We start from the raw sequence: 72,089 nt of genomic DNA, 5'->3' as shown, positions 1-72,089 counted from the left end.
CGGTAATTATTGGCACTCATTGGCCAGTTACTAAACGTATAGCAAGTATTGAATATTACAAAACACTTTCCATCATTCAAGTAACACATGACATAGTGAAAATGTAACATATTGTAACTATTACTCAAGGTCTGTGGTTAGAAGACATTATTCAGTATTTAAGAGACTAATTATTCAAGTGACATAGAACATATTCAAAATGTAACATACTGTAACTATTATTCAAGGTCTGTGACTAGAAAACATTTTTCAGTATTACTCAGAACTCTCTTAAATGGGTAGCATTATTTGGAGCTGGTGATACATTTTTTTTTTTTTTTTTGTTAGCAATGCATTGCTTTGAGTAATTATAAGGGAAAGCAAGAAGAGAAAAAGAAAAAATTTTGCTTCTAGGTTGTTCCTGTAAATGAAAAATGTGTAACGTCATTCGTCATGAGTCAGCTGTAGCAAGGTTATGAAACAAATAGAGTATATGTAATCACATTCATGAATGACACACACAAATGGGAAAAAAAAATAAAAATGCAAGTACTAGAACAGGTATAATAAGTAACAGGTTCAGTAAGTATCATGGAAAGCTTCTGCTGGAAAAAATACAAAATGGATTATTGAGCTGAAAGAAGAAACGCATACTATGCTGAAAAGTAGTGAACTTCGAATTAACAGTTAGTGAAATGTGTATAAAATGTGTTCCACAGCTATCCCTTCCAAAACCTTCAGTCATCCTACTAAGCAACAAAATACCTACTGTCAAAACGAACTGCAACAAATACTTAAATAACTACATAGCATAAATACATAACTTCAACAGCATCCTCATCTGTAAAGAAAAATCTTCATTATCCATCACTTCATTATCCATAACTCCATCATTATCATCACCTGTAAAGAAAAACTTCATTATCCATATTATCATATTCTTCATCATTATTCATCATCACTCATTATCATCTGCAAAAAAATCACTTCATTACTCATTACACAACTATTCCTTATCTCTAGCATATTTCCTCACTAAAACTAGGATGTGTAGTTCTGTCTGACAGCCTGCATCAATCGCCTCGTATTCTGAAAGAAAAAATTAGTTAAGACTGCTATTCTGCGATGTGTATTGTATATTCTTGTTAATGCTTGTTAATTCTGATCCATTTAATCTTCTTCATAAGGTTTTTGTCTCCTCTTTCGTCTATTCCGTAGTTGAAATTCCCATTTCCGTTTAATTTATTTCATTTACGCATCATTTCTTTCTGAAATTGATGAACAAAGATTAATGCCTTGCATTTACATCATATACCCACTAAATAATGACTGATTTATAGTAACATAATTAAGCATACAGCATAGCATGACAGAAAACGTAACATGTGAAAAACATAGTGTTCAGAGGCAAAAATGTACACAGAATATCACAATGCAGCAGCAAAAAAAAAGAAAAATGTAAAACAGTCACGATGTTGAGATATCATAGGGCAAAAATGTCAAAGTCAACTGGTGTGTGTTATACCTTAACTATTTCACAGTGCATACAAACAAAACAGGAAAATAATCATACATACAAAAAAAAATGGAAAATGTGCGCAGTCTGATGTGTAACGACAAGAAAAGCGACCTGCTAACCTTACCTTGCCGGGCACTTGCCAAGAAAAATACGATAGTCATCAGTAGGTAATCACATAAATATAATTGCATAAGTGGTCATAAAATGTGTAAGTTCGTCTGGAAAAATATGCACGGTCTGATGTGTAACGACAAGAAGAGCGACCTGCTAACCTTATCTTGCCGAACACTTGCCAAGAAAAATACGACAGTCATCAATAATTAATCACGTGAATATAATTGTATAAGTGGTCACAAAATTAGTAAATGGCATCATAGCACGTTAAATCATAAAGTGGTTTCACCCAATAAAGGGTTTAATGTTCGACACATGGTGGTTGCCCTTACTTTTCCTGGTTGTCAAAGTTTCGACGTGTACAACATTGGGGTGAGGAATGCTGCGAATCCGATACGGACCAGCGTATAGAAGTTCAAATTTACTGCACTTACCTTTTATTTTGTTGGATAAATAGTGTGTACGTACTAATATCTTCTGTCCCACGTGAAAGTCTCGGCGTGTACAAACCTGTTTTTGCTGTCTTCTCCGGCGCTCTGCGGCACGTTTGATGTTGTTCAGCGCAATGTCAATTATTTCGTGGTGACGTAGTCGACGAGATGTAGGAAAGTTTACTAATTCTTTAATTTTGTTTGGTGGTTCAACATTTTTCAGTATAACAGACGGAGATAGCATAGTCGATTCATTTGGAATGGAATTAATTACATCTTGGAATGAGAATATATGTGTGTCCCAATCAATATGTCTTTTGTGGCAGTATATTCTACACAGTTTACCAATTTCTTTCATTAATCGTTCACAAGGGTTCGAAGAAGCATGGTACTTGGATATATAGATCGGAGAAATGTTTCTAGCTCGTAACATGCGTGTCCATATAGCAGATCGAAATTGTGATCCATTGTCAGAAATTACTCTCATCACATGCCCTACATGAAATAAGAAATGTTTTACAAATGCTTTCGAAACAGTTTTAGCAGTAGCTTTGCGTAACGGAGTGAAAGTAACAAATTTTGAAGTGAGTTCAACAGCGACGAAAATGTAGCAAAAACCTCTGTTAGTTCTTGGAATTGGACCAAAAATGTCTACTGCGGCCATGTGTCTTAACTTAACAGGAACAATGGGATATAATGGAGGAATATGTGAAGTGGTGTCTGACTTAGCTTTCTTGCAAATTTTACATGTCGCTAAAACTCGTCGAATACGTTTCTCCATGTTCGTAAAATAACAGTTCTGTCTCAGTATAAGAAAACATTTTCTGGCTCCGTAATGCGCATAACTTAAATGAGTGTACCAGATTAATTTGTTAACCAGTTCATCAGGAATACATAATAACCAATTGTTGCTGTCAGGATGAGAACGGCGAAACAGAATGTCATTGCGTACAGTGTAATGGTGTCTAATCGTAACATTATTCTTGTCTTGCCAAAGGTGTTTAATTTCTTTCCACACATTGTCTTTAGTTTGCTCTTGTGCTATGTCCTGTAATGACGACGAAATAAAATTTTCAAATGCAACTTGTTGGATGTACATGACGCTGAAATTTGTTTTGCAGAAGTTGGTTGCAACGTCTTGCTGATTGTTGCTGAGAGAACGAGATAATGCGTCTGCTACAACATTTTGTGTGCCGGGAATGTGAACTATTGTAAAATTAAATTCCTGTAAATACAGCTTCCATCTGCTTAATCTGTCGTGAGTGAATTTAGCCGAGAGTAAAAATTGTATCGCTCTGTGGTCTGTATAGACGGTGGTATGTCTTCCGTGAAGAAAGTGCCGAAATCTCGTGAAAGCCCAAACAACACATAATGTTTCAAGTTCAGTAACGGAATAATTACGTTCAGCAGGTGATAGAATGCGGCTTGCAAATGCGATGTTTTTAATTACTGTAGAACTATCTTCTTCAATTTCCTGAAAAATATGTACGCCTAAAGCTGTGTTGAAACTGTCGGTGGCAATGGAAAAATTTCTGGTAAGATCTGGGTGCGATAAAAGTGGAGCATTCAACAAGGCTTCTCTCAGGTTCACAAATTCAGAATGTGCTTGCTTATCCCAAGACCAAATAGTGTTTTACCTGATAATTGGCATAATCTAGGTGTGTCTAAAGCAGAGTGATGAATAAATTTACGAAAAAAGTTAATTAAACACAAAAAGCTGCGTAATTGTTTCTTTGTCGTAGGAACAGTAATGTCACGTAAAGCTTGAAGTTTTTCCGGATCAGGCGCAATGCCATCTGCTGAAATTACGTGTCCAAGAAATTTTATAGAAGTTTTGCCAAAATGCGATTTACTGAGGTTAACTGTGAGTCCTTGTGCACGAAAAGTTTGTAACAGATGTTCAAGAATCATATTGTGTTCAGACCAGTTAGCTTCTGCGATAAGAATGTCGTCTACGTACGTCGTGATTCTGTCTCTAAGTTCTGTCGGAAGTATTGTGTTCAAACCGCGAATAAAAGCAGCAGAAGAAATAGTTAAGCCGAATGGTAATTTGCAAAATTGATAACAGTCGCCAAAACAGAGAAAAGCTGTATACTTCCTGCAATTCGGATGAAGCTGAATTTGCCAAAATCCCGATTTCCAATGTAATGTAGAATAAATAGCCATACCATGAAATTTCTGTAGAAGTTCCTCTAGTGTCTGTGGTCGATCTGTTTCGTTAATAATAATGTCATTAATGTGACGCGAATCAAGCACGAGGCGAAGTGAGCCATCTTTTTTCTTAACAATATGTATGGGGTTTATGTACGGACTAACTGCCGGTTCAATAATTCCTTGGTCAAGCATATCCTGCAATTCTTTCTTAACTTGTTCTCTATGGATATATGGAATGGGATAATGCTTAGCTTTAAATGTATCGTGCTGTTTGTGACTTGAAATTCATACATAAAACCGGACATAGTACCAGGAATGTTGTCAAAAACTGTACCTTGCTGTAAAAGAATTTTGTGTTGTTGCGTGCGTTCGTCGTCTGTATTTGCGCAACTCTGTTTAACCTTATCAGAAATCATCTGCATTACATCATAGTCAGCTTCGTCTGGAGTATTACAGTTATGCACATACGTATCTGTGAACAATGTGGAATTATTGTCTATGTTTCGTGATACGGAAATGACCTCTGTGCGATTAATTGTCTGTTCTTCCGCAGATAAAGAGTGCTGAAATTCTAAAGCCAATTGTACATCTTCATCCTTTAGAATTAAATAGGAATTCTGAAAATCAACCACTGCGTCGTGTTGTACGACAAAATTAGTACCTAAAATAACGTCTGTTGTCAATAAAGGAACAATCCAAAAATTTGAGTGAAATGTGTGACCTGCAATACAAAATGATAAATGTGTCTGTAATTTAATGTCTACTCCTTTACTCGATACTGCTCCTTTCACTTTCATTTTGCCTAATGGTAATGTAGGTTACTTATTCTCTTTGTTACACTCGTTAAAAGTTTCTTCGTTTATTACTGACATAGGTGATCCGGAATCGATTACTGCTGAAAATTTCGATGAACCAATTTTAATTTCGATGACAGGGTGTGAAATAGTTTTTTGAACGACTGGTCTTTCCTGTAAAAGAGTGTCTCGGATATCGTCAAAAGTAATTACATTTTCGTGAACAACATTCTGCGTGTCAAAAGAAGTGCTTGTGTTACTGGAAGATGCGGCCTATACAGTATCTAGTCAGATTCTATCTGACGTGTTATTATTGTCAGGACGATTCTGTGGCACTTCTACTATTTGAACTGTTCTATTACTTCTTCCAGACGTATTACGCTCTGGATGAAATCTACTGTCGGGTTCATTCATGAGAATATGTTCTTGTGGATAATTTTCTGTTGGTATGACCGACTGTTGTTAGATGTACGCTGAAAATTGTCCTCGTTATTTTTACGTCTGTCGTAATAGTCATTCCTATACGGTGCATTGCGATAGGAATTGAAATACTGTGTTTTCTGTACATAGTTATTCCTTTGCTGCCGTGCGGTACTATTTGTTGTATCAGGGACTATACGTGCACGCGGCGAAACATTAAAGCCTGGTTGACCTTGTGCATTCCATTGTTGGTTAGGTATGCTAACCGGCTGATTGTTACTAAAATGTGGTTCCTGTTGCTGAAAATTTTGACGATATTGATAATTAGAATTTTGACTGTTATTAAAGTTCTGTTGGTTGTCATTCCTGAAGCGTCTATTACCTTTGCTATTGAAATTACGTGACTGATCGTAATTACTGTAAGTTTGTTGGCCATGATTATTATACGAAAAATTTTTGTTTACAAAAGAATAATCAGATTGTTGTACTTCCAAGAGCTGTAACAGATCTCTGAACGCTGATATATTTTCCTTCTGTTGACCCGTTAGAAGTGACACTTTTAATGACCGTGGTAATTTAGAAATGCATAATTGTATGAGTGCAGATTCGCTATACGGTTCACTTAACTACTGGTTTTGTTGGACCATATGCTCAAAAAATTGCGTGACACTGGGAAAATTTGTGTTCTCATAATTCGGTAAACTGATTAGTTGATCCTTAATTCCGCGCTGTGTCGTCTTCGACCAATACGCTGACAGAAAAGCATTCTGAAACTCTTCTACTGAATAGCATTGCCTCGCGATCGGTCTCATACGAGTGTTCACCTTCCAAAAAACTGCAAATAAATTCAAGTTTATGCGTAATGGGCCAAGTCGGTGGAAAAGCAACGCTAAATTGTTGAATCCAATCCCGTGGATGAATCTGTGTTCTGTCATTTTTAAACACTTTAAATTTTCTCACTGGCAGAAAATGTTTGTAATCAAAATTATCGTCTCTGTATGACGGGAGAGGTTCAGTATTGTAAGAGAATCTATTTGTCTGTGTTTGTTCGGAATCTAAGTCCCGTACTCTCTGTAGATTACCCAAATTATACGCGCTGCGTGAGTCCGACAAATGTTCGAAAAGTGGCGTCTGCTGTGATGTGTTATTGACTGAAATATTTTTTATCTCTGCTACCTCTTGCTGTAAACTTGACAATTTTCTACGCAATGTGCTATTAGATGAATCTATCTCATTAATTGTCTGCTGTAAATTTTGAAATTAAGGTGTTTGATTAAATGAAACTGGTGAAGTATCGTCTGATTTGCTGTCATTATTACTTTCAATAGCGTCAATACGACTGGCCAATTCATCACATTTTTCAGTCAGTATTTTTACCTGATCATCGCTTTTAATGTCAGAAGTATTAATCTGTTTTTGTAATTTACGTGTGGTTTCGTTTAATTTTTTAACGTCAGCTTTGATGACATCGCAATCCTGTATTATTTCTAATTGTTCAAATCTGTCTGTCACTGTCTGAATATCTACTGTGTGTGTATCTGTTTTTGATTTAAGATCAGAAATTTCATCACGTAATTCCGCGTTCAACTGTTCGATGGTATTAATTTTGTCGGACACTGTAGCAATATTGTTGTCTACATATGTTTTTGCCTTCGCAAACATTTTACGTTTATCTTCTTGTCTCTGTGCGGTGATTGTTTCCATGACTTGACGTTTTACTTTATTTTGATCCTGTATAAATTTACGGAAACGCGTATTACTGTTTTCTATGTGGTGATTAAAACGTTCGTCAATCTGAATGTTCTGTTGGTCGAATTTCGCGTCAATCTTTTCATCCATTGTGCGCGAAAGTTCTGCTGTCATACCTTTAAACTCGTCGCGTAATTGTGTTGCTTTTTCAGAGCATTGTTTAGCGACTCCGCTAATTTCGTCTCTAAGTGTTTCTGTTGCAGCTGTTTGCATTTCCCTTAATTCCTGAGCAACAGACCTAATTTCTTCGCTACTTTTTCTTGAACAAGCCTCAATTTCCTCGCGTAACTGTTCCTTAGTATCATGACACTGCGCGGCAACGGCTCTAATTTGTTCACTTAACTGTCTGGAATTGTTGTCTAATTTTTCATTTAACTGTCTGGAATTGTTGTCCAATTTTTCATTAAACTGTTCGTTCTGTTCACTAAGTTGTTGTTTGAGATCTTCTTTAAATTGCTTGTTATCTTCACTCTGTTGTCTCATCTGTTCACTAAGCCGTTTGAAATTTTCATCATTGTTGTCTAGTTTTTCATTACGTTGTTTGAAATTTTCACTAAATTGTTGTTGTAGCAATTTTGCCATAATTTGTTCCAAGCCAAGATTAGCATTTCTATTCTCTGTGCTGTTTAGTGGTGTACCTGCAATTGTCGCGCTTTGTGTGACCATTTGGTCATTCTGTAATTTACAAAAAGGATTATCAGTCGGATGTACACCGTCAGACAGTATTTCGCAATTAAATAGATCAGTCGTACTTTCTGTACACTGTCCATTTTCATTAGAAAAATTTCTCTGTACGTTACTTGAATTTTCCAAACCGGGTGTATTAAGCTGGGCAGCGCTCATTACAATAGTGCGCCCCGCGTCATCAATTGTCGTCAAATTAACAGAGGAGACAATTGAGTTCGTTTGTTCATCATTAGGATGATTGTCAGTAAACGGTGAATTGTCATCATTATATTGCGTATCGCAATTACTATCGGTCAAGCTGTTTAATTCGGTAGTTTCATTCATTATACCTCGCGATACACTATTAATAGTCTTTCGCGGCATTTTTACACTAATCACAATTATTCACAATGAAACAAAGACAATACAAAATGCAACAAACAAATACAACAAAGAGCAACGAATTGCCGATGATCTGAGGAAAGAAAGTCACACAATTAGTAAAAGCATTGCGCCAAATGCTAATTATATTTAAGCAAATAAGAGCAGATATCTGACTGTTTCTTAGAAGATTCTCAAAGAAATCCGATCCTGGACCGGATGTCGCCAAGTGTAACCTCCCCGGAGAATTTTGAAAGACAATATTTAAATGTTAACGAGAATAGAACCTAGTCTAACCTACCAGCAAAAAATGTACAGTCAATTCAATAAAAAAAGTGAAATCTCAGTGACAATGAAAACGCAAATAGACCGAAATGTCGATCTTAGGCCCTGTTCTTACCTCAGTAAAATAGCATTTGCTCTTTTTTTTTTTTTTTTTTTTTGCCATAGCTTGGAGGAAATGCATCGCAAAAATTCTTTGAACTTAAGTAAATTTTTTCTTTAAGGAAATGCATGGGAAATTATCTTTCAATAAAATGTTTGTTTTGTTAAAATGCTTGGTTTGAAAACAGAATTATTATTGGGGCATTTCTTGAACAAATTAATTACAATTACAATACATTATTAGCTGAGCGCAATGCTGCTTCATTACCTTATTTAACAATATACCTCGTCCTGAATCCCGACCAGAGCCATGTCGACGCCCGCCGACTCCTCACACACAACAGCTAACTCGCAACTGTACTACATGCTCTCGCGTCTCGCTACGTACCACTACTGCCTCGCTCTCTTTCGCAACAGAACCTACCGACTCGCTACATGGCAACTGCACTGAACTCTCGCGCGGTCATGCGCAGACTAGCAACGATAAATAACTCTCTGGTCAGAGATTCTCTCATGGCTCGCCATCGCTGTACTGTATACATACGCGTTTCAACTGCTAGAGATAAACATTAATTTATTTTAAAAAAATTCTAACTGACGTTGTGGGGTATATACAAATAAGTACAAATATGCACATATTTCTTTAGCGACGCCATGTGCTGACGATGCTGATGCGTCATACATACGCTGTACAGAAGCGCAACACACACAGAAATACGCAGCGAAAACATCCTCTGAAGGTTTCTGACAGGTAATCTTTGTAAGAGCGAGGAATCCATTTCCAGAAAATCTATATGCATACTCCCACCACTTGATGCTCATACACAGCATGAGTTACCATACATCAAGTTTCTGAAAGTAATTTCCTGAAAGTGAGTGCAATGTGCAGTATTCTCGTTGTTGCACATTTTCACTGTTCTGGTAGCTGCAGAAACATATAGTCTGACAGTCCAGTAACACCGCACGTGTTTAAACATTGATCATTTCAGTTATTTGTGCAGAATTCTGATACAATACATAGCATTTATAATGTGAATGCACTACTTTAATGTCATTAAATTGAGGAGTTTTCAAACACTACCATTACGTGGTACTGATGATTAGGGAACATGCCAATAATCACGCCTTTATTAACACTCACACGTAGATTGTATGTTATGGAGAGTAACATCACTTCAGCAGCCAAGTTATACCGTGGAAATGCCTCAACAACCGGTGCCAATTACGATGCTAGCGGGAACTCAACATCTGGAAAGAGTTCTTGTATGTCCTCCTATGCTGCTGCTGCTCTGGTACATCAGGTAGGCTGTCAGCATGCTGCTGCTGATGCGCTTGTGCTGCAGATGGCAGAAAGTCAAACTCAGGGAAATGCTGATCGAACAAATCCGGTAGCTGGTCGGTGCTTTGTTGTGGTAGTCGTGGTGGTGGTGGTGGTGGTGGTGGTGGTGGTGGTTTAGTAGTGGTGGTGTAGGCAATGGAAATTCAAAGTTTGGAAATATATGCTGTTCCACTGTATCCTCATGAGCTTATTTCACTGAGGTATAAATAATAAATGAAAGCACACATAATGAATTATAATGAGCAATGGATTAACAGTGCAGCCGGCCGAAGTGGCCGTGCGGTTAAAGGCACTGCAGTCTGGAACCGCAAGGCCGCTACGGTCGCAGGTTCGAATCCTGCCTCGGGCATGGATGTTTGTGATGTCCTTAGGTTAGTTAGGTTTAACTAGTTCTAAGTTCTAGGGGACTAATGACCTCAGCAGTTGAGTCCCATAGTGCTCAGAGCCATTTGAACCATTTTTGATTAACAGTACATTCTAATGTGACATACAGTTCTTATTCTTATTTTGTCTGAGGGCAGTGGTTAATCTCTACTGCTGCAGCTGCTGCTGCTGCTGCTGATGATGATGATGTTGTTTCATGGTAAATCGAAATGAGTGTATGGCATCACTGGGCGGGAGGTCCCTGTTTGGGGAAGTTCGGCCGCGAAGTGCAGGTCTTATTGTATTCGACTCCACATTGGGCAATACAGAGTACGACTGCCAATTTAATCTCATAATGCCTGCCATGAACGGATGAGTGGTAGGAATAAGCCTCAGCTAGTTTGCAGTGGTTGGAGGAACGTCTTCATTACATCACTTTTTATAATGCTTCATCCAATTAGACTAGAGGAGTGGGGGATAGGAGGAAGAAAGGCAATCGATTTTCGGGTAATAAATTTTGGTCATTAAGATAAGGCTAAAAGCCTCTGATCATAAATTAGACTAACTTAAAGAGCAGAAGTGAGCCATTTGCTCACATAAGGAGGCTAGGACATGTGGCTAGTTTTTTCACGTAAGAACAACAGATCCTTTGTCTTCATATATCAACAGCCCCACTACTTTGCTACAACGGCTCTAGCGTACATCACATACTAGTTTCCCTTACGAAAGCTCGGTCGCACAGAGAGGATTAAATAATTGGAAAGGGGTATATGAAAGACACATACAAACAAATCTCGAGGTGAGTACTGAGAACAAAACGACTCATTTCCTTCAGGAAGGCTTGTTACTTGTTCAAACAGGTACTGGGTGGTAATGCAAAAGAGAATGATTTACAAGAGAAGAACAAATATATGTGACGGATCTGACGGAGCTGTCTGATAGTTATGGTAATGAATGTTGATATTATGGTAATATTTTGATTGGAAGGCAGCGTGCAGGGTAAAAATCGTAGAGGGAGACCAAGAGATAAATACACTAAGCAGATTCAGAAGGATGTAGGCTGCAGTAGGTACTGGGAGATGAAGAAGCTCGCACAGGATAGAGTAACATGGAGAGCTGCATCAAACCAGTCTCAGGACTGAAGACCACAACAACAACATTATGCTACATTCCAGTTGCTAGCTCAGTTTTTACAAAGTGCATCATATTTATAACGTACAGAATTTATCCTACGAAATGAAACCTAATCTGCATGAGAAATCTAAAAAAAAATGGATTTTTAAAAAATAGCTCTACGAACTGCTGCAAACAACACTTAATATATTTTGCATCGTATCTGCATATTCTTACCTCCACCAAACTCTTGTTATGGGTTCATTTTTCTACTTTAAACCAACAATCCTAATACACGCGCATAGAAAAATAACAGAATAGGAACACTAATAAAAGCACTTCCTGCACCTGACGTAGATGCATCGCATTTGCTGCAATGGTAACACACAAAAGATACGTAGAAGTAGTACACAGCTAAATAAAATAATCCTATAATTCTAATACTTTGAATTCTGTATTTATTAACGCAGGTCGTATATATTCAGCAGCTCCGATATATTGATGAACTACAAAATTTTGTTTTCTGCTGTATGCCAAATAGCTTTCGGCTCCAATACATCAAATACCAAGAAAATCCATTGTTCTATCCCACAGTGGCCTTAATTAATTTCACGCGCCAACCAGGCAATAGACACCATGTTCACCGTGATTTTCAGAATCAAGGGAATGAAGCAGTTAAGGAAGGCACCACTATATGTCAAGTCGAAATGAACAGCATTAGAGAAATAAAAGAGGATTAGAATTAATGTCCCAATGACTAGACCATTAGAGACGAGACGCAAAATTCCATTGGGTGAAGAAAAAAATCGACCATTTTCCGTTAGAGCTACCGCACAGAATGTTAAGCGATTTACGAAAACCACGGAAAACCTTAATCTTGACGAACAGATGGAGGTATCTGTTCTGCTTCTTCCATATACGATCTCATTACCGACAGAGAAAATATTGGACAATAAATGGAGTAATAATCCATCGTAGACTCTTTGAAGAAACCTTACAAATGATTCCCCTGAAGTAATTTTGGTAAACCATAGTGCATACGATATTTTCAGGCTGGTGGGACGAGGTTTCGTAACTTGATGCTTCCAAACACGAGTCTTGTGCGTTCATTATTACGCATCCTTGCTCATGAGGTGTAATGGATCTTTGGTGAATCATATTTCTTGTAACTATTGACTTGGTGTCCCTAAGATAAATTGCATTGCTGGTCTGCGGTTCCATTTTCAAAATTTTCAACAAATTTTAATAATTTTACCTGTACATTCTGTCATAAAACTATCGGAAACATGTAGAAGCCCACCTTTAAGTTCTGTTACTTCATACACTGTGTGGGGCTGGAGGTCGGGACACAAATATATCAACGTGCATCCTCGTAGGAAGCAGCTTGATGATGAACACTGCCTCCGTCAGAAATTGCACTTTTTGTAGAACTGGAATATTCCAACAACCACAACGAATAGGCCCATATTAATGTGGGTATGTATAGTAATATATTCCTCAATCAGAAAATAAAAATCAAGTATCTTACTAAGTCATCCCATAATTGCAAACATCATTCAACAACATTTTCAATTTTTTGTTAGAAATAACAAACAAAAAGCACTTTAGCTCCAGATTGCTTTTGCACAGTTTATTACAGCCATTTAATAAATTTCGTTTATATAATTCTATGGGCACATTTTAGGTGTCGATGAATGTGCACATTATCATATCAGCAGACCGATGTGAACTCGTGCCTTTTCTATCTTTAGCAACCACAGTGCAATTGCAAACATTAGTTTATAAACTGAATATGTTCATTACCACATGAAACTTAAGCTGCCATGGTTATATCCAGAATGTATGTACAAATATCAATGGAATATTACGTAATATGAGAAGCCAACTTTTTTAAAGTAGTAGTGACTGCAGCAGCGTTGAAGCTCTCGTAATTTTTATTTTACAAGTATTATCTCGATGACGAGGATAAAGTTGCATTAGTTAACCTCACACCGCTTCTGCAAAGTGTATTGCTGTTATATTGTTGATTACTGTTATTTTTGAAGCTCAACAGCTTGAATAGCTACGTCAATTTTCAAGCCATATCTAATATCTCCTTGTAACAGATCTGTGCCTATAAACGTGGATTTTAGTACGAATCCCTTAGAGCATGCGGTATTATGAGGCGCTGGTAGTTGGCACTCCTGGCCACTAGTTCTGTAGCGATAGTCCCTCGTACTCCTCCAGACATGCTGAACTGTATCTGAAATCTAACTAGTGTTTAAAAGCACTTTGCAGCATCGTTATCTGAGGAGGTGGCTTCGAGTTTAATATTACTCAGAGACCTCCATTCCCGGGACCTGCCACTCTCTATTGTTCAGCTGCCGCTGCGTTGAGATGCGCAGTCCGCTATCTGCAGGGAAGCTCGTTGAAGTTTCGCGGCAGTTTTCATTAAACAACTAACTAGGGACAAGCAAAAGCTACGAGCAAGCGTTGCCACTTCTCTGTTCCCTATGAGAAACTTTAGCGTATTATCATCTGTGGCATTATCGGATCTTCGTAATGCCACGAACAACGTAGTGTATATGCTATCCTCGGGATTTCAGTTTTTTCCTTGAGATAACAGATAAATTCTTGCTGGAGATTACTGAGAAGACGAGTGTTCTGCCAGTTGCACTGTAACCAAAAACTGGAGACAAAACAGAAATTTTTCGGATGAAGATCCATCATAAACAATGTCTGAAAAATTTGTTCGCTATAGATCATATTTCAGAAGAATAAAACGAATGTATACGTTTAGTGTAGGATAAGTGACGTCAATATTGAAAGTATTTATGGCGCCGATAAAGCACAAAATACAAGAGACAGTAAAATGAAAACGAGACATACAGAAAAAAAGTAAGTAAGCTGTTTATTATTTCAAAAATAGCCGCCATAGCTGTTAATACATTTTTCTCACTGTGAGACAAGATGGCCAGTGCCTTCATGGAAAAAAATTTGGACTTGCGTTCGAAACCAGGATTGTACCCAGACGTGCACATCTTCGTCTGAAGCAACTCGACGGCCACGAGTGTCTTTCTCCAGAGCTCCGAAAATGTGGAAATGGATGGGAAGAAATTGGGACTGTATGGAGGTTTCTAAGCGGAACGTTTGCACTGTAGTCGAAACAACCTTTTCAGTATGTCAACTGGCATTATGCTGCAACAGAATGATACTGTCCGTCAACGTTCCTGTGTGTCTGGCTCGCTTCAGCTTTTTGTAAAGTGTGCACGTAGCGCTGCGCGTTAATTGTGGCGCCGTGTTCCAGAAAGTCAATGAGCAGCGGGCGCTTCCAATCAAAGAAAAGGTCAACACTACTATCGCGGGGCTGGTGTGCCTCTTGTTTCGACTGCGCTGCAGAAGTTTCGCTGGGAAGCACACTATTCCGATCTCTCCCCATGGGATTTCCATATTTTTTTAACCACGAAGAAAAACATTTGATGGTCGATATGCTTCGGATGAAGAGGAGCACGCATGTGTTCTGTAGGCAACCGCAAACATTTTCCTATGAAGGACTGACCTTGTCTCGCAGTGGCATAAATATATTAACAGTTATTGGGATCAAATAAGATTTATTAAACAGTTCACTCACTTTTTTTCATCTGTCTCGTTTTCATTTTGACTGCCCCGCATGACAGTGTTAATGATAGCGTTCTTCATAGTAAGTAGACGTAATTCCTTCAGAACTGCTCTTTGCGCACGAATGATTTGGTGGGAACGAAAAGGAATGGGGTAAGGTTACGATTTAACGCCCAGCCATCAACGAAGTCATTAGATATGGAGGATACGTCAGGAATGGAAAGACTAGCGGAGAGAATCGACTTAGTACTTTACAAAGTAACCGTCACAATATTCTTGAGCGTTTTATGACCCTCGATTTACTGAATGGACACAAACCGCGCTGCTCCCGAGTGCGTGTCCAGCATGATAACCTACCTCACCTCGGTAGGATTCGTGGGGAGCTCAGTTAACCGCCACATGGCTTTTTAAAACGCCCCAAACATCGTTTGCATTGTTTGTTGAAAATATACGCAGTCTGTTACCTTGGTAGTTGTTTCATAAAACGAAATTGGCAGCTACTGTTTGTGAATAGCGACATTCATAATCGCAGGCTCGGAACCACGTGCGAACGTGTGAAGTTCAACCTATGGATTTACCGCACACCACACAATTTTTATGTTTCTACTGTGACAGATGACAACACTTTCATAATTCTCAAAACATTTAAAACGAACTAGGTGTAAACTGTAACGTAAAGCAAGACTAATTCGTGTAAATAAAGCGAAACTAATTCATATAAATAGTAGTCTTCAATTGACCTGAAGATCCCTAGCGTATAAAGGGATGGCCATTCCAGAGGTTACTTCCTGATGATGAGGGGTGAGGCGATAGAGACATGTAACTTGTCTCCTTGGAAACACGTCATTTTCCTGTGGCCTATTTCATACAGGAGTTAGATAAAAATCACCGTTTAAACAGCTATTGCCTTGAGTTGCCTTTATTGTCAAGCTTATCGTGGCCCTATTCTTTGGAGTGTGTAATAACAAATATATGTTATTGGAGCCGCCTTGGTTCGATATTATGGCAACCGAGCCTATGGTTAGAAATTGTAACCATGGTCTGTGAGCAACAGAAACAGCTCCTCTCTTCCTGCTACTCACTGTTGCATCATCGCAGCTTGCCTACTAAATGATCCTTTATTCTCTCAATGTCACAGCAACAACAGTCTTCCTCCGAAAAAACATAGAGTTGTGTGTTATTTATAGTATAGTGCCGAATCGTTTTTTGTAGGCAGTTTTGCGGGGTCGTAGTGTGCGGAGAGCATATTCATCTTTTAGTTCAGATGTTTTCCCGAATTACTGCAGTATGTTGGGATTTTTCCCTAATTTGTAGCCGGCAGTGTAGACTTGAGAATGAAGTTATTACACTTTCCGGAAAACTTTTAATCGAACCTCCAAATATCGGTGCTGAAATGACACTATTCAATCAAAAATTCAAAAGAGCATTTGGCAAGCACTATGTTCAACACTAAGACAGCAATGCGCATACTGCTGAACAACCCGGTAGGTATACGAAGCGAACACGAGAAGTCCAGATTATAAAGAAGGAAGATAATATGCGAATACCTGTATCATAACTTCAAAAGAGACAGTCTGTTATCTCCAAATGTTCCAGAAGTAAGAAAGGGAAGACAATGGTAATTGATAACGTGAGTGCAGCTATTGGAATAGGGAAGGATAATTTTACAAACACGTTTCTTGAATTAATGAAACGGTCTTTCTCGTCAGTAGGAAGACCAACTAATGCAATGATGTGGTATACTGATGAACAGTTTCACGAAATCGACAAACACAGCTATATTATTTCAGTCGAAGGGCTTTTTTCAATGGTGGTACAAGTCCATTTTTTTTTCATTCTGAGATACAGAGTCCTAAAGTTAAATGAGCGCTGAAAAATTTTTCAGCGCTCATTTAACTTTAGGACTCTGTATCTCAGAAGGAACACAAATGGCCTTGTACCACTATGAAATAAGCCCTTCAGTTAATCTCGCGTCGAAATTTACTCTAACTAGACGTGACTATATGTATCATTCGCAGAATACTGTAGTAATAGGCATAAGCTGCATTTGTTTCTCAGTCGCAACCGAAGCGCAACAGCCTTCTGCAGAAACTTGGAGACACATATTGCCAGATAGCTAATGTTATCATGTTTACGGGTGCTAAATGTTCACATAAAGGAAATTCAAATTATAATTTTGTGGACGCTATTATCTTTGTACCACCCTACGCTTAATGTTTTAGGCGCTAGTGAATTTGCCCTAGGTAAATTTCTCTAGTAATTATGAGTACCTACTCGGCATGCGTTCAATACATTGCTATCAAAGGAGTATTATGAAAAGGCACGTTGCATAGATAATATTACTGTGTTCACTTTGGATAGTGCTTGGATACGAATGCAAATAATTCCCTTCAGTGTAGAATCTGCCATATATATCTTCACCGTATTTTATATATCACTGTGTACTTGGAGATTTCGTTCAACACAGTGATTCGTTACAAAGGCATGCACTACGTCATCAGTTCCATGTTTAATTAAATTGACTACTGATGCACCAACTTCAACGTTTTATAAAAGTCATGAAGAACGTCTTTCATTTCTAAAATTAATCATTTTCCTAGTCATAGTTCAGAGAGTCTAGCATGTTCACGATATTTCCGTACATATTCGAAGTCTTCCATATTCTGCAATCACGATATGCGTAAGTGCTGCGCACATTTGAGAAGTTACTCTAGGAGTCACGTTTAAGAGAAAACTGTACTGTTGATGAAGGAAGATGTCAACACAAGGAAGATATAGTAATTGAGATGCATGAAATTGAAATATTTATAACGCTCATTGACCGTCCAGTCTCTGCATATATTTTATGCTGTTTTTATACCTTTCTATTATAACAGCGTGATCTTAAGATGATAATTACTGGTAGAAATTAGTTATGAAAATAAACTATAACACACTCTGGCGGTCAAATACTATAATTTTAAACGGTATTCTAACAAAAATTTAACACTGAGTGAAATTTTGCTATACAGTTTGGCATTTTCTGTATAAAAACAAATTTGGGAAATAGTAACGTATCTGTTGTAAACAGTTGTGTAAGTACGTAAACAGATCGAATAAATATATTTATAGCATAGTCGCCTCACGATTTATCACTAGAGAAAGTGAGAAACGGTAATAAGTGAGCACACTGTGATTAGAAACAGGTTGAAGCTGTGATTCGAAACAAGTTGAAGTGCTGTCATTCCACAAAGTTCATTTCATGAGCAGCTCCCACACTTCCAACACATCTGCGTGCAGTAATATATGCAGTTATGGAACTTGGAATCTGACATACTAGATTGAGTATGAATACAGCTGCAGATTGCTTGAGTTATACTACATGTTTGCCGAACAGGTGATGAATGAAGATCATAGATGTGAAGTAGTGCTGCCGGCCGTGGTGGCCGAGCGGTTCTAGTCGCCACTGTCCGGAACCGCGCAACCGCTACGGTCGCAGGTTCGAATCCTGCCTCGGGCATGGATGTGTGTGATGTCCTTAGTTTAGTTAGGTTTAAGTAGTTCTAAGTTCTAGGGGACTGACGACCTCAGCAGTTAAGTCCCATAGTGCTCAGAGCCATTTGAACCATTTTTTTGTAGTAGTGCTACATATAGTCAACAAAGGGAAAAAGCTCTGATTTCCATAAATCGCTCAGACAAATGCCGGGATGGTTCCTTTCAAACGGCACGGCTGATTTCCTTCCTTATCCTTGACACGATCCGAGCTTGTGCTCCGTCTCTAATGACCTCGATGTCGACGGGACGCTAAACCCAACCTTCCTTCCTTCCTTGACGAAAACCGTAAAAATAATTTAGTTCAAAACAAACACCTGGTTCTGAATGTTCAGTTACAGGAAAGCAAATTCAGGCTAATAAGCTTCACATGATCCAGTGATCCCAAACCCAGTGATCCAATTCATCTCCACAGACTTGTGCTACAATAGCATTGCCATATACATCACTTTGGTTTTCTTTACAGCTTTTAACATTATATTCATACAACTTCGATATGAATACTTCACCATTGTGTATTTTCGTTTACATATTATGTTTGATACTCTCCACCATGTAATCGTAACTGGATATTGTAATGACATGTTTGGCGCATAACGAGAGTGATAGGCGCTTAGAAAATTGTATGTCACAATTTCTTAATTTTTTAGGAAGTGAAATTAATTGTTTATTTACTTCGGTACTATTTATTTATACATTTCATTATGTATGATCAACAGCAACGTTTATTTAGCGTATTTTACAATATTTAGAAAGTTATCTTACTTTCTACGTAACTTTCTATGTAAGAACGTTGTATATATCCTGTAAAAGTACATTGTAAATAACGTTATATATCAGAAAATATTACTTTTCTGATACTATGACGGAAATAATTGAAAGTATTAACAGAACGTTTTACTGACATTCTGAAATAATATAATCTATTTATTTAATTAATTCCCAAATTAAAATAAAAAATAGTTCTGTATAGGATAATAAACAACAATAAAGAAAAAATTAAACATTGGAAAAATAAACTGATTTGTTGAATCATCAGGTAAGTTCACATAAGTTCCAGGTATTGTACACCAAATAATAGACAAATACCTAACAAGACCCTCCTTATACCAGCTGGTAGAGGAGGAAGCTATTAATACAACAGAGGATGCACGTGCCTCAAAAGCCGCAACAACTTCCCACAATCGAATTCACTTGGTTCTGACACAATGCACTCACAACTACACAGAACACTGCTTTGTCCACGACAGACACTTTTAATGTATTGAGGAGATTTCACAGACTTTGCACAGGTACAGGAATATTAACTTGAGAGTATTTTCTGTTTGATATTTAGCGGATAATGAGACACCAAAGGTTGAATGACGTTATGACTAAGATGCAGACCCATTGCATTTGGATCATCTGCGTTAATATTCGACAATGTAAACATTAATTTTCAACTTCGGGGCAGACATCATAATTACTTCAAGAATAATGAAAGCAACAAAAACTTTTTGGCTCATTTCCCTTATAATGAAAGGTGTATTTAAACAAGTTTCAGATACTCCAATTCATAGGTAATCATGACATTCATCCTCCGTTTTTCCCTGGTAATGCAAAAGTACGATCTCAAGCAGAAAGCACTGCCACGAAACAATAAACTTATGCTTTACTGCTCTAAAATATCCCTTCAAAACAAAGTAGTTCTAGAAAAGTGTAACGGACTACTAGTTTTTTTTGCGCAAACCAGCGGCCGGACAAAACAAATTGTTTTAGTGTTCAATTTTTACGTTACAGTGGTATACGACGTTCTTATATGTACCACTTTTGATGTTTTTCAGGCACATCTTTACCCGCTGTAGAAATATAAGGTTTTCCACTGTTCCTTCTACTTCTCTTGGCATTCTGCTTCAGATTTTATAGATCTGTTTTCCTTTGTATGCTTTTATTTAATGTTACAGTATCCATTGGATTGAAACGTACATCAGCCACGTCCTCCATTTTAGTTGATATACATCATTCTTCCAGGATGTTCAACTTTACAACTACTAATAGCTCAATATGTAAACAGAAAAAATACATCTACTACTATGGTAGCATGCCTTATGTGATGTACCACTTTATTCTAGTGAAAACTCAGCAATAGCGGATAGGTTAGTGGTTTACAACATTGGACAAAAGACCCGCCAAGAAACATTTGAGAGAAAAACTGAAGCAATAGGAAGAGATGGGGGGCTGTATGAAACCATTCAAAAGACTGACAAATATAACAAAAAAGCGTTATTGTGAAACTTTAGGAGTCATTCCACTGTCACCTTACTGATTATTGAACTAGAGGCACTAGAGAACTTCATAAATGGACCATGGCCGAAGAGCATTCATTAAACAGAAAATATTGTGCACCAAATGTAATAAGCGGAGTAGACAACAAGTCGACAACTGTAAAAATACTGAAACAGTATGGATTGTAGAAATATACAAGTTCCTAAAAGGACGAAGCAAGGATACAGAACCCATAAGTACACTGAAATCTGTGACATAATGGAAATATTCGGTGTCTTTCCAAGGACAATGAGAAGAGCAAGAAAAGACCTAAAAGACGGAGTTGACCCCCATTATAAACAAAAATTGAATGTTATTCGTCGATGAGCGAATCAGTGAGAATGACTGGACCGAACTGGCTCATTCTCTTTTCAAGATGTTCGTAACAGTCCGACTAAGGATTTTAGGGGAAGGAAAATCGGAAAAGTCGTCTGGGAAACTGGACAATTCGGGAAAACCTGAAAACTATTTCTTATGGGAGTTTTGTGTAAACTTAGACCATAACTCACGATTCGAACTGTGGATATGCGTAATTTCCTTTCTTTTTTTTTCGTTATGGTCCTGCAAAATTTACAGGAAAAACTTCGGGGATAATTACAAAGGAAAGGGAGAAAATTCGAAAAAACTGCCAAAATCATAGTTTTTGTATGTACTCCCGATCAATACCTACGAAAGGTACGACATATTTGGTTGATTCTTTCGTTGTTTTCTTCGTTATGCTCTACTAAATAAAGTCGGGAAGGTCTGGGAAAAATGTGGGAAAACGCATTCCTGCCTAAACTAAGATAAAATTTACATTTTTTTACTTTGTGTTGCTTCGCAAACCCTCCGACAACTATTCCAAATCCAGTTTATTTCGCTACTAACTGAGCAGATGTCGTTTGGCAACTGATTGTCAAATTGTGAATCAAGACAATCGGTTGCATCGTGATGGTAACTTGTTGTTTATTTTTAGCTGAGTTGTGATTGTGTTGTAATTTCATCACAATCGTTACATGAGATTAATTAGGTTTCGTTGTTTTACCTCAAACGAACTTACAGATTTACCTACGAAATACGGTGACTTCAGAAGTGACAAATGTTTATATAGTAACAACAAAGGGAATCAGCTGTACATTTTCAGTTGAATTGTAAATATTGGTAACGCACATGCGTCGCAATCGACACAACTGAGCTGAATTCACAAAATTTAATCGCACTGCCATGCCCCCAATAAGAGGAAGCAATTTATGTCGCAGAACTCGGAATGCTACAAACCAAATGAATTTTCGAGCTAATGGAACCGTTGAACAACGAGAAGAGCGAAATGAAATTGAACGAAATAGACTTATCTTTGTTCCATGGAAAGTTCACCACAAGTAGCAGATCAGCATTGTGCACGCAACTGTTCGGTGAAATAGGTCGGTTGTGAAGCAACTGCAAATTGTTTTCATGAACACGTGGAATGGATTGCAGTTTACAAAACCGCACTGGACGTCGTGGTATCTGATAATCACGAAAATGTAATCAGAGCCGATAAGACGCCTGCGGGAGGAATTATTCATATCGACTGATGGCTAGTGATAATGAGGACAATTACGTCTTTAAATGGCGGCGTCCATTTCACCAATTCGTTGTCGACGTGTACGTCGGTGTTTAAACTGACCGATTGACGTTGGTCGGATTGAACCAGGCAAGAGTGCCAGCTCGAATGGCAATTGTCCCAGTAACGTACATCGGAAGTCCGAAAAACATGCATGAATGCGCTAAAAATGTCGTTTCGTATGTTCGGTGTTACGGCACACCAGATTTGTTCATTACATTCAAGTCTAATCCGCAGTTGATAGAAATTCGACAACAGTTATACCGTAGCGTCGTCCACCTATCGCCATGACACCACTACAAGTATCTTCAAACAAAAATTGAAATCACTGAAGGATTTCATTGTGAAGCATCGCGTGTTCGGCAAGATGCGGTAATGGATGTATTCAGTGAGTGACAGAAACGCCGATTGCTACAGACACATATCCGCATTTGGTTGTTTGAGAAGATAAGACAGGATAAATCGATGATGTGATATCAGCGGAAATTCCCGGTAAAGAAGAAGATCCGGGCTTGTATGAGGTTTTTACTGAGAACATGATTCATGGCTCCTGTAACATTAAGTAACAATTCCCCGAGTATGGTGCACGGGATATGTTCGAAGGGCTATCCACCGGCATTAGTAGCAGAAACAATTGCCAGAAATGACGGTTATCCATTGTAGCGTCACCGACCGACTGCGGACAATGGAAGATCAACAATTGTCAGAGTGAATCAACTGGAGTCGGAAGTATTCGCCTTTACTCTCGAAGACATTTAAAGCGTACACGAACGTCGAATCTTGCCATTCCGTGAAAACTATCAAATACGTCTGCAAGGAAGTGGCATGAGTGTGATTCGAGCTGGTACAGAGAATTCCAGCTATAATGAATATCCATAGTTACAATCATTAATAGAAACAATGATCACTCAAAAATACGACTTTTGCTCGTTTTTACTTTGTTCACTCATTTCCAAAGGTTTTCACAAATAAATTTATTGAACTCTGGACAGGATAACGTGCTGGTCGGCTAGTATGTAATATACTCAACTCGGTAAGTTAGTTTATTCACATCTGAACTGTGACCAAGTTCAACTGGGAGACAAAGGTCCACTTATAAAGCTAAAATTAAAGTTTTTTGAGCCAGTAAAATTTTAATTACCAGAGCAGTAGTGCTCCAGCAACAGACGTCGAGAGTATGTTTATACGCAACTCTTGGTGCGTCGCAAGGTATAGTCCTCATTATGAAGGAAGCTTCGGCGTGCTTAACAAGCGGCAGCAGAAGGCATAGCGGCGGGGATTAACTATTTACGTCCTATTCAACTGCGCGGCGGGAATCCCCAACTCGGTGCGGTCAATAACTCCGTCCACTCGTCGACACTTTCCAAGAGGAACCAGATTCACTGTCCGTGGAAACAGACAATTTACTGGAGTACAAACGCTTGTGAATACTTGAAACAAGTAATTAAATGTTAAATTACGATTTAATAATGCTTTTGTGTAATTCTGAAATTGAAATATTACACTTTTTATTCTCATGTGTAGCCAGTAAGTTTGTGTACTTTGTTATGCAAGATGTGGTGCGACCTGTGTGATTTTTAATTAATTTTAGTGATTATAAGTTTGCTAAAATTGTAATATCAACCATTAGTGGATTGATTACGATTTTTAGGAATAAATACGGCCGATAATTTCACAGGAACACGCCATGCACGTAGGCTGCTCATTTGAGGCAGTGCAGTGTAGATTTAGTTCGGATTGAGTGGAAAAAGTTCTTAGTTTTTCATTAAACTTCAAAAACAAAAGACATGTGTTCGAAAATGTATTTAGAATTTCAGAATACTGTTCCAATTTTAAAACCCAAACAGAAGGAGTCCATAGGGAAGAGATTATAGCCCCGATTGTCAACGTGATGACGAATATGCAAAATGAGTATTATTTTTTATGTGAAAGTATAATTTTTATCAAATTTCTGAACGCTTCATTTCGTTATTTCAAAGAAGCAACATACATAATTGTAAATTATATTTACTGTCCAAACGGTAGTTTTGACAATGTTGACTGGGATACTCTCTTTCAAACTCTGAAGGTGACAGGGCTCAAATATAGGGAGTGAAAGGCTATTTACAATTTGTACAGAAACCAGATGGCACTTATAAAAGTCGAGGGGCATTAAAGGGAAGCAGTGGATGGAAATGGAGTGAAAGAGGGTTGTAGCCTATCCCCGATGTTATTCAATCTGTATGTGGAGCAAGCAGTAAAGGAAACAAAAGAAAAATATTTGGAATAAGAATTAAAATTCATGGAGAACAAATAAAAACTTTGAGGTTTTCCGATGACACTGTAATTCTGTCACAGACAGCGAAGGACCTGGAGGGGTAGTTGAACGGAATGGAAAGTGTTTTGAAAAAAGGATATAAGGTGAACATCAACAAAAACAAAACGAGGATAATGGAATGTAGTCGAATTAAATCAGGTGATGCTGAGGGAATTCGAAAGGGTAAGGAGCCTCTTAAAGTAGTAGCAGATGAGTTTTGCTATTTGGGGAGCAAAATAACTGATTATGCTCGAAGTTGAGAGGATATAAAATATAGACAAGCAATGGCAAGGAAAGCGTTTCTGAAGAAGAGAAATTTGTTAACATCGAGTTTAGATTTAGGTGTCAGAAAGTCTTTTCTGAAAGTATTTGTATGGAGTGTAGCCATGTATGGAAGTGAAACATGGACGATAAATCGTGTAGACAAGAAGAGAATAGAAGCTATCGAAATGTTGTGTTGCAAAAGAATGCTGAAGATTAGATAGGTAGATCATGTAATTAATGAGGAGGCACTGAATAGAATTGGGGAGAAGAGGAATTTGTGGCACAAGTTGACTAGCAGAAGGGATAGTTGGTAGGACAGATTCTGAGGCATCAAGGGATCATGAATTTAATATTGGAGGGCAGCGTGGAAGGTAAAAATCGTACAGGGAGACCAAGATGTGAATAAACTAAGCAGATTCAGAAGGATGTAGGTTGGAGTACTTACTTGGAGATGAACAAGCTTGCACAGGATAGAGTAGTATGTAGAGCTGCATCAAACCAGTCTCTGGACTGAAGACCACAACAACAACGACAAATGATAGTTGGTAATCTTGCACAGTGCATCTTTGCGACGGATTAAAAGTATGAATATATTTCAGAGCAAAGGGCGAACGAGATTTCCCCAAGAATGCCCAAGCACCAATCACGGTATTCAATGTTATTACTCTTCTACGCTAACCGAAACCCTCCACCCTGTGTACAGTATAATTTCGCCACATAGTTTTATGGACTGTTATTTGTAACTGTCACACGCGTGGTCTCCCTAGTACCAAGCGTATTAAATTGACTGAGTACTACCGACACCTGTTGGAACTACATTAATATAAGTATGATTGTCTTTATGTTTCCTACTTACTAACGCAACCGAGATGGCAGAGAGTCGTTTTAGTAGGAACATTTTTCATTCATCTTCACATGCATGGCTCGGGTTTCTTGAAGAAAGCTCTCTGCCACCAAAGCCATATCGTTACGGGCAGCTCAATAACGACAATGTATGTTTTGTAAGTGCTTGTTATACAGTCGTACAGAGTAAACTCAGGGTGAGAGAACAGTTGCATTTACCTCTAAGAAAGAGAGAAAGCCACACGATATAGTCACATTAATGGGACCAACACCCATGTCCGACGTCAACGTGTAGCGATTGTAGGTGACAGCATTAACAATGGAGAGTATATAAACAGTGCCGGGGGAACGCGAGAAATTGTGCAGTTGTAGTCACAATGCGGAAACTGAGCGATTTATCTGACGTCCTAAAGGACACAATCATTGACTTCCGGGCTAAGTATGAAAGCATTTCCGAAACGGCTAAGTTCGTGAAGTGGTCGCGTGCCGCTGTGGTTAAAGTATACCGTGCATGGCAAAATAGTGCTATCCAAACCCGATACCGAGTCAACTGTGGTGAACCAGGGGCCGTAGAAGACATGGGTGAAAGCCGGCTGTGGAGAAAAATGGTTCAAATGGCTCTGAGCACTATGGGACTTAACATCTGAGGTCATCAGTCCCCTAGAAGTTAGAACTACTTAAACCTAACTAACCTAAGGACACGACACACATCCATGGCCGAGGCAGGAGTCGAACCTGCGACCGTAGCGGTCGCACAGTTCCAGACTGAAGCGCCCAGAACCGCTCGGCCACACCGGCCGGCGGCTTTGGAGATGTTTAGGGGGGAACAGATGTGCAGCTGTAGAGCAACTGACCGACCAGATGAACCAAGGGGCTAGCAGCAGTGTCTCCTCGACGACTGTTCTGCGAACGTTGCTGCGTATTGGCCTCCGCAGCAGACGCCTGGTTCATCTGGTTCTTGCGCCCATGCTGACTGCTATTCATCGGCTACGAAGGCTGCAATTTGCGCGCCGATACCTCAACTGGGCGTCCATTGCGTGGCGACAGTTGGCCATTTCAAAGGAGTCATGTTTTGTACTCTATCGGACAGATGGCCGTTGGCGTGTACGGCGTGCAACATTGGAAATTTAAGGGTCCAGGCTGGAGGAGGGATCTTTATGGTCTGGGGAATATTTTGTGGCATTCACTGGGTGACCTCATCATTCTGAAAGGGGAATGGATCAACACTACTTCTATCCATAGGGCCCATGTCCACGCCTATATGTAGTTTTGGTTTTGCTCGGAACGACGGCATGTACCGTCGGGATAATGCAACGTGCTACACAGCTCACAGTGTACGTGCGTTGTTCGAAGAGCACCTGTAATACCCCGACCACAGAATTCCCCGGATTTAAACACTACCCAGATTCTGCGGGACCACCTCGATCTGGCTGTTCGCGCCTTGGCTAATTAATAGAGAGCGCTAGCACTGGAGTTCCACATACCTCCCGGTAGCTTCGAGAACCTCACAGACCCTCTCCTACTGCACATCCGTGCTGCGAATGGTGGTTATTCAGGCTTTTGACACGTGGTCACGTTAATGTAACTGGTCCGCGTAGCTATAAACCAGTACGTTCCAGCATTCATCCACAGAGAGCACCATTACGCTTTACTCTAATAAGCTATCATTGAAGCGACTATCAAGTTGTTACATGTACGGATTTTTTTTCTTTTTCCCCTTTGTATAAACTCGATATATGATTACAAATATAGTTATACGAAGATATTCGTCACCTCTGACCGTGAAACCGATGTGTACGGTTCAGCCGTGAATAGTAGTAATGATCTTGTTAAAACATGTATCATCCAGCATTTCTATCACGATCCACCGCTTTACATGCGACGTAAGGACAGTAAAAATTAAATTCGCAACTTTCTTAAACCAAAAATTTCTAGTCGTATTGTGATAACGAAATAAAGCTTTCTCGTAAGATTTAAAAAAATAGTCTGCAGTCCCGATAATGCCGTGATTGTAGGAGAAGCTTAAGATATGTTTCTTAAAAAATGTTTAGTACTGTTGTTTAATAACAAAACTGAGCACTGTTGCTTTACCAGCACAGATTCATGACGTAATATGTAGGTGCGAGTCTAATAGAAATAAAGGTGCTAAGCAGCTTGGTATCTATTTTATTGGAAAGTATACTATGTAAATTATTTCTTATGGCTGATTTATTTAATGTGGCGCCTTTTAAAACAGAATCGTACTGCAAAATATTTTTTCTGATTATCCCTGTTTATTACTTAAAATGCGGTCCCCTTTCTATTTCGTTTTGTAGTCTTTAAAATTCGCCTCTGTAAGATGAAAGCTCTGAAGTCGACAGAGTATATATTTCCTTGCAGTTGCCTCGTAACACATTCATGCTGAAGAGTCATACACCACTGAAACAGCACACTCTCTCGTCTGCGGAGAAGATGTCCAAATTTCACTCGCCACAGAGTGGTGTGTCCTCATACATGCGTTGAACCCAGTCCTCTTATAATGATTTAACGTTTAGGAAGTTTCTGTCGTCTCCTTTTCTTACAGTCTGTTTCTTCTTTTTTCTCTCCTTCGAGTAACTCCGCCTGGGAACCACATTTTCTCGTACTTACTTCTACGAGCACCACTTTGCGCTTCAATACTGCTGGACGTCGTCATTCGACCGGATTTACTTCCTCTAAGGTGCAGACTCACAGTCTGTGTCGAGCAACAGGTTCCAAAAGAAATCGCTTCTGCGAGAGTTATCCAGAAAGTGCCCCGATCGGTTTCGAAATGGAAACGACAGTGAAAATCAGAAATATTTTACTTGCAATAGTTAGCTACACCTTCCAGCTACTTCTCTACATAGTCTCCGGCCCGACTTAGATATTTGTTGTAGCGTTGAACCAGCTTTCCAGTACCTTCGTCATAGAAGGGACCTGTGCTTTCCCTTAATACTCTACGCTGGTCTGCAATTCGTTGTCCGTGCCAAAATGTTGTCTTCATAGCCAGCGGTTCACACGAGGAAATATGACAGTCAGAAATCACGACGGGGCTGTGTTGTGGCGATCAAATACTTCCCATCGAAAACACAGCAAGTGTGTCCTCATAACCCCCGCAGCATGCAGCCGAGGGTTGTCACCAAGGAGGAAATCCATGATACTTACGTTATGTGGGGTTGCATGAAATCAGGCTAAATCTCTCGGCAGGCACCCATACCTGGCAGGAGATACTATTTTTTAGGCATCTTTACGTGTTCACTGTACGTTCAGAACTGCAAAGTGCAACGTGACGGCCGGCCGCGGTGGTCTAGCGGTTCTGGCGCTGCAGTCCGGAACCGCGGGACTGCTACGGTCGCAGGTTCGAATCCTGCCTCGGGCATGGGTGTGTGTGTGTGCTGTCCTTAGGTTAGTTAGGTTTAAGTAGTTCTAATTTCTAGGGGGCTTATGGCCCAAGCTGTTGAGTCCCATAGTGCTCAGAGCCATTTGAACCATTTTTTGCAACGTGACACGATCGACGGGTATGGCTGAGTCGCTGCCCCAAGCATCTCTTCATAGTTTCATGCATTTTCACTGTGATTTCCTTTTCTCGACCGATAGGAACGTACCTTGTGAACGCCCGTCGTATATCCAATGCAAACCACGACTCGAACAAGCGTTTTTTTTCATACTGATGTTTCGCTCACCGAAAAAATCAGTGGTCTTATGGGTTGCAGAGTCAACACGGTTAAAGCTGTACGTACTTTACTTTCTTTGTTACAACTCTTCAGAGGTGGCCAGTACCAAATTTGGTGGTGGCTTTGCTTTGTGTCAAATGGAAGTACTCCACTCAGCCAGATGAGAGCCCACGCTCCAAAAAGGCAGATATATCGAATTCAGCTGCTCCATTAGTTCAGGCATATATCTCAAAACATACCTTCTCATATTACCACAAACCTTTCTACATCTTCATGACGTATTACTTCTTTTAATCACTAATTTTGTATGGCTAGAATTCCATCCGTTAGGAGCGAGGAAGAATTTAAAGATAGTATAACGGCTCACCAGCCTCTTAAACAAATTTAAGGAAAACCAAGGTGAAACGATTGGGTCAAAAATTCAGCTTTATTTACATCACTTTTCAACGTTTTCAGTTGCCCAAGGTATTTGCGATTTATTCAATCTCAAGGTTTTACAACATGTACAGCACACAGTATGCCAACTTAAAATAAAACGAAGGAATCCGTAAAACGGGCTTTCAGATCGAATTTTGAACAAGAGGAAGTTCTTTACATAATTTTCGTTAAATTCAGTTTTAAAAATTCCAACATTGAATAATTAACCCGAAGAAAAATTAGTATGTAAAAAACCGTATAGTGGCCCTCCAGCGTAGATTTTCAGCAAACAGTTCCTTACACAATTCAAAACTTGTTAAATTCAATTTATCGGAAATTTTAAAGTAAAGAGTAATCAGGCCGTGCAATGACCTAACTGTGAGAATCTGTGGAGTGGGCCTCCATGTTAAATTTCCCGCGAAAATGTCTTTACACAATTTCAAACTTGTTAAGTTCAATTTTACAGAAATTTTAAGATTGTAAATAATCTGCTCAATTAATACTAAATAGTTAGAATTCACAGGGTGGCCGTTTAATTTAAATTTCTAGAAGCAGACAACTCCCAAAGCCACGTAAAATGCAATGACATCAGGGTTAAAACATTTTCAACTCTGAGGCCTTCAATCTTGAGCTTAGGAAACCCTCTCTACAAATTGGAGCCCCTCTGGAATTGCTCAAAGCAGACCCACGAAGTGAGACAACTCTAAAACACAAACAACGTTTAACTTCGAGACCCAAGTATGAAACATGATCTGAATACAGAAAGATTAAGTAGGTACTCAGGGGAAAGACAAAACAAATTACAGTAGTGCATATTGGCACTGAAAAGCATGATAACTTTAAGTATAAATGTGGTGAGTGGGAAACAGGAATATCACTGGCACAAGCTGTCTTGCTATGCACCGCTCCGCTCTTATATGGCTGGACTGCCAGAGAAACAGCACCGTCGAAATACGGGCCGAGGGGCGGTCCCAGCGTTCGGTCAACTCCGAACGTATTTACCACAGCTCAGACACAGATAAATGGCGGTGGCGTGTCCGCGGTACCGACTGCTACAGCAGTCCTTAAATACACTTTATCACAGGAGTATGTGAACAACCAAATTTCTATAATTGCAACACTATTCTGAACTCTGTCAGAACACTGACAAGGCCGCAGTTAATAATAACAACAACCGAGGTGACTAAGATGGCTTAGAAAATTATTTTGGAGCACATCAGAATGAGAAGGCCTAGGATGCGGATCACCCACAATCACTATTTGTTACACGCAACTACATTCATGCTCATAAATTAAAGATAATGCTGATACATGGTGAAACAACGCTCTGGTGGGCGGTTTACGGGTTTAAATCACCTCGGGGTATGATCATGCGGTGCATTTGACCTACGGTCGTCACACGGTGGCACTGGCAGCAGTCCACATACGCAGAGGTGTGTTGGTGCGTGTCAGAGTACTGTGCAGCGAGTAAGTGTGCAGCCGTTTTCAGGCGCGCTAATGGTGACTATGTGTTGAAAATGGCTCAGAGAACACATATTGATGACGTTATAAGGGCGACTGAAGGCTAGTCAAACACAGCAGGTCGTAGCACAGGCCCTCCGTGTGCCACAAAGTGTGATCTCAAGATTATGGCAACGATTCCAGCAGATAGGAAACGTGTTCAGGTGTTCAGACGCTACACAACACCACAAGAAGACCGATATCTCACTATCAGTGCCCGCAGACGCCCGGCGACCTGCAAGGTGCATTCCTGATCCTTGGTCACAGGAGAGCGCATAAAGCCTGGTGTCAAGAACACAGTACATGGTCATTCGAACAGTGGTCCCAGGTTATGTTCACGGACGAGTCCAGGTATAGTCTGAACAGAGATCCTCGCAGGGTTTTCATCTGGCGTGAACCAGGAACCAGATACCATCCCCTTAATGTCCTTGAAAGGGACCTGTATGGAGGTCGTGGTTTGATGGTGTGGGGTGGGATTATGATTGGTGCACGTACACCAATCTTGACAACCTGCCATTGTAGCAGCAGTAACAGATCTAACAACTGCGCCAGACACTTGTTGCCTTATAAAGGCATTGCCGACCGCAGCGCCATATTTTGCCTGTTTACATATCTCTGTATTTGAATACGCATTCCTATACCAGTTTCTTTGGCGCTTCAGTGTACATGAATAAAGACAGAAACTTCTTGTGGGCTTTAACCTACGAAACGGAACCAAAAAACTACTTTGGTGTCATTTGTAACCTGTCGGTGCATATGGTTGTCGGTTGGGAGTCTCTGGTGTGGCAGATCTGATCTTACTTGACCCAGTGTATGCACAAAATCGAGATAGCGAATACACACCAACAAAAAAAGGCTTTGCCTTCTCCGTTTCAACAGCTGCACTTCAGTTACAACAACACAGCGTGATTTTCGCCGATAGTACGGCACAATTTTTCCTACAGCGTTATGGCGTGTACGGATATCCGATTGCCCCATTGGCCTCCAGATTCATCCGAACTCACGGTACATATCCTTATTTTGTGAATGCTTGTGATGGAGTCCATCTAGATGAACTCTTTCGTGATCCGCGACGTCGTCTAGAAACAGCCAGGAAGACAGTAACTCTAGGCATGTACGAGAAAGTCTCGGATGGTTCATTTGAAAATACAAATTTCGTTGTCCTACGCGTAAATTAAAATTCACCCGAAATTTCTACCTGATTTCACACAGACGATACAGTATTATAAAATCGGATGAACGTTTTTGTAACATAAGTTCATTTTTTTATAACTGAGTGACAGATGCTAAGTGTTTCTTGACGTAAACGTTGTTGGTATTCTATACCACTCCAATGTAATGATGGAAATTCAAGGTTGTTAAGATTGTTAAATTCGAGAAATACAATAAAGCAACTCACACACAAAATTCATGAGGAATGAGAGAAGTAAAAATGGCTGCGAAATCCGAATATATGGAACCGCCACGCACCGTCAGGTGGCTTGCGGAGTATGGATGTAGATGTAGATGTAGAGTAGCATTTCTCAAACGTTTTTGCGACGGATCCGTTTTGAAATACTACCAAATACTGTACTGTGGTGACTGCTGGCACATCTGTGGCATTGTATGACTTTTTTTTGTCACCTGTAGGAGGTGCTTGGGTGGCGTGAGGCCAGAACGAGGCAGTCGATGGTGAGCCCAGAACGAGAGCACTTCTAATATGGCCCGTGAGCTGCCGAGCCGTTAACAATGGAAGTGTATTGTATTCGGCCCGATATACGGTCTGGTGATTTGGCCGCAGAACTACGTCGGCTTTTTACTATTGACGTACGTGGAAACGACTACACGATGGTAGATATCTACTGGATTCAGTCGTAGCTACACTTGGTGGAGCGGAGATAAACAGGCATACAGGCTACGGCAGCACCAAGAACTGTGAATTGACGGTACGCTTCTTCTACATTTAAAGTGATGGACAGACTAAGTTATATTTCTGTGCTGTCTACCTGCTTAGCAACTGCAGTAACGATGTTTGAAATTTGTGACAAATCCGACCGTTATTTTACAAGGTTCCAATACTGTGTTCGAAGGTGGTGCCTCCATTCAATCCCCCTACAGTCGTTGGCATTGGTATTTTTCGTACGTTGTTGTAAGTGTAAGTGAAATTACGTGCACGCGACCAAGACTAGTATATCATTTATCTACTAAGGCTCAATGAGATTACGGGCAATTACTATTAAAGCGTTTGTGTAATACGGTGAGCTGGTGGTCCTCCGAACTGTCAAAATTTAACCGCGCTGTGTGAGTTGCGTACTATACCCTATAGGTTATGGCAATTCACGAGAAGTTAAATGAACTTCATCTTTTGTAATGTAAGAACGTTTCTCTTCCGTTGTCGGTTATTGCAAAGTGTTGTGACCCTCTCATGGTAAACATAATAACATGGTAAACATAATAACAGCCCTGATTGATATGGTTGAGCCGGCCAGGGTGTCCGAGCGGTTCTAGGCGCTACAGTCTGGAACCGCGCGACCGCTACGGTCGCAGGTTCGAATCCTGCCTCGGGCATGGATGTGTGTGGTGTCCTTAGGTTAGCTAGGTTTAAGCAGTTCTAAGTTCTAGGGGACTGATGACCTCAGCAGTAAAGTCCGATAGTGCTCAGAGCCATTTGAACCATTTGATGTGGAAGAATTATAACGGTTATTGGTGAGTATTATCTCAGATTTCTTTTCAATTTACCTGAGCTCTTCTACTGTTTACGCCATTATGTAGCATGCCAGTTGTACAGGAAACAGTGTAGCTATGATGCATCCCAGTAAGTGATATTACGTGCCACTGTAAAGGTTGACCAGACGTACGCTCCACCGATGAAATAAACATTCTGGTTGTTGGAATTTATTTCTGAACCAAATGTACACAAGGTGTTTGAAAAAGAACCCCCTAGTTTTAATGTGGCCTAGAATCTTTACAAAGTGACATACACTATTCTAGTTTGTGGGTGTTTGATTCATCAACTCTCCAAGTTTGGCTCCCCTTCATTTGGCAGCTCTTCTTGACCTTGAACGGCACCGGTGCTGTTTTCTCCCTCTGTTCCCTCAGTTCAGTAGAGGCGTGCGTGCAGTACAGTGCAGAGCAACTCAGGAACAATGTGTACTCCACAACGGAAAGCACAGTGTTTTATTTGGCTGGTGAAAACTGAGTTATAACAGTGCAACGTAATTTTAGTCGTCATTTTTTGGAAAGAATCGTCGCGGCTGCTCGGACAGTTACACCTGAAAAGTTGGTGAATACGTAGCGAGAAGTGGAATTCGTCTCGACCTGTGCAGGGCAAAAAGTGGGTACCACGTTGAAGTCTACTAACATTAAACAAAACTTGAAGGAACTCTCTTTCATGATATGTATTCATTAATGTGATTTTTCATTAATTTTCCCATTAAATTTATACTTAAAACTAGGGCTTTCTTTTTCAGACACCCTGTATTGTAACTGTCACATATACACTCCTGGAAATGGAAAAAAGAACACATTGACACCGGTGTGTCAGACCCACCATACTTGCTCCGGACACTGCGAGAGGGCTGTACAAGCAATGATCACACGCACGGCACAGCGGACACACCAGGAACCGCGGTGTTGGCCGTCGAATGGCGCTAGCTGCGCAGCATTTGTGCACCGCCGCCGTCAGTGTCAGCCAGTTTGCCGTGGCATACGGAGCCCCATCGCAGTCTTTAACACTGGTAGCATGCCGCGACAGCGTGGACGTGAACCGTATGTGCAGTTGACGGACTTTGAGCGAGGGCGTATAGTGGGCATGCGGGAGGCCGGGTGGACGTACCGCCGAATTGCTCAACACGTGGGGCGTGAGGTCTCCACAGTACATCGATGTTGTCGCCAGTGGTCGGCGGAAGGTGCACGTGCCCGTCGACCTGGGACCGGACCGCAGCGACGCACGGATGCACGCCAAGACCGTAGGATCCTACGCAGTGCCGTAGGGGACCGCACCGCCACTTCCCAGCAAATTAGGGACACTGTTGCTCCTGGGGTATCGGCGAGGACCATTCGTAACCGTCTCCATGAAGCTGGGCTACGGTCCCGCACACCGTTAGGCCGTCTTCCGCTCACGCCCCAACATCGTGCAGCCCGCCTCCAGTGGTGTCGCGACAGGCGTGAATGGAGGGACGAATGGAGACGTGTCGTCTTCAGCGATGAGAGTCGCTTCTGCCTTGGTGCCAATGATGGTCGTATGCGTGTTTGGCGCCGTGCAGGTGAGCGCCACAATCAGGACTGCATACGACCGAGGCACACAGGGCCAACACCCGGCATCATGGTGTGGGGAGCGATCTCCTACACTGGCCGTACACCACTGGTGATCGTCGAGGGGACACTGAATAGTGCACGGTACATCCAAACCGTCATCGAACCCATCGTTCTACCATTCCTAGACCGGCAAGGGAACTTGCTGTTACAACAGGACAATGCACGTCCGCATGTATCCCGTGCCACCCAACGTGCTCTAGAAGGTGTAAGTCAACTACCCTGGCCAGCAAGATCTCCGGATCTGTCCCCCATTGAGCATGTTTGGGACTGGATGAAGCGTCGTCTCACGCGGTCTGCACGTCCAGCACGAACGCTGGTCCAACTGAGGCGCCAGGTGGAAATGGCATGGCAAGCCGTTCCACAGGACTACATCCAGCATCTCTACGATCGTCTCCATGGGAGAATAGCAGCCTGCATTGCTGCGAAAGGTGGATATACACTGTACTAGTGCCGACATTGTGCATGCTCTGTTGCCTGTGTCTATGTGCCTGTGGTTCTGTCAGTGTGATCATGTGATGTATCTGACCCCAGGAATGTGTCAATAAAGTTCCTTTTCCTGGGACAATTAATTCACGGTGTTCTTATTTCAATTTCCAGGAGTGTAGTTCATGCTTCTAGGTATTTTAACATCTTTAGTTTAACTATTACTGGAACTCAGTCATTTATTAAATAGTCGTGTATTGTATTTGCTTCAAGTGTAGATCACTGAGTTGCAGTTTCATTTAATTTAAAAACCAAGCTATTATTTCATATTGAAGTTCATTCTTAAATACTTGTCTACTTGGATTGTAGGAAAGCATTAAGCTGGTTTGTGGACAGAATTAAATTCAGTGTGAACTAGTGGCTGTTGAAGTATATTTACCATCTTTCAGTTTTCTTAAAATTATATCTTAGCGAAATAAATCTTTATCAACGTTTCAGTTCGTTAAAATCATGTTTTAATAAATTGCGTAGTTGATTGATCAAGTTTGACTTGGAATGTGAGGCCATGCTCTTCACTTGGAAAGAACTATTTCATGATTAGTGCTTGCGTTGTTATTAATAGATGTAGGTAATTGCCACTCTGCATGTCATACACCCAGACCTCGCTCCACGGCCCAATGCGGTACATGAGTGGTAGCAGAGGATGACACATACTAAGCACTGTTCATGTGAATTGTGTTTCCGAATTACCATGTCTAACTGAAGTAAGACATCCGCAGGAGAGGTATAGAACCAACGTTGAAGAATTAATACAACAGTTATGATGATGAGTGAAACAATGGCTAGACTGTCCCAGGATAAAGAGGTAAGCTTGGCTGTCGTCTATCTTCGCGCCTCGCTAAACAAAATGCAGTGTTGTAAAGAGCTGTTGAGTCTAGCCCCACTACCACTCAAATTAGACGACTGCAAGCTCGAGTACATCATTATGCAAGTAGAGTGTAGAACTTGGCAGACGTGGCTAAGGATGACTTTAAGGTATTCCAAATGCAAACAGCAGAAAATAGACAGTGGTTAAGTATAGTAAAAGTATCAGATCCCATACTGAATGAAGGTACGCCTACTAGAACAGAGTCATTAGGTTCCATGCATGCGGGGCAAATGTATGTTTACTTAGTCATCCAAACCCTTGTAAGAATACGTTGTAAAATGTGGAGCCATATCAGGTGATCCGGTGGAGGAAGTAGTTGAATTTTTAGATATGCTTCTAGACCTCCAAGCCCAAGCGCGTTTAATAGGAACGAAAGAGACTGATCTGTTACGAATTTTAGTGGATGAAGCACGACGCGCTTTGCCTGAGTGGATACGAGAAGCTCTTGAACAAAAACAGGGAAACGGGCAAACGCAAGCCGTCTTTTGCAATCAGGTGATACCACCCGGAGCATATCAATACCTAATACACACGTCGTATGGCGAGAGCAGGAGCGGGAGGAGACAATCGGTAGTTATGTCAATCGGATCCGAAAAAGGCAAGGTGTTCGAATTATACAGAAATAGCAATCATACAATACATATTAGACGGTATAAACCAAGATGGGTTGTTTTCTGTACGGCGCCGAAAATCTTTAAAGAACTGACGAGTATCGGGTGACAAATGCAGAGGATGTGAACTGAAGAGTATTGGGTGACAAATACAGAGGATATCCCAGTCGGTGAAAGGTGAGGCAAAATAGCAAGGGTGATAAGCGCTGAAAACAGTTCGATGTTTTTGGATGTGAACAAGAGGGACATGCAGAGCCGAACAGTAATAATAAATCAGGTGTACAAGCGTTTAAGCTGCGTAGGAGGCCTTGTGGAAAGGATGGGCATGTAATAAGAACTTGTACAGATAGCGGGGTTTGAGACAAAAGAGGAGGACAATGTCGTGGTGCGGGGTGGGGGGTGGGGGGGATAGTAGGAAACGAAGGGTCACCCTAGGAAGAATGATTAAAGGAATTACGCTTAGCGAGAAAGGCGAATTACCTTTCGCGTGTTTCCCAGTAAACGAGCAACCTGTGTACCCGTTATTGGATTCTGGAACCACAGTGACGGCCCTAGATCAGCATAGAATGTTTCCAAATGGGCGCAGACATTCCGTTAGCTCACGTAGATACGATCTGCAATTAATTATTTTGCTCTGCAGAGATAAAATTGTGTGTTACCACTATCATATTTCTACAGCCGTCGTTGCTGCTGTTTTCGCTGTTCGTTTTTCAAAGTAAGAGAGGAATGAATCGCCTCCTATCTTCTGCCTCTTACTGCATCGCAGAGTGTACACAACTCTCGTATTTGTTCATAAGAACTTTAGAAATAATAACTGGAAACCTTGATATAGTCAGTGTTTTATTTATGCATGTGCGGTTGCTATCTTTAAATAATGATATACAAAGTTTGTTATATTTTAGTATAAATCACGTTAGAAGTAAATCAGTCGATTCGTGCATGTGTGGGTCAATACGTCTAGATTTGCACGGCGTAGGAAAGGTCGTATCTTGCAGTCTACATTAGTTCGGCAAAGTCCGAGTTACGTCTTTTAATGTGGTGCAGATCGTGCTGTTGCGTTATACTTGATACAAACATGGTCCGCCCTCATCAAATTTACCTTACGCCAACAGCGATTCTGAGCCTGACGACCATCCACGCAGTAACCCATTTTATTTGAGTATCCAGACTAAAACTAATGCTACATTGGTATTACCAATTTCTGTTAGGCTTTACGTACTTTGTTACTGTGGTGCTCATTGTGACGCATCCTGACTTTCGAACGATTAGGATTGGAAGAAATCAAACATCAGCATTTCAGCCTAAATTCTGAATTATTTTCCAAAGATACTGGAATGCGTTACACTGGCTAAACCGCGACAGATTAACAACATTTCTATGAGGGTGAATTGCAAAATCTGTCTCCATACTATTATAATCATTCTTTATCCTTTTTCGTGGAAAAAACGAGAAAAGACAGGAGAAATGAATATAAAAAATGTAAAGAATAACCATAAGATGAGATGATTGAATAATAATTACTCATTAAAATAACATGTACAGGTGGCTTTGTTTTTGTTCTTCCTTAAGGGTAGTATATCCTTTACCTTCTCAGAAATGTACACAAACACAATGTAAGTAATCTTTAACAATAATCAGTAGCTTAGTTGTACAAGACGGCTGAAATAACGTTGCGAACGCGCGTAATGGCGCAGCAATGATAGATTGTTACATTTTCTTAATGTCGTGTGAGACAGCATTCTTGTTTAGCATACTTAGTCAGCTGTGTGCAGATATTAATCAGATTTACGTAAATTCCAATGTGTGACTACAGTCATTCTTAAGTGTTATGATAAAGATTGGGGAGTCGCTTAACATGAATCTCGAAAATTTACAGAGTGAGAATAATAACGTGTCAAATTGGCTCTCTGCACATTATTCACCCTGACCACACCTCCAAGTGGTGCAGTACGGTGCAATAAAATAAACAAAAGCTAGTTTTATGTTCATTCTTTATGGCGTGTTTCCATCGTCTCCTGCAATGTCACCAGCCTGTAGCGCCGCACCGCTATGTGGGTCATCCCTCCAGCTCCGCAGGCACACCAGCTGAAGGCAGCCGATCGTCGCCTGTCCTGCAGGAAAAAAGCTAGTTCCATGGGCGCGAGCAAGAGCAGTAGAGGCCGCCACGTCTACGGACATTTTTGTGCATCCACGGCGCCTTATTCCTTAGCCAATCCGAGTCGACATCGTTAGATCAATAGCTGTCTAGAAGTCATCCATCCCTGGGATATAACTGTCCTTGCCCGGCGAGTAACAGGCAGTTCCGTCTCCGCCAGCAGAAGCAGACATCGCCAGCACCACGCCGCCGCCCAGACTCGACGCTGCCCTTGCCGCTACTCCGGCCTTGGGATCTGATGCTGGAACTCTTGGTACAGCCCGTGAGACCGGACTTTAATTTTCTGCCTGTTGTTGATGTTTATGAAAATAGTCGTTTTCTTTTGCAAGGGAACTTTTCAGATGATAGTCTCACGCAAAGATATATGTATATATTTTTTTCCCAAGAACTTTAAGTTGTCAAAGAAGTTATTCCTTTATTTTCAAGAAGGCCTCTCCTTATTTGTTTTGAGCTGCTAACGGATCGCAGGACTTACATCTGTGAACGTGAACTGAGTGTGTCAATTTATTCATTTGTGAGTGTAATCACTGACTTACTGTGGAAGCACTCCAAGCCGGGATACTTCATTTGGCGACGAGGTATTTCAAGAATTTCACATGACTGTTGCAGACAGGGCTCCTATGTTTTTGACGCCATGGCGTCAGCCGATGTCTGTATGGACCTTACTCATTCGATCAGCCTTCTGCTACAATAGATGCAGTGGGTCAACGAGGTTCTTCTGGCGAAGATTTCGGAACAAGGCGACCCACGACCTACTCACAGCTGGGGCTTCCGGCAGCCGCCGCCTCCCTTTCGTGTGTTCGGCTGCAACGTGGAACGATAGTCAGGCTACATAGCACAGATGGAACAACATTTCCTGGTCCACGGGTTGGCAAGTGACTCGCAGCGGCGCGCTTATCTTCTGGGCAACGACAGTCCCTTTATATACCATCTCATCCAACAGCTGCATCGTGAGGCTGTTACCGCCTCTGTTTCCAATGAACATTTGAAGTCCAGCCTCTCTATTTTGACTCCAATATTCACGTGGCCGCAGCCCGCCACCGTTTATTTGTCACAAAATTTCTCATAAATCTTATCGGGAGTGGATTACGTGACTCCAGTGACTCTCTCGAGACTGTCGTTTCCAGTATGCTAATGACAAGTGTAAACATTCGTACGCTTCCTTCCCGGTGTGTGACATGGTTGTAGTGCACTCCCCAAATGCCGCTCTTCGTCTCGATTTGATCAAGCTTAAGGATCCCCCCTTGAGCCTTGCCTCCCCCTTATTCGGGCACTGGAGCAATCTTAGCGCTCCAGGGAGTCTCTGCAGGGTCCAGCGTTGGTCTTTGACTCTACGTCGCCTCGGAAGCCTTTCATCCCTTCCAACCCCCTCCCCTCCACCCCCCACCCCACGACAAAGGGCAGCAGTGCGGGCGTCGCCCGAGCGTCCTTCCCTCCTGCAGTCAATGTTTTATTAGCCATCAGCGGTAGCAATGTCGTTTCTGCTGTGCCAAACATTTGGCATGTGGACAGTCCGACCACTGGTCCGATGTCTGTCGGCGACTCGGCGTCTCCTGCCATCTCCAAGCCTTACAAAGCCTTACAACTCCATGATCTGCGATGCTCTGTCCTCTATTCTTTTGATCCCCACGGTGCTCCCTTCCTCCCACAAATCAGTGTCCCAGTTTCTCTCCAAATCAATACCGGATACTCTACCACTATCTCAGACTGTCCGATATATAAGGCACTGGGATGTATTGTCCTTCCAGCCGTTCTGTACACAGCTACGCGGTTTTAAGAACAACCTCATTCCATCAAGGACGCCCACCCACTCCATATTCAGTAAGTGGACACAGCTATCACGGTGTTCATTCTGGTGGTTCGCTTCGCTGGCGCTTCTAACCTTCTCCGTTTGGACCTCACTCTCTTGGGGCTGCAGATTCACGATACCACTTCTTATGTCAGTTAGGTGGAGGCCGATTCATACATCTCCGAATTGTCTGTCAATTACCCTGAAGTGTTTTCTGCTCCCTCTTCTGGCATAAAGAATGCTGAGGCCTACGTCACACGTCTCCCGGAGGCTGTTGCTAAGTTTCACAAAGCTCGGGCAATTCCCTTTGCACTTCGAGACAGTCTCCAACAGAAACTCTGTCGTTTACAGGATGCTGGTCTCGTCATTCCCATCTCCAGCAGTCGCTGGGATACCCCCATAGTTCTCATGAAGAGGCCCAATGGTGCATTACGCGTCTACAGCTATTTCAGTGACACGGTCAATCACCAGTCTGTGGTGGACTCTTACCCTACCACAAAGTTGAGATTTTGGCTGAACTGGGAGATAGCATGATGTTTACGAAAATTGATCTTCGTGACGCATATCTCCAACTTCCTTTGGACACCCCTTACAGGGACATTTTGATAACAATACTCCGTTTGGTCTCTTTTCAATAGAATCGGCTCCCTTTCCGTATCGCTAGTGCAACGATGATTGTACAGTGGTATCTTGAACATTTGTTGCGGGATGTTCCCTATGCTGCTAACTACTTGCACGATATCATGGTCACCAGCGCCTCCGCCGAAGACCTCGCCACGATCTGGATGTTTGCACTATTTGAACATGTGGGCCTCCGTTTTAACAAGGGCAAGTGTCACCTGTTTGTGCGACAAGTGGAATATCTTGGCCACATCCTCAGTGCTTGTGGTATCCACCCAATCCAACAGTTCGTCGAGGCCATCCAGAAGCTCCCTGTGCCTTGCGACAAGACTCAACTCAAATCTGTCGTAGGGCAGTTGAACTATTACCGACATTTCATTCCCCATCCAGCTGCCATTGAGGAGCCTCTCCATGCCCTCTTCCGCAAGAATGTCTATAGCACTGATCCCCTGGGTGTGACAGAGAGTTCTGCTCATTAAAGCAGGCATCCCTCAAGTGTACCTGCTTGATGATCTGTGATCCCTTCCAGCTGCTCACACTCGCTGCTGCCGCCTCTTATGATGGTGTGGGAGCTGTTATCTCCAAAATGATCAATGTAGTGGAGCAGCTGATTGCCTTTGTATCCAAACCTATTAATTCTGCCCAGCATAATTACGGAAAAAAGTGAAAAAGGAGCATTGGCCATTATTTTTGGGCTCAGAAAGTTCCATAATTATGTCTATGCGCGTCTATTTACTCTATATAGAGGTAACAAGCCCCTGATGTCCCTCCAGTGCTCTTCGGCACCTGTCCCCACCAATACAGCCCGCCGCCTCCAGTGCTGTGCCCTGTTCCTCTCCACCAATTCCAACGAGATAGTTTTCAACGCCATCACTCGTGTAGCTTCTGCTAGGACAGGACCTGGAATTCGACACTGGTCTGGAAGTCTACTCTACTCTACCGCCACCGACGCCTTAAAATGGCTGCCCCTAGATGTGGACCTCATCTGACGCCACACTGTGGTGATCCAGTCCTCTGCATCGTACTTCAGCACATTCGGCATAGCTGGCTGTCCTGCTTGAAGGCTTTGGCATAGCTAGATCTTCAGGCGTTCTGGGCTGCAACCAGGACCTCCCTCCCTGGGACAGCATCCTGCTGATCCAGGTTGACAACAGCCACACTCGGGTGGCCATTCTACCGTCTCTCCACAGTGGTGTCCTCCCATTGCTCAACAAAGGACACTGCGGGACTGTGCTCACCAAGCAGCTGGCTCACTCACTGTCATATTTACGAGCGGAGCATAGATTCTACTATCTTGGCGCCACTGCAGCATTACTTTCCATGGCTTTTCACCTCTGTTTCTTGGTCCCATCTCCACCAGGACTCTGGCAGTTGATTCCGTGGCTCTATGTGGCTTGTCACGGTGGATGCTGGGTCTGGTTTTCCTCCCACAACATCTGGACCCTTACCGGAATTTTCATCCTTGAGGGCCTCCCTGAACCTATTGTCACCAATAAGGGGTCTCAATTTACTTCCTCTGAATTTTCTGCCTTCTGTGCTACTTGTGGCATTGCGTTAATCCACACGATGCCATTCCAGCCTGCCTGCAATGGCACTGCCGAATGTTTTGTGCAGACTTTTAAGTCTCGAATATCCAGCTACACCAACACCACTTCCTTGATGATGCTCTTAATTTTTTTATCACCTCATACCAAACCGCTCCGATGCAGAGCTGCCAGCCACCGTTTTCCATTTCCTGGGATGAGCTATTCTTCTCATAACCCACCTCCACGGCTCCCAATGCTGCTAACATATGAAACAACTCTGCCTCTGTCGGGGTTCCTTGCCTCCGACTGACTCCACCACTCCGCTTTCTGTTCCAGATACACAGGACTCCGAGTGCCTCGCTGCGCGCCTGGCTGATGTGCCACTTCCGCCATCTGTTGCACACAGCCTGTCCAATGGACGTCGGCCCGGCAGCATCCGTTGTTCGGCCCTGTGGCGACGCTTCCGTCAGGGACGCCACCCTCGACTCTGACTCCTGCCTCCGCCTCTCCGAGGTCTTTTTCGGGCAAGGGGGGAAGACGTGGCGTGTTTCCAGGATCTCCTCCAACGCCACCAACCCGCAACGTAGCACCGCCGTGTGGGTCATCGCTCCAGCTCCGCAGGCGCAACAGCCGAAGGCAGCCGAACCTCGCCCGGCCTGCAGGAAATTGGTTAGTTCCGAAGAGCGGTAGAGGCCGCCACATCTACGAACCTTTTGGTGCATCCGCCGCGCCATGTTCCTCAGTCAATCTGAACCCACATTGCTAGACCGATAGCTGTCTAGAAGTCATCCACCATGGGGGTCTACGTGCCCTTGCCCGGCCAGCAACAGGCAGTTCCGTCTCCGCCAGCAGAATATCGTGAGCACCACGCCGCTGCCCGGACTCGACGTCGCCCTCGCCACCCGGGTCCACCGCACATCGCGACCAGCTGCTCCGGCCGTGTTTGCAAGAGAACTTTTCAGAAGATAGCCTCACGCAAAGGTTTATTAGTGTTGTTTCTCAAGAACTTTCAGTTGTCAAAGAACTTTTTCCTGTATTTTCTAATTTGTTTGGAAATACTAACGGGTCACAGAACTTACTTTTATGGACATCAACTGATTGTGTCAATATACTGACTTGTGAGTGTAATCACTGACGTACTGTGAAAATGCCCCAAGCCAGGACACTTCACTTTAATTATAATATTTTAATGAAAATGCTATAAAGTTAGGTAAAGACGGTGACAGACATCGTGATACCCGTTATGTCGAACTGCACATCTTCTCTGTCTGGTAACACAGCGTAACATGCAAGGAGACGAAGTGCTACCTACATATTGTCTGTAGATGTGAAGTGGAAAAAGTATTCAACCACTGTCAAATAATTTAGATAACATGAAAGATAGAATTGCTGCTGAATTATATCTTACGTGTATCTGACGTGTTCAGTAAACTAACGAAGAAACGCTACTTTTTATGCACTGCGCAAATCAAAATGAATTAAAACTTATAACATTACGAAAAAATAGTTTTTAATCAAACAAAGGATCCCTTAGTGTCACTAAATATCAGGATAACACGCACTTCTATGTTCGAAACGGTCTATGTCTACGTTCAGTCCACAGTCAGTATCTTTACAGCACTACTACGAAAATATGAAAATAAAGCAGTAGGGGTAGGTATATAACAAATTCGAGTTACTAAATCATTCGTTGCTGCAACTAAGTCAGTTAAATTGACAGAATATGAAAACACATCAGGGCTTGCTTTTTCTTTAAGTTTTTGGCCTTTAGATCTACAGGGTACGGAACCAAAGTAGCGACAAATGTGAGAAGAGTAGTCTCAGGAATTCTTTACTAATTGTCGACTTTTCTGCTAGTGGCTCGTTCACAGAAGAGGTAAAAATCTAATTTCCAGGGAGATTACAATCGAAAACTAACGCAGTATGTAGTTCCATTTTGAAATCATTCCTATGCAGCTAACACACGACAGATAACAGTAACTGAAGGTCTTTTAGAGTCCCAATAGTTTCAGGCAAAGTGACAGTGAATATTTTGACGCTACATTATCAGCTTGCACAGATAGTGTTATATCAAGCGAGAGGATAGTGAAGTGCCTAACAGCACAGGTTAGAATTTTTGGGCTTCGCGTTCAAATCCAATCTTATGTTGTTATTTTTTTCTATTTGTAACCACCAAAGTGTATGAGATCAATGACACCAGTATTTCTGTGACATCGAAAAATACAATGGAACTTTTTACTAAATAAATATTTGAAATATTATTGAAATTAGATTTTAGCATATTATTTTACCTTACGTAACTAACAGTAAACGAAAATGAAAAATTGTTGTACACCGCGTTTGCTTTGATTTTTTTCTTGTATACTACAAGAGAACCAGTGTACACACCAGGGTATTATCATAAATATGTTCAACATGTAAAAAAAGTCTAAGCACCACCAGCAACTTGTAAAGCCACATGGGCCACAGTAATATTCGTAATGTGGAAATCATTAGGAAAAACAATTTCGTTAACGTTGTAAATACTTTGCGACCTGTTGATAATTTCTCGGCAAACCAAGCAGATCAAAGAATTTTCTCGTTTCTACTCGTTATTTACGTTTGCTACTGTACTGGTTGTATGGAATTCTTCACCTGAATGTAGCTGTATACATCGTAGGGTTGACAGAATAGCATACACATTGGCAAAATTACTTTTAGTGAGGACGAAGATATTTAGATTTCATCGAGAACCAGGCCATCTTATAAGGAGAGGAAAGGTTTGTCTATCCCACGAGTCGGTAACGTACAGAAACGGCTCAACTTTTATGCAAGACCGTAAAACTTCGTCCAAAAAATGTAAGGTATTTTTGTGAGCTTACCAGTTTTTGTGGCTGTTCCGTTCACAATATGATGCCGTTCCATTGACTGGTTTATTTCTTGTTTGACTCTGGGACCAATTTGTCACTGAGCTTCTTGGAGACAAACCAGAACTGTTTATAACAGGTTTTCGGAAGTGTGCGCAAGATCCCTAGTACGAAACAGCTGTCGCGATGGAGGACCTAAGTGAGAAGCGACGGACTGACTCCAGATAAATACAAAACGATCGCTTTGTGGGTGCTCGATCGTTCTACAGAGGCTAGAAACAATGGGCATGCATTTACTACAGGAGCGTTGTAGCATTGAACTACGGCTGCAGCAACCTCATAGCAGACAGAAAGTTTTGAATTCAAAGCCTCAAATACCTGGTGCGATTCATTCAAGGGGAAACATAGAATTTGGCAGCGTTGTCACCAAAAACATCATCAATGACAAGCTTACGTTTGATGAAACTGAATCATTCTTTAATTTCAAAGCTTCATTATAATTCCTGAAGTCAACCCTGATTTAGCTGTAAGTACGGATTAAACAATGTTTCACATCTGTGGTAAAACAGTGTTGTCTTTTTGAGGTGAGGAACGTATAGAAATAGCTGTCGACCAACTGAAACAAAGAAATCTACCAGTGCTATTCGGAAAGAAAGGAACGACGGGTCGCGAAATGGAAACCACAGTGAGAATCAAAACTGTTTTATATGCAACGGTTAGCTACACCTTCCAGCTACTCCTCTACACAGTCGCCGACCAGACTTAGACATCCGTCGTAGCGTTGTACCAACTTTTTAATTCCCTCGTTACAGAAGACAACCGCCAGTGCTTTTCGGCATTTTTCTACTCTGGACTGCAGCTCGTTGGCTTGGGTCAAAATATTGTCTTCATATCCAGCGGTTCATTCCAGCAGAGATGTACTTCAGGGGTAGTCAATTACGAGCTGTATTGTGGGTGATTAAACACTTCCGATCGAAAGCGCTGCAGGAGCATCTTCATTGCCCCTGGAGAGCGCGGGGCCGAGAATTGTCGTGTAGAGCGAACTGCATGACAGTTACGTTGTGTGGATTGCATAGCTTCAGGGGAAATCTTTCACCAGGCCCTCATACTTGGCAGAAGACGCTAATTTCTAGCCATCTTTACGTTCTCACTGTGAGCCCAGAACTGAAAAGAGCGACATGATGCGATCGACGGGCGTGCTAGACACAGTGCCCAAAACATCTGTGCAAAGCTTCATCAGTTTTTCACTGTTTTTTCCATTTCGCGACCGATCGTTCCTTACTTTTCGAATAACCCTCGTATCAACTTTTGGACAAAGTTTTGCGACCTTACGTAAACAACCGAACTATTACGAAGAGGACTCACTCTCTGAGGGTTCCGTGCAAACTTATTTATGTGCACAGATTTAGTGGACCTCAAGGGCCTGCGCAAATCTATTAGACGCCACTTTGGTGCGTGTGCGTAACCCACCCCATTTATCCAACCTACAGTTCAACATTAAATCCAAACCATATGCTGCTGCAGTCGACTCCTTTCATCATTGAGAGAGGAAGGCTATATTAAAACGAAAAGTGAAAAATCGGTACTCCCATTCAAGATTAGATCTCGCAATCTCTAGGCTCTCAGACATGCACTTCACCTTTTTTTTTTTTTCGTACAACCGAGAATGGAACCTGAGTCCCTCACATGGCATTCTGTCATGCTGACCGCTCAGTTATTTGTTTTCCTTGTAGAGGCAGGGAAGACGGACAGAGTCAGGTTCAGGCTGGGTGGAGACAACAGACGCAGGGGTCAGGGGTCGAATCCCAAGGCGTGGCTCCCTCTCCCCTCCCCTTCCCCCGCCTTTCGCTGTCCTGGTCCCACACATCCTACTGGCCATTTTTTTATTTTCTTCTTTATTTAGTTTTTTGTTGAAACCTTACAGCTTGCTACTCAAAAAAGAAAGAAACAAAATTGGACTTAATTCAGTGTGGTTTCCGCCACTTAAAAAAGAAGAAAAGGTTCATTTCCACTCTTGGAGTGAAACAATTACACCTTTTTTAATTAATTAAGCGAAATAAACAATACAAATAGGGCCACAAAAATGAAATATACTGTCTAACAACATACCTGAAAAGCGACCACGACGGTATTAGCAAGAAGACCGGTTAACTCAACACTTTTTTTGTCAAATTTACCAAAAGCAAGGTAACAGGAGTGAAACATTCTAACAGATAAGGGATTCCACACTTCATGCAGCTCCTTGACGATTGAATACCAGATACAGCATATTCGCAGAAAGCTCACAATATCGTAGCATTGTTCGCCATATCCAATGGGCCATACCCAGGTACTGGTAAACGGCACAAGAATCTGGGTCACTTCCGCTCCTCACGATGTGATGAACATAAAGCCCGAGAAGCCACATAACTGTATTGTTCTTCGTTCTGGGAAAGAAGGTTGAATCGGGACGCCGGAGAATCTCCCTGAAGATTGCCGTTTCCGATGTCCTGGCAAGTAAGGCTAATTGTCGGCAGACCCAACTCCAATGTCTGCATCCGCTAGCGACCAACCGATGACATAATGTATCTGCCTCATGGCAACGATTGCATCGGTCTGTCTCACTAAGTCCAATGCGGGAAAGATGAAAGTTGATGGGGACAAGATTATGAACGACTTGGTATCGTAAGGACGCCACTTCCATCGGAAAAATAGGTAGGCTGACATTGGACCAAACAACCTTTCAGTCTATTCTGGTGATAGGAACACCACTGAGGATTCGCTATTTGGAAACGTCCATCATTTTTCTAGAGAGATGCGACTGCGAAAGAATATCGACCCCCAAATAACCGATATCAACAAAAAATTCCCGAATATGTACTAATTTATTATTTACCCTACCAACATCTGTTGCAGGGGTAATCTAGCAGGTCGGAGACAGGCAAAAAGGCGAGCTGTAAGTGATTGGCGAACGCGAAGACACGTTAGAACAGTGTGTCGAAGAAATAAAGCAGAAGCTTTGGCCCAAATATCAGGAAGGCCCAAACCTCCCATCAACATGGTTCTCGCCATAATCTCATAGTGCACTCTAAAAATAGAGTTTCACCAGATAAACTTGCCCAGTAATCGTAACATTCGAGACATCATAGAAGGAACAGGAAAAATTTGGTCAACATGTAAATTTCAAAGGTCCGAATCTTAGGAAGTAACGAGAGGGAGCGACGCTCGTGTTCGAGGATTGCTCTCTGTATCGTGGCCGTAACGGACTGGCTAGTTGGATGATCAAAGGGACCAGACTACTAGGTCATCAGTCCCTTTTTCCTCGAACATACAGGTCTACATGAGTGACTTCAGAGACGGCCTACCGTGCAGAACCCAGGGCAAGAAAACTCCAAGGTCTACCAAAGATCAACGAAGACTAGATAAGGGGCAAAAACGAAGATAGTGGAGATATAAGAAAAAGGCAGGTGACATGCCCTGTCTAGGAAGCAGCTGGAAACCTCTGAAAGCAGAATGTAATTAGGGTACATACATCCACCTCCCCAAGCCACTTACCAGAGGTACTTCATTGTCAAGGAAAGACAGTCATTACAAACATAGCTAGAGAAGCACAGATAGACATATGATGAACAAGTCGAATAGTCTATGCGAGAGGATGTCAGGAAGAGTAAAAGAGCAGGTAGGGTAAGGGCTAGCTGCAGCCCTGTCTGGACAGAGGAGGCAACAGAGAGGTCTGCCAATCCCTCAATGGGCTGATAAGGTTAAGTGGCCTCCCGTTAAAGAGAGCGGTAAAAGCCCCCTTCATAAATAAAATATAAAACCAAGCCAGGCAGCGAGTCAAGGAGATTAAGAGTCTGCTACAGGGCGGCTATGGTAGGACCATCCAGCAAAATGTGGACCACTGTCAAACAGGAACTGCAACAACAACGGGTTTCATCCTCGAGTTGGGGACGGCGACCATAAGTCAGCCTAGTATAACAATGCAGAGCTGGCAAAGGAGGGTAGAGATCCTGTGAGAGGCCTGCATGTAGGACCTCCACTGAGTTGCAGTCTTCTTTATCACCTGTAGCTTGTTTGGTGAAGTCAGAGTGAGCCATTCTGTATTCCAGGTTCCTAAACTTTGACAGCATAATACCACTTGGACGTCTGTTTCTGGAATAACTATCTCAGGAGTCGGCTTACTGGTAGCCACTTTGGCTAAACTATCAGCTAGTTCATTCCCCAGGATCCCAATGTGGTCTGAGGTTCAGATAAAAGTCACATTGTTCAAGGGCGTGCAGAGAATCCTGGGTAGCCACAATCAAGGGATGGCGAGGGTAACACTGGTCGAGAGTTTGCAGAATTCTCAAGGAGTCACTGCAGATGAGAAAGGACTCACCAGTACAGGAACAGATATGCTCAAGAGCACTAGAGATGGTTACTAACTCCGCAGTGAAAACACTACAGCCATCCTACAAGGAGTGCAGTTCAGTATGGTCTGCAGAAGTATATGTAATGCCTATACGACTAGGCCATCAATGCAGACTGCTTCTGGACCCTGGGATGCGCCAAGGATGGAGAAAAATTGGTAGTGGAGAGCCTCAGGATGTGCCTAGTCTTCCCGACCTTGTTACAGGTCAAGACAAAGCTGTGGCAAACGAATGCAATGTAGAGGTGTAGGTGAGTGGGCCCAGAGGAGAGTTGGAGTTCAGAGAGGAGGACTACATGCGGACTGCGATTGCAATCCCTGATATGAGCTACCGTTGCGGGAGATGGATTTCCGTGTTTGGGAAGAAAAGGTTTGGATGCTTAGCAGAGCTGTGAACACATGTAGCATAATTGACAAGTGGCTGTAGGCACCTGATCCACAGTGAAGGGACCCCAGTGTCCATGAGTAAGCTGTTCATAGGATTCGTTCGAAAGGTTCCTGTCGCAAGTCGAACCCCAGAGTGATCTGGTATCCGCAATGATGAGGCTGACGCCAAACCAAATGCCAGACTCCTATAATCAAGATGGAACTTTATACAGTTGCAGAAGGGTAGTGCGAACTGCACCCCAGCTGATGTTACTCAGACAGTAAACAGTATTAAGGTACAGCCAGCACTTACGCTTGAGCAGACGAAGATGGAGAATCCACATCAAACGAGCATCGAAGAAAAGTCCTAAAAAAGCAATAAGTCTCTACCACACTGAGTAACTGGTTATCAAGGTAAAGTTCTGGTTGTGGGAGAATGGTATGACGTTGACAGAAGTGCATGACGTGAGACCTGGCGACTGAAAACCGGTGAAGGCTCTTGACTACGCCTTTCGTAGGGCGCCTTGCAGTCGACTTTTAGCGATACCCACACTAGAGGAACAATAGTGGAGAGAAAAGTCGTCAGCATAGAAGTGGGGTGATACTGAGGAACACATAGCTGCTGCTACACCACAGGCTACTAGAAGGAGAGGGATACTCATAACACAGCCCTCAGGGTCCCATTCTCTCATGAGACCTGAGTTTCTCCTGGTGTACACAATTTTCAAACAACTTACGGGAATTCAGCTGGGTAGTAACAACAGTTCAGATGGCAGACTCCAGGTAAACCAGATTATCAGTAGTGGAACAGTGTTGGTGAAACTCCCCTGGGATGGAGCTATGTGTTCAAGCAACTTACAGAGAACATTTCTGAGACTAATTGGGCGTAACCATCCATCTCTAGAGAGTGAGTAGCCAGTTTCAGTATTGGAACATGCTTTATCGCCATTGCAGTGGAAACTCGCCCTCGTTCCTGATGCGTTTAAAGATGGCAAAGATATGATGCTGACTGTCGGTAGGTGCTTGATTATTTAGCTGTGGCTGCAGTCCGGCCCTGGGACTGTATTAGGGCAGTGGGCTAGGACAGTGACGAATTCCCACTCGCTGACTGGAACATTATATGGGTCCAGGTGAAGTTAGTAAGAGATAATTGCTGTCGCTCCACAGGCTGTGTTAGAACACGAAAGGCAAGTTGATAATTCTCATACACTGAGTCTCGAGCATAATGGAGAGTAATATATTCACCTACAGAGTCTTGGTCAGTGTAGACAGAATCATTCAAGTTAATACCAGATACAACTGCAAACGAGAGGTACGCGGTCCAATGGTTGAACTGTATGATTCCCAGCATTCTCACTTCCGTTACTTTATTGTGTGGCAGACCTGGGGATAGAGTTGGTTAAAGGCAATGAGGTACTCCATCGATGGGTGCCAGTTATAGCATTGGAGAGCCCGGGTTCGATATCTAATGGCATCTGCATTTTCTGAAGGGTACCAAAGTTTTGTCTTCTGTTGGGGTGGGCCCGAGGAACAGGCGATCGCTAAATCAGCTGATAGAGGAATGGATGTAGTTGTGTTCTGGACTGTCTCGTCGATATCTTCCTGCAGTGGGGAGCCAACCGCGACAGCAGATCCGAAAGCACCCCAGCCAACACTGTTGAGAGCCCGTCTGGATAGGTGTCCAGGGCAGTGACGCTGAGGGAGAGACAGGAAGATTGGAAAGTGGTCACTATCCCTTAGGGCATCGTGATCTCTCCAGTGGCTGGTGGGGGAATCAAGGAACGCAGATGGAAAGGTCAATGGTTGAAAAAGTATGTTTACCACAGGGAAGTGTGTGGGGCCACTAGTATTCAAGAGGCAAAGTTCATGTTGTGCCAGAATATTTTCGGAATCACTACAGTGTCCAGAACGTTATGGATTTTGAAATCACCCGAGATTAGGAAAGGTGGGGGAGCTGAGAAACCTTTATAAACAGTATGTTCTGAGACACTTCACTATCAGGAAGGAGGTAAATTTTTCAGACGTTAATATCCTGAAATACTCTTACCCGAACAGCCGCAGCTTCCAAAAGTGTATTAAGAGGCACAAGTTCGCTATATAGTGTCTCCAGAACATATGTACAAACTCTGCCCAACATCCTGTCATAGGTAGCACGATTCTTATAATATTCCCGGTATCGACAACAAGGCCGGGTTCCGAATTGCTGGAGATCAAATCCCCTGAAAGGCAATGCAGAAGGCAGGTGAAGTGCTTACAATATGTCATAACTAATCCCATTGACTCAGGGCTGTCAGAATCTCCACAGCCACAGGACTGGAGCAGCCGGGCTCTGGCGGCGTGGGGGCCATTGGAATCTCCTTATTCTTGGAGGAATTTTTCTTGTCTTTCCTCTCCTCAGAAGATTTCGATGATTGTGAGGACTTCTCTGAATCGGTTTCAGGTGATGACGATGACCGAGAAGCCCTGCGACTTGCAGTCTGTGGCTCCTTCAGTCACTGGCTGGCATTCAATTATAGACCGGCAGAAACGTTGTAAGGATGAGTCCCAAGATACTCCTTCTTGGCGAGAGAAGCCAGAGGAAGCCTATTTGTCTACAATTAGGACGTGTGGACCAATGTCCCTGTGTATGGGAACCAATGATCCCAAAGTAAGTGAGCGGGAATCAGCAAGACGAGAGGCCCCACTGTCATGGGGGACAGGCTTGGTTGAGCGACCCTGAGAGCCCGCTGTATGAGGTGTAATTGGCGGGAGGATTGTCGACGTAGCTGCGGCATAGGGTGCTGTTATACATGAAGTGCCTCTCGATAAGTTAGTTTGTCCAGGGACTTATATTCTTGTATTGTCTCCTACTTCTGGAAAGCGGTGCAATATGGTGATTAGGGAGAATGTGCTTTCCACAATTAACACAAGTTGGAGGAGGGGCACAAGGAGCGTTCGCATGTAACTGTCGTCCACAATCTCTAGAGATAGGGCTAGTGTTGCAATGCAAAGACTTGTACCCTCAAAGGCCAAGACGAAGGCATCGGTGCAACGCTGTTGTCCTTTGGCCCCCTGTGGACACGACAGCAAAGTACACATCCTGTCGCTCCAAGTTGGCGCGTGCCTCGTCATCAAATTGCAAGAGCAGCTTGCCACTCCATTCAAATGTAGATGGTTTATTTCCAAAAAAATTGATAACAGTGTTAAAAATTTCATTTCTGGTAGTGTTAGCTGACAGCGGTGTGTACCTAAGCAAGTCTTCTTTGAAGGAATGTTTTTATGGACATCTTATAATTGTCGACGAGATGACCAGTCCAGCAACACCAGTCGACTCATCCATTTGCAAGACGAATTTGTTGTGTTTTAGGTGACCAACTAGTTCTTGTCCGATAGAGCCTGCAAGATCGTTAACTTGACCCGAAACAGCGTCGCACAAAGGAGACACTGTAGAAAGATGATCTGTAGATTTTTCATTGCGCATCCATTGTGTTAATGTCTGCCGCACATGTTTTTAAGTTCTCAGCAATAGTGTACGCTTCGTGACTTGCTTGCAATAGCTGACCAAACACGCAGCATCCATGGCTTTTTCATGCACAGTTTTGGTTTCATACTTCATATTTTTTGATTTCTTGATAACTGTTCTTTCTTACATTTAAAAAATTCCTCATTCTTGTCTTTGCAGTCAGAGTGTATAGTTTATAAACGTCTTCGCATCTTATCAGGTACCATGGAACTACTCGGAAGTAGGTTGCTAGATAACATGCAGAGAGGTGAGTTGTTAGAATTAACGATTCCGAAATTGATGTAAGATTCGTCATTCTTTTTTTCACGTTTGGTGACTCGTTAGATATCTTACTGCTTTAATCAATGGAGCTTGAAGTCGTTACGTCATCTTATTGAATCTTATAGCCTTGATCGGCAATCTTTGAGGTTTGTGCTGCATCTTCCGGGCGAACCACGTATGAACTTTCGATGGAAGATTTTTTTGCTGCGCCTTTAAGCCGGAGCGCCATACTATCTTTTAAAATCAACGGTTTAATTTTACAATGTGAAAAACATGGAATAATGTCGCCACAACAGTATGAATTTTAAAACTATAGTCAACAAAATACACGAATCGAGTACGCTGTAGTCTCAGAGCAGTGACCGGATTCGCCATACCGAATCGGACAGCACATTGCGAATCTCGTCTAGGAACTGCTCTGTGCTACATGGCGCGAGTTTATACAGACCCGGGAGGCGAAGTATACATAGTGAAGCCTTCGAGGCAGTTCGAGGTGTCTGTGGATCAGAGACAGATGTAGAGAGCGCAGTGGAACCTTCTTGACGTGTGTAGATACAACAGTGGACACACACATACACACGTAACAGGTGTGAGGGGGAGGGGGGGAGGGAGAGGGAGAGAGAGAGAGAGAGAGAGAGAGAGAGAGGGAGAGAAAGAGAGAGAGAGAGAGAGAGAGAGGGGGGGCATCAGCACAGCGCAGCCGCTGTGTGCTTCTGTAGTGACGTGTATCGAGTCGACACATACCTGCCTGTGAAAGCTAAATTCTTTTGTTTGTATTTTTTTTATTGTAGCATTATAGCAGACTTATTACGCTGTTATCGTCCCATTTTTGTGTGTTACACATTGAGAGAAAAAATTGCTTTTGTAAAACCAACATTGATATGATATTTATAAGAATCATTTTTCTCAATTTAAACATAAGCTTCCGCGGCCGTTATCACAGTCAGTAACATTCTTCTGGGTTTGAGGCCGCATTGTCTTTTCTATCATCATGGTAAAGTGAATTTTGCTGTGCTGCTGGTGGAGATGTTGCTGGAAGTTCTGAAGCTCTTCTTATCCGTGTGGCCAGATAACAAAGGTGTCATCAACGTATCGTAGCCATCATTCTGAGCGTAATGGTGCGGACTGGAGTGCTGCTTCTTCGACGCTTGCATAAAAATGTCTGATGCAGGAGGCGAAAGAGGGGAACCCATAGCTACACCGTCCGTCTGCTCATAGAAGTCCCCTTTCCACCTGAAATAGGCGGTCGTCAAACAGTGGCGCACTTGCTCGCTGATATCAGGCGCCATGCGTTCCTCTGAGATGTTCATGGTGTCCGTCACGGGTACATTCGTGAACAATACAGGCGGACAAGGGCAATGCCACCGTAGTGTTGGACACAATAGACTACTACAAAAGGACGGAGGATCTTTTGAATGAACCCATTTACCATAAACTTAAGGGCTAAGGTAATGAAATCGACGCAAGCGCTGCTGAAGCAAACTAGGAGGAATTTTGACACGACCCGAAGACTCATTCCACAAGTGCCACAGGCACCAAGAATATAAGTTGTACCAAAGATCTACAAAGAATCATTTCCTTTACGGCCGATATTGTGTAGTATTAACTCAGCGACCTACAAATTAGCGAAAGAATAGGCTCCGAAGCTTAGACGTTTAGTGAGCCACACAGATTCATACGTCAAGGACTCCATTCATTTTACAGCACTTTTAAAAGAAAAGCGTGTCTCGCATACCGATCTGATGGTCAGTTTTGACGTGAAGTCTTTGTTCACGAATGTACCCGTGACGGACACCATGAACATCTCAGAGGAACGCATAGCACTTGATATCAGCGAGCTAGTGCGCCGCTGTTTGACGACCACCTATTTCAGGTAAAAAGGGGATTTTAATGAGCAGACGCTGTAGCTATGGGTTCCCCTCTTTCGCCTGCCGCAGCAGACATTTTTATGCAAGCGTTAGAAGAAACAGCACTATAGTCCGCACCATTACGCCCAGAATACTGGCTACGATACGTTGATGACACTGGCCACGCGGAGAACAAGAGCTTCAGAACTTCCTCCAGCATCTCAACCAGCAGCACAGCGTAATTCACTTTACCATGGAGATAGAAAAGAAAGGGGTATTGCCTTTTCTCGACGTGGAGGTTTACCTTAAGCCTGACGGGAAACTTGGACACTGAGTTTATTGGAAGCCCACCAACACGGACAAATACCTGCATGCTTCCTCCCACCACCATCCTACGCAAAAGAAATCGGTCCTACAAACTTTAACTAAGAGAGCCTACAGGATCAGCGATGAGCACAATTTAAAAGCTGAACTACAGAACGTCAGGTCCATTATTCGAGCTAATGGCTACGACTTGAGGATGATGCAAAAAACCATGGCGCCGAAGGAGGAGGGCAACAGGGAAATGCAGAACGAAGCACAGAACACCGTCCTGCTACCATACGTACAAGGGGTTACTGAACGTCTGGCCAAAATTCTCCGACGGGCAGGTATTGAGCCGACTTTTCGTAGCAACAACAAAATAAAAGAAGTTCTGGACTCGTCGAAAGTTACAATTGACAAGTTTCATGCCACTGGAGTTTGTGAAATCGGGTGCGAATGTGGACTGGTGTATGTAATGAGACTGTGCGTCCAATAAGCACAAGGTTAACTGAAACGAGAGATATATCCGCCTCAAACAATACAACAAATCAGCGGTGGTAGAACATCAGGAACAATGCAGGATGAAAATCTAATTTCGAGAGGCCCGCGTACTGGCGAAACAGCCGTTTAGTTTGAAGAGAAATAGGCTATAGAATAGCCAAGCGACCCGACAATATGAATAGAGAAGACGGCTACCGACTTCCAGCGTCTTGGCTGCCAGCTGTGACAGCTTTGCGGAAGGACAGCTCTCGCAGAGCAACAGGCGCGGTAGGCCTCAGCGGCGGACTGTACAGAGAGTGTTGACACGCCCTAGTCGATACTAGGCAGTTAGTGAACAACGCTACGCTGCAGTCCCCGCTCAGTTTGCTGTTCGCCGATATCCACCAATGGCAAGCAATAAAGGAAGCCCCAACGGAAAACGTCTGTTTCCGCCAATGACAGCACGCAAAGCAATGACCAATAAAATGAACTCCAAATACCCTTCCTCCTCATCTTCATATCGAATGACAGCACTCCTCCATAGGATATAAGTAACCACACTAGTGCTCATTCAGCAGTTAGCAATACACCCTGAAGAAGGCGCTTTGCAACAGTCGCCGAAACGTCGGAATTTTATTGATTATTTTTCTCAATGTGTGTGATATGCTTTTTCTTTAGGTTGATATTATATTGTTTGAGTCCTTCCAGAGATCATCCGGGGCCCTCCGGCTCCACGGAGCACATTTTGAGTACCGCTTACGTAACAAAATCACGTTATTGTGCAGTAAGAGACTGGACATGCAGCTCAGTTATCATTAGGTAAATAATTGCAGCACTTGATCGGCTAATCCTCAGTCCATTATATTATAGGCTGTTAGGTAGATATACATATTCTTGAATTTCTTATTAAGTGGGAGTTAATTTTTAACTAGAATAAGAAATCGGTATAAGTGTTTCACACATATTTTAGATTACAGAGAAAATTTATCGTGTCGGCGACATGAATGGAACTGACACTTACGTATGTCTTCGGACTCACAGAGGAAAAATGGTTCAAAAATGGTTCGAATGGCTCTGAGCACTATGGGACTTAACATCTGAGGTCATCACTCCCCTAGAACTTAGAACTACTTAAACCTAACTAACCTAAGGACATCACACAAATACAAACCCGAGTCAGGATTAGAATCTGCGACCGTAATGGTCACGCGGTTCCAGACTGAAGCGCCTAGAACCGCTCGGCCAGGAAAAATGGTTCATCCGGTGAACATTTCGAAGAATACCATTATTTTGATACAGTTATCTAGATTGCTACAGCTATTACAATACATCAGCAATCAATTTGGGGGCATTATCAGAAAAAGAGTGTTGCTGCAATAAATCTCAATAAGCGATACAGTGGTTGATCTTTTCGTGGCTATGCTATCAGTTCACGTGCTACATATTTCATCAGTATGCAAATATTGACATATCATTTACTTTTGCGAACACCTTCTCCAGCTGCAAAAGTAAAATTAAGGATGATATTAAGGAAGAAGGAAGATTGGATTTAACGTCCCGTCGACGCATAAATCATTAGAGACAAAGAGCAAGATCGAATGGTGTGAAGGATGGAGAAGGAAATCGGCCGTGCCCTTTCAAAGGCTCCATCCCGGCATTTGCCTGGAGCGATTTAGGGAAATCTCGGAAAACCTAAATCTGGATGGACGGACGCGGGTTTGAACCGTCGTCCTCCCGAATGGGAGTCCAGTGTGCTAACCACTGCACCACCTAGCTCGGTAAGCTTGATATGTAGTAAGGTATTGGGGACCATCCTGATAATAAAACAAACCGGAAGTATACCAGCGAAAGTCGTAAAGATTTAATTATCACTTCGGAGGATAAAGCTGAGACCATGAAACCTCTCCGCCATTTTCCGCATATTCACACTTCGATGTGACACATTTTTCCCAGCGATGGATTATTTGGCTAAGGCCTCGGTTGTACAAGTTCACGTTTGGGCTTGAATACCGGGGGATAAGGTAAATTTGGTTCCCTAAAGAAGCGTATGTGTGACTGTGTCCCTGTACGCTGTTTAGACCCGAGCCACGGCGCTAATGGAATATCGTTGAATTAACCCACGTTAGCGAGAGTTTTAAAACCACTCCATCAGCGAGTATGCAGAGACAGCATTGCTTGAAAGCGCGAGATGACACATCGGTGCCCGGCGAGGAGCTTGCTGAGCGCTGGGACTGTTGATATTGTATTTTTAGAAATATCGGGAACCCCATACATCAATATTTAAAAAATATCATTGCCTGTACTCGAAATACCTAGCAAATATCGATAATCGTAATAGCGACGGGGAAATTATTGACCTTCCGGCCTATAAAAATAACGACTGAATATTGTAAAAATACTACCGGTTTTTGAGCTATATAATGAATTTGATTTATTATTAGTTATTCTGTTTATCAACAAGCTAGCAGCCTTCTTGTCCCCCTTAGAGCAAGAATTGAAAGGAAAAAGATGCACGCTTACACCTGGCGATAACCACTTTGCTAACAGTGGTAACTGCGTGTAAGTGGCTCAATAAAAGGTGTCCGATGGTTCCGTCGTTCGGTTTCCTCACATATGTGATGTGTCCTGAATACCTCACGTCGACTTCCCTGTTTTCTTCATTTCTGCGAACGCCAGCGACCTAGCAGTTGCAGTGTCAAAATTTGCGTGGTGAAGATAAGCGTCACAGTTTCTGTTGATAACGCCGAGTGCCGATTGCGTCAGCATTTCCTCTCAGACGTCTCCGCCCACGACAAAGACCAGTCTTGTCACTTAGATTTTTGTTCGTCATTTTCAGCAACTATTTTTGAAGAATGCGGATGTGAGGCAATAGCACTCTAGTATGCTATTTATTCACATTGGAAATCTTGTTATTCCATTCACACCGCCACCTCCCAGTCCAATTGGACCTCTTCTTCTGTGCCACCTATATTTGTTTCACACAGTCAAAGAGAATGACTGGATGTGATGACAGCTCGAAAAATATGTTCTATTAGAATCGAAAAAGAACAGCTTGAAATTTTTACCGAGAATTGGGAAGAAATGTAATATAAAATAAAAATATTGGCACTCGTTGTAGCGGTTTCGATATCGATATATCGCGAGGATAAATATCACCGATAAATATAAATACTTTTTGGAGGAAATTTGGATGTATCGATATTTCATCAACAACCCTACTGAGCACAGGTCCTTGCGTCGTCTGTGGTCACTGCTGTGGCCTCGTCGCAGCCGGTCGTCGCTGTGGGCGTCCATCAGAGCCTCAGCAGTCTCGATGAGTGAAACTGCGCCTAAGCTCGTTCTCAGAAATCTTCAGTCTGCTGTTATCGGTTATCGAGATTGCGTGTTGGCAGAAGACCCACTTGCAACACGGACATACAGTTGGTAAGGCGGTTATTGTACCGCCCCAGTAGCGGCGACACAGGCGCTCAGCGCCTAAGTCGAACAGATTGCTGATGGGCAGATCGGTTCTTCACCCATGGAATATCGGCCCGGCCCTCATACTTAGTCGGTCACCGCTGAGAGCGACAGGATTGAGGCATGCGGATGAGAAGTCCCCTCCATGGCCTGAAAGCTGTGGGTCTGCAGCAGCGTAACTAAGTTTGCGGCAGCTTCTAGACATCCTTCTACTTAAAACAAATGGCCGTCCATCCGTATCCGTAATGCAAATGGCTGACTCTGAGAATGAGCTTGAGGGTGGCAATTTTACAGCGGACGATGACATGATCAGCCCCACACTTCAGACCGAATGTGCTCCCGTTTTCTGAGTCTGTCACCGCTCTCGATTGCTCTCGATGCGAAGCTTGAGTGTTGAGAACTGTTTAAGATTTCTCTAAGTGAAGCTGCTACATTTAGCCTCGTAAAAGTAACATGTTCTGTCTGTTCCGCACTGTCGTCGAGGTGCTGAATCGGTTGTTTCTTGGCTGGCCTGCGAGCATAATATGCTACCACCACACCACGGCTGTCCCAAATGACACTCAGCATCACCTTGCTCTGGATGGGCGCTTGGTGGCCATTTAAAATCATTCCATCCAAATAAGAGTTGTACTTTTCCCGTTTTACTTTTAGACTACACATCTGGGATCGTTGGGCCGCACCTATTATGATTGAGCGAAAATTCAATGAGGGGCGCTATCATATGTCGCTTTCCTCCATACTGTTGTGGGGAATATAAAATTCGGAGTGCAACAATTTTTATTGTGATGTAGTTTATAATGACCAACCTAGCCAAATTAGCTAACTTCTAAACAAGGAAAAACTGTTTATTTCAAAAGAACAGCCCAAGCAGGAGAGCGACTTCCTTCAAGAAATTTTGGAACGGCTTGGACCTATACACAAAAGTAATTGCTCTTAAATCTATAAGTTTATCGTAATGATAACTTTTTCTAAGGACATCATGTGCTCCGTTGACTGTATTAATTATTTATTTCACGATAAATAATTTCTACAGTCAACGGTGAACGTGATGTCCAAAGAATTCTAAATAATTGTGATCCTTGACCACGATAATTTAATCGTATTGGGAATGTTCTTGAATATCTAACCTATGAGTATGTCATAACCGAAAAGAGTTAAGACACTTTATACAGGCGATGATAAAATTCGTGCCCTACTTCATCCTTGAAAGTAAAAAAAAAGGAAAAAGAGAGGGGGGGGGGGTAGGGGGGGGGGGTAGGGGGGTAGGGAGAGAGAGAGAGAGAGAGAGAGAGAGAGAGAGAGAACTGAATTTGGCAGGTATAGGTTCATGGCAAAAGACAGAAATTTTCTACTGAGCTAAATTCCTTCTCCTGCTGTTGCCATGTTCCTATAACGATGCCTTACTTCCTTCTGTTTTATATTTTACCCCCAATGTAATGACATAACGTCAGCCAACCCTACAGTGTATATCTCCCTCCCTCACCGTAATCCAATTACAACTTATCCAGAGTGCATAAAGATGCTGCCAGTTTTTCCACAGCTTCATCTCACTGTTACTCCAGAAGTATAGAATCATCTAACAAATCTATGTTTAAAATATTTTTGAGCTAATTTATATAATTACCTCCTAGCTGCATACGTAAAGTTCTCTTTCGAAAATGTATTACAATAACGATAGCACTTTGATAGAATTTGCTACAAAATGACGTACTCAATGAACATAATACTGAGTTACGAGCACAGACAGAAAATTTTGTCGCCACTTACACTATTTTTTGTAAAATACTTGTCAAGTAATATGAATGATTGTTAATCTTCGGGAGTATTTGATCCAGCGTGTGATTATGTTTTCTCAGGTGTTTCACACAATGTTTGTCTTTAATATCAACTGCATAAACACAGTACTTGACTTAAATTAAATAATATAATAAATAATAAATTAAATAAAGTAGTGACTGAGATACAGAATGCAATTTACAGGGTGACAGTTATTCAACTATATGAAAGAAAATCGTCATGACTTCTGAACGATTTACGTTAGGACGTTCAAGCTGCACGGTTGGTCACGGGGTTCGATGGGAATTGTATGGTTTGGTTTAGCAACGAAGCCCACTTTCATTTGGATGGGTTCGTCAATAAGCAAAACTGGTACATCTGGGGACTGAGAAAGCGCATTTCCGATCGAGAAGTCTCTTCACCCTCAACGGGTGACTGTGTGGTGTGCAGTGTCCAGTCACGGAATAATCGGTGCGATATTCCTTGATGGCACGGCGACTACCGAATCGCACGTGAAGATTTTGGAAGGTGATTTCATCCCCTTTATCCAAAGCGACCCTGACTGCTACAAGATGTGGTTGATGCAAGAAGGAACTCGACCCCATTGAAGCAGGAGAGTGTTTGATGTCCTGGAGGATCGCTTTGCGGACCGCATTCTGGCTCTGGAATACCCAGAGGCCACTGGCATGGGCGTCGATTGGGCGCAACATTCTCCGGATGGCTATTTTAAACACAACTTATACAGTAATAACCACAAAATCATTGCTGAGCTGAAAATAACCATTCAGAAGTTCATCGACAGCATCGATGTTCCGGCACTTCAGCGGGTCATGCACAGTTTCGCTATTCGTCTGCGCCACATCATCGCCGACGATGGCAGGCATATCGAACATGTCATTAACCTAAATTCGAATATCTGTGGTGACGTTTACAGGTTGAATAAAAAAATGTTCACGCCCTAGTTTGTGACTAACTTATGTCTTTTTTCATACAGTTCAATAATTGTCACCATATGTGTACTTTTGAGCCTTATAGTCTTCCTTTCAGCTGGTGAGATCTGACGCGTTACGCCAAATTACTGAATTAGATGGCGCAAATTTCCAGTGTGCTGTCAAGTCATCCGCAAAAACTCAGAAGTTAGACATATTTCTCAGGCAGTAACATTGCCTACAAAATGGACGATGTTGTCAACGTTTCTTTTTGGTTGTAAACTATTAATATTCGTGTTTTGTATATGCAGAGCTCAACAAATATATTTTTTATTGACGGAAGACCGATTTGGAACGTGGAGTCTGTTAGGTGCACAATAAATGCTTGGTTTCAGAATAACACATGCATGTTACAAGATGGGCTAGAGGCAAGCGAAACCAGCAAAACCAGGCCGCGCGAAGTGTGCGTGGGAGGACAACAGTACGTTGTGAAACAACTTGCTCTGCAGCAGTCCTAGAGCTTCTTTGTTTCCCATTCTTTTGTGTCCCTCCTCCGGCGGCTAGAACAATGCGGACTGTAAAAGGTTATACTTGGTGCTCCATTCTTCATTTGCGCTGAGTACACGAATGAATCCATTCGTTTCTCGATGTAGCACAAGAACAAGGGGCAGTGATGCTGGGCATATCCTTAGAGTATCGGGTCATCCTTACAATCCCTTGAATTTGAACATACTTCATGGTCTCTCGTTTATTGTTTACAGAGCTATTTTAAGAAATACACAAGAAATAACGAATTTATTTTATAAAATGTCAAATCCAAAATGCCTTCAGCCATCCATATTTCAAATTTTATTTCACTAAAGCGACCAGTTTCGACGTATCACTACGCCACATTCGGACCCCCTGACTGACATGTAGGAAGAATCCAACCTCATGTGCAAACGAAATAGGAACCAGAATTCAGTAACTAGTCTCCGTAGACTACTTTTTTTAACAACGCGAACCCTTCGTCCATCTATTGCAGACCTATCTATGAGGTTGGATTCTTTCTATGCTTCGGTCAGGACATCTGAGGATGGCGTAGTGAAATGCCGGAACTGCTCGTATAAGTAAACTGAAGTTTGAAATTTGGACGGGTGAAGGTTCTTTTAATTTGCCTTTTTATTCTGAACAGCCAAAGTCCCGCAACCGTCCTGCATAAAGACGACCTTACAGAGAATTTATTTCACGGTATCATCATTACAGTTCACAAATATGTTTTATCCAACAATCCATAAGTACACCACCAAGTAGACAGAACAATTAAGTTTTAACGTAAATACATAAGACTGCAACAGGTCACATTTTTAAATAGGTATTTACCCTATTCCATGAACCGGTTTTAGAACCTTTTCAGGTTCATCTTCAGATGGTTTTCCGGAAGTTACATATCTATTCTAACATAGTTCTGGCTTGCGACAGTATGGGCGGCTTTTTTCTGCTAGTGTCCATCTGTCTGCTTCCGTTTTGATAGCCAGTTGGTACATCACTTCACACTTTTACACAATCTGTATGCATTTACAATGAGATAGCAAAATTTTGGAAAGTTTCGCTATCACAATGTAAATGCATACAGGTTGTCTAAAAGTGTGTGAACTGATGTACCAACTGGCCATCAAAATGGAAGCAGACAGATGGACAGTAGCAGAAAAAAGCGGCCCATGCTGTCGCAATTCAGCACCCAGCACTATGCTAGAATAAATATCTAACTTCCAGAAAACCATTGAAGATGGACCTGAAAAGGTTCGAAAAGCAGTGCGTGGAATAATAAATGACTATTCAAAAACGTGACCGGTTACAGTTTTGTGTATTTACATTGAATTAACAGTCACGGGCTCCAAAATATCAATAATGGATAAGCTTAAATAACTAAATTTTAATCCATAAATGTTCGGTCGATAGATGTAAAAAGATAAATTGTGCTTTATAGTGGTCAGCTCCAGGACGCTTGGGGCTATCTTCGCTAAACGATTACTCGAAAAGGCACCGAATGAATGCCGGATCATTCCTTTTGTAACGATATGTATGATGTCATACCTTGTCCTTGTCCTACCTTAGTATTCGAGTTTATGATATTTTGTACAAGCCTTCATCGAATCTTATGAGGGTATATACACTGATGAGCCAAAGAAACCGGTAAGCCTGCCTAATATCATGTTGGGCCCCCACGATCATACATATGTGCCGCAACACTACATGCCATGGACTCGGCTAATGTCTGAAGTAGTGTAGGAGGGAACTGACACCATGAATCCTGCAGGGCTGTCCATAAATCCGTACGAGTACGATGGCGTGGAGATGTCTTCTGAACAGCACGTTGCATGACATCCCAGATATGCTCAATAATGTTCATGTCTGGGGAGCTTAGTGGCCAGCGGAAGTGTTTAAACTCAGAAGAGCATTCCCGGAGCCATTCTGTAGCAATTCTGGACGTCTGGAGTGTCGCGTTGTCCTGCTGGAACTGCCAAGTCAGTCGGAATGCACAAGGGACATGAAAGGATGCAGGTGATCAGACAGGATGCTTTCGTGGGGGCACACGCCCCACATCATTACAGAGCGTCCATCAGCTTGAACAGTCCACTGCTGACATGCAGGGTCCATGGATTCATGAGGTTGTCTCCATATCCATACACGTCCGTACACTCGATAGAATTTGAAACGAGACTCGTCCGACTAGGCAACATGTTTCCAGTCATCAACAGTCCATTGTTGGTGTTGATGGGCCCATTCCAGGCGTAAAGTATTGTGCCGTGCAGTCATCAAGAGTACACGAATAGGCCTTCGGCTCCAAACGCCCGTATCAAAGATGTTTCGTTGAATGGTTCGCACCCTGACACTTGTTGGTGGCCCAGCATTGAAATCTGCAGCAATTCGCGGAAGGGTTGCACTTCTGTCATGTAGAACGATTCTCTTCAGTCGCCGCTGGTCCCGTTCTTGCAGGATCTCTCTCTGGCCGCAGCGATATCGGAGATTTGACGTTTTACCGGATTCCTGATATTCAAGGTATACTCGTGAAATGGGCGTACGGGAATTTCCCCACTTCATCGCTACCTCGGAGATACCGTGTCTCAACGCTCGTGCGCCGACTAGAACAACACGTTCAAACTCACTTAAATCTTGATAACCTGCGATTGTAGCAGCAGTAACCGACCTAACTACTGCGCCAGACACTTGATGCCTTATATAGGCTTTTCCGACCGCAGCGCCGTATTCTGCCTGTTTAGATATGTCTCTATTTGAATACACATGCCTTTACCAATTTCTTTTGCACTTCAGTGTACTACAGTTTATGGCGTCACAACCCAAAATTTTTGCGAATCTTATAAATTAAAGAATCGATCTCCGATGGATCAAACAACTTCACACGTTGGATTAGTTTAAAAATCAGTTATGTGTTATTTGGCGTTAAGAACATATATGAGAAAAGTTTTAAAAAGTGCAAATCGCTAAGTGCTCTCGTTCTCAAATACTGGATGTTTGTAGTTGGGGTAAATTGCGCATCGTGAGCTACCTGCCTCAATACATGTACACAGTTTCTTATTGTAATGCTTCTCTTGCTGTTCGAAACCTATGACAGACGATTATTTCTCTTAATGAGTAGATTACGGCAGAATTTTAAATTTTTAAAATCAGCCAATAATTAATTACCTGAAATACTGACATTCAAATTTTTGTTGCCTCTAGAAGCCATTAGACAGGTAATGTGTAACTAAGACCGTGAATCATGAACCCAGAAACCATGGAACGCTTTAGTCGGATAGTAATATAACTGATGAACACCGAAAGAAACAGTAATCTATGTGCATATGTTAGCGCACGACTTTTAAGAACGATCTGGAAACATTATGCACAGCAGGTCCATGTTGTGATGTAGATAAATATCTTCGACGAAGAAAACAGCAGTACTGCCTTGCTGGCAATGACCAGCCACACTAGACGTGCTGTACATAGTTTGAATAACTGAAGCCACACGAACACACGAGTGACATTTGAATACCATATTTTCACGAAAAAGTCTCTCTCCGTGGCATACATCTAGCTGACATGAGAAACCTCTCTCGGGATGGCACGTGACTAGCGTGTTCACATTGTGGCCACCTGCATCAATGTATCTCTCGGATACCTCTGCTTCCGCGTGTGAAAATATATTTCTACATCATTGTGCCACGGCTAACGTTACCTACATTATCACTGTCTTGTTACGGCATTAGATTTCTCGCTATTTCCAGTACGAAGCAACGAGAGCAGTACTCCCATTAAATTGTGTATATAGAAGTTATTTGACGTCTCTACCTGCTTTCTGCCAGAATGACACAACAGAAAGAAATGAGACCCTTTGTGTGTGTCATGCTTGTGCTACGATTATGCGAAACCACGAATTAATATAAGACACACAACTGAATGGTGTTGGAAATCCGTCTTAATAATTTCATGTATTAGTACGTCTGTATCTGATGATGGGGTGTCCTCACGATTTACGAGGGCACCTGAGTAACTCTGCAAGATTTGCTTCTAAGATTTCTTGCTAGAAACATCAGCTTGCGCCGGCCGGGGTAGCCGAGCGGCTCTAGGCGCTACAGTCTGGAACCGCGCTGCTGCTACGGTCGCAGGTTCGAATCCTGCCTCGGGCATGGATGTGTGTGATGTCCTTAGGTTAGTTAGGTTTAAGTAGTTCTAAGTTCTAGGGGACTGATGACCTCAGAAGTTAAGTCCCTGCTACGGTCGCAGGTTCGAATCCTGCCTCGGACATGGATGTGTGTGATGTCCTTAGGTTAGTTAGGTTTAAGTAGTTCTAAGTTCTAGGGGACTGATGACCACAGATGTTAAGTCCCATAGTGCTCAGAGCCATTTGAATCATTTGAGCCAAACATCAGCTTAATTCTTGATATAAGAACCCTAATCGTATCGTCGCTAAGTGTTTCATCTCTCGGAAGGAAGAGATGAAAGGTATACAAATCGCTGAGACGTTCGCAGGAATCGGTCGATGATCTGCAGAACTGGTCTAGTATCTTTACGCGAAGGATATTTCTTCATCATAGAGACTTAGAGACAACCTGAGAAAGAATAAAATACTGTATTCCGCTGCGAATCTGCGGTATTGAAAACATATAAACAAATGTTTTCTTTGGTCCAAATGCGTCATCTTTCATTGATACCTCTGACGTGAAAAATTAAAAAGGTGTCATCTACATAAATACAAAGAACTAGGACGCAAAAGGAAGCCAAATTCGGATTCCGCTCTGTGATGAGTTTAAGCAAATGAATACTAACTCAGTATGGAATTTTTAACGTAAACTCGTCTAAATTTAACCATCGTACCGAAGACTATTTCGATTGTGAACATTGAAGGAACGCAGTTATAGCTTCACAATCTGCCATGCTAACGAGTAGACGAGATGTGAATGGAGACAGCTACAGTTTTGCCCAAAACCAAACGGTAAAATTTTATCAGGGAAGACCCGCCAAGACTCTCAACATCTGCAGTAAAATATATTGCAACTGACGCATAAGACGCAACTGCTGTTATAAAGATCGAATATTAATAAATGTTGAAGTGATTTTCTTTGAACCAGAGTCTACATTGCCAATGATTTTTTAATAACTCCGGACCACCTGTCAAAGGTGACTGTGGTAAGAGGTATGCAATCATTCGAAAATTATCAAGGAGTTGTTCGATGAACTAGCATAGGCCCATACGAAATCGAACGGAAATCACGTTTATTGAGCGACAGGACATATCAGTCAGTCGGTTAAAACTTTTTTTTCCTATGAAAGGCCCAGAAGAGCCTATGTATCTCTATAAATCTGCCACTGGTGCTGTATGGATAACCAAAAGCCCTCCAAGGGAATGTGCTACTAATACAGAGGGCTCCAGAAAAATGTAGGCGTCCTTTAATAGTCAATATTAATGGAACAAAATGACGCACCGTTACAATTATTACACGTGGGATTGATGTTTTTATGTGTTCAAAGTGACCCCCATTAGTAGCCAAACAACGCAGATGCCGCTGAACTTTTAAAGGTACATTTGCATGCAGAGCTTTTATTAGCAGAAAACTTAATTATAAGTAATGAAATAAAGAAATAATTTGAGCCATAGAGATAGTCCACGGCTGTATAAATATTGTATGCGGCCGCTGAAAACAATTGAATATGACTGGCAGAATAAGAGGCACCTTGTGTCTTCTAGGTCTTGTCCAGATCTAACTATTTTGGCACACCGCCACTAATACTGCATTTTTTTATTAATACGTTCACGAGTTGCAACCAAACGGCACTCATAATTGCATGATGCAAAGGCTCAATGTAAGTGTCGTAATTTAATTGTGTTATATTTCAGAATATAGAGTTATTATTAACCTACGTATGTTTTATTTTAGATCTTAAGTCATTGCAATATTGTTGTGTGAATTGGCATGGCAAAAGGTTCTGTACTTCTAAGCAAAAAGTCGTCCAGCTCGATCCACCGTCGTCTTCGGATGCTGTCTTATTACGAAGTCCGATTTTAATCAGACACAGAGAGAAGAAACACGGTTAAAAATACTTGAACGGACCTTTAACAAAAGTAACCATTCTCAAGCGCCGAGAATTTGTATGATATTTAATATTCATTGTACTGCCTCGATCCACGTACGAACGAGCTAAAATTAAAAACTGTTGACAGAACTATGGCTGTTAGTGGTGCCGATGTGACAGCCGCATAGGACACCTCGATAGCTTCTCGTAGTTCGTTCAGTGTAGGTAGCTTCTCTACATAAACTTCATTTTTCAAGTTCCTCAGTAGGTAGGAGTCAGGAGTTGTAAGATCTGGAGATCGTGGTGGCCACTCAACAGCTCGTCATCGATCTCTCCATCGTGCAGGTAGAGTTTCATCCAAGTAGGCTCTGACACCTCTGTGGTAGTGAGGGGGAGCGCTGTCTTGTTGTATGTAAAATCTTTCATTTCCAAACACCTCTCGGATGGCGCGTAAAATCGACGTTTGCAGCATGTGATGATATACCTTACCAGTTAGGGTATCTTCAATTTATCTTTTTACATCTATCGACCGAACATTTATGGATTAAAATTTAGTTATTTAAGCTTATCCATTATGGATATTTTGGAACCCGTGACTGTTAATTCAATGTAAATACACAAAACTGTAACCGGTCACGTTTTTGAATAGTCATTTATTATTCCACGAACAGCTTCTCGAACCTTTTCACGTTCATCTTCAATGTTTTTCCGTAAGTTAAATATTTATTCCAGCATAGTGCTGGGTGCTGAATTGCGACAGCGTGGGCCGCTTTTTTCTGCTAGTGTCCATCTGTCTGCTTCCATTTTGATGGTCAGTTGGTACATCACTTCACACACTTTTAGACAACCTGTATGCATTTACATTGTGATAGCGAAACTTTCCAAAATTTTGCTATCTCATTGTAAATGCATACAGATTGTGTAAAAGTGTGAAGTGATGTACCAACTGGCTATCAAAACGGAAGCAGACAGATGGACACTAGCAGAAAAAAGCCGCCCATACTGTCGCAAGCCAGAATTATGTTGGAATAGATATGTAACTTCCGGAAAACCATCTGAAGATGAACCTGAAAAGGTTCTAAAACCGGTTCATGGAATAGGGTAAATAACTATTCAAAAATGTGACCAGTTGCAGTTTTATGTATTTACGTTAAAACTTAATTGCTCTGTCTACTTGGTGGCGTACTTATGGATTGTTGGATAAAACATATTTGTGAACTGTAATGATAATACCGTGAAATAAGACTGGACGAATCAACAGTGCGATGACAGACCACACCACGATGCAATGTTACAGGTCGAGGAGCCATGTAGCAGGCTTCTGCTATCCAGTTCCACGGCTAAGATGTAGAGTGCCACTTGTGCGACACGGTGTAAGACGTTGTGGCCGGCCGGTGTGGCCGAGCGGTTCTAGACGTTTCAGTTAGGATCCGCGCGACTGCTACGGTCGCAGGTTCTAATCCTGCCTCGGGCATGGATGTGTGTGATGTCCTTAGGTTAGTTACGTTTAAGTAGTTCTAAGTTCTAGGGGTCTGATGACCTCAGACGATAAGTCCCATAGTGCTCAGAGCCATTTGAACCATTTTTTGAACTTACGTTGTTTGGAACACATTTGCATCTC

Source organism: Schistocerca cancellata, chromosome 6, assembly GCF_023864275.1.
Source record: "Schistocerca cancellata isolate TAMUIC-IGC-003103 chromosome 6, iqSchCanc2.1, whole genome shotgun sequence".
Classification (NCBI taxonomy): Eukaryota; Metazoa; Arthropoda; class Insecta; order Orthoptera; family Acrididae; genus Schistocerca; species Schistocerca cancellata.
This window is presented reverse-complemented; position numbering follows the sequence as displayed.